This window comes from Pongo pygmaeus, chromosome 12, assembly GCF_028885625.2.
Source record: "Pongo pygmaeus isolate AG05252 chromosome 12, NHGRI_mPonPyg2-v2.0_pri, whole genome shotgun sequence".
NCBI classification, from domain to species: Eukaryota; Metazoa; Chordata; class Mammalia; order Primates; family Hominidae; genus Pongo; species Pongo pygmaeus.
This window is the reverse complement of record NC_072385.2, coordinates 30,793,226-30,865,314: the sequence shown is the minus strand read 5'-3', so window position 1 is coordinate 30,865,314 and position 72,089 is coordinate 30,793,226. Positions and strand designations below refer to the sequence as shown.

The 72,089-nt window shown below is 40.9% G+C and overlaps 1 protein-coding gene and 1 pseudogene across 1 annotated transcript; both read right to left on the bottom strand.

The window, feature by feature from the left end:
* Positions 1–6,853: 6,853 nt before the first annotated feature.
* Positions 6,854–7,228, bottom strand: LOC129030415 (cAMP-regulated phosphoprotein 19-like; annotated as a pseudogene).
* Positions 7,229–33,820: 26,592 nt separating this feature from the next.
* NMS (neuromedin S) lies at positions 33,821–45,597 on the bottom strand. The gene is made up of 9 exons (XM_054476516.1): positions 45,522–45,597; positions 43,276–43,331; positions 42,591–42,641; positions 38,868–38,891; positions 38,722–38,775; positions 36,708–36,782; positions 35,603–35,638; positions 34,968–35,009; positions 33,821–33,859 (listed from the first exon to the last, which is right to left on the bottom strand). Exons 1-9 carry the CDS (start codon positions 45,595–45,597, stop codon positions 33,821–33,823), a joined length of 453 nt encoding a protein of 150 aa, XP_054332491.1.
* Positions 45,598–72,089: the final 26,492 nt, after the last annotated feature.

The window sequence follows — 72,089 nt, the reverse complement described above, 5'->3', positions numbered from 1 at the left end:
TACCATTTAGCACCTGAGAAATGACAAAGTATATTAACTGTCCTGACTATTGTGGCAGGTATATTTCACTGCATTGCATTTCCTGAAACTGTAGAAGCATTTTTTAGGCAGCCGGGGCTTGTTTTAGTAAAGGAGGTACCTTGATTCCACTCAAGAATGTGGCCCTGAAGAATAACACTGTTGTTTGTAATTGCAGAAACAGAATCTTCTTCCGCAGCTTCAACCGGAGAAACAGCCTGAATTCAGCACCAAGGGTGTATAAATGTATGAGCAGAGGAGTGAAGCAAAATCCATCATGAGAACTAAGAAATCTTCAAGATTATTTGGAACCCTGATTATTTATGGACAGTAAAATTAAGACCCAGAATAGAAATAGGGTCAGCAGAAGACAATGTTATGCTGGGGCCCGACCCTCTACTCCCAGCCTTTCCTTAAGGCTTAAAAATCCATGTACACATTGGAACTGGTAAATGACATACTAAAGCCAAACCAAGGCTTTCTGATTCTGTGCTCGCCCTGTCCTATCTTTTACTTCCATACTTGCTCTATGAGGACACCTTCCTCAACTCTCGCACTTCCCACTGCTGGCCCCCACTTCCCCACGTTTGCCTGGCCAGCTCCTTGTCAACTCGCTTAGCTTGTCTACTCTTCCAGAAGCTCTACTGAAGCTGAGACTATGCTTCTCTCCACCATAGTGGACGCTGCTCTTTCTGCACCATCGCAAGATCATGTACATCTGTCTCCCACCCTGAAATGGGAATTCATTTGGGGCAAGTCCTGGGCCTTCTCTTTGTTCCTTAGGCACAATGCATAGAGCTTGGCAAAGAGTAGGTGCTCAATAAATATGTTGAATGAATGATTAAATGAGTAAATCAAAAACAAAGTTAAACATAAAAAGTCATTTTAAAGTGCTGGCCGGGAGCAGTGCCTCAAGCCTATAATCCCAGCACTTTGGGAGCCTGAGGCAGGCAGATCACCTGAGGTCAGGAGTTCGAGACCAGCCTGGGCAACATGGTGAAACCCCGTCTCTGCCAAAAATACAAAAATTAGCTGAGTGTAGTGGCGTGTGCCTGTAATTCCAGCTGCTCTGGAAGCTGAGGTAGGAAGATCGCTTGAACCCGGGAGGCGGAGGTTGCAGTGAGCTGAGTGCACTGCACTCCAGCCTTGGCAGAGTGAAACTCCATCTTAAAAAAAAAAAAGTGTTAATCATGAGGGAATTTACTTTTTTTCTGGATGTGGATGTTGGATATGTGGATATTCGCTGACCTGCAGGAAGCATGGAAAAGGAACAATCTAGGCCTATGAGGATGTGCCTTTTTGGAGCCTGAGACCAAGAGTGCCAATCAGGGGCTAGTGCTCCAGCTATTCTTCCAGGAAACATGGAGAATGGGTGAACGGTTGGGTCAATAATAACTTAATTAGTTTGAAGAAAATTAACCTTGAATTTATCCTTAGAGCCTTTTCTAGTCTCTTTCCCATGTGAGAGTTGAGACATATATATATATATAGTAAAACTTATTCATTGTTTATCTGAAAATCAAATCTAACTGACATCTTAAACTTTTATTTGTTAAATCTGGATACTGTACTTTCAATCCTTCTTTTCTCTTCTGAAGCAGGATGTGCAGGGTGCTAGCTAGTTTCACTTACCAATCTCCTTTCCTCTGTGGCCCATGTTGCTCAGCAAAGCTATTGCAATTGAGTTTTTCCAGATATAACAAATAAAACTTAGCTGGGGGCCAGGCATGGTGGCTCAAGCCTGTAATCCCAGCACTTTGGGAGGCCAAGGCAAGGTGGATCACGAGGTCAGGAGTTCAAGACCAGCCTGACCAACATGGTGAAACCCTGTCTCTATTAAAAATACCCAAAAAATTAGCTAGGCGTGGTGGTCTTCACCTGTAATCCCAGCTACTCAGGAGGCTGAGGCAGGAGAATCACTTGAACTGGGGAGGCAGAGGTTGCAGTGAGCCGAGATCACGCCACTGCACTCCAGCCTGGGCGACAGAGCGAGACTCTGAGACTCCGTCACAAAATAAAATAAAAATCCAAAAATTATCCAGACATGGTGGTGGGCACCTGTAATCTCAGCTACTTGGGAGGCTAAAGCAGAAGAATCACTTGAACCCAGGAGCTGGAGGTTGCAGTTAGCTGAGATCACTCCATTGCACTCCAGCCTGGGTGACAAGAGTGAAACTCCATCTCAAATAATAATAATAATAATAATAATAATAATAATAATAATAATAATAAACCTGGCTGGGAATTCTATATTTTATCTGACAATCTTAGTTTGAAGTAAAAAGTCCTGATTCCAAAGTCCAACTTTACCATCCACCCAGCCGCATGGTGCTGAGTAACTGAAGACCTTCTCTGAGCCTGTTGTTGCAAGGACAAAGGCACCTTGTAGGCTTAAAGTGCTATAAATATGTTGTTGTTTTTGTGTTTTTGTATCTGGCTCTTCTACTTTTTAAGCTTAGAGAGAAGGGCCCTGTGTGTCACCTTGATTGGACTGAAGGGTGCAAAGTATTTTTCCTGGGTGTGTCTGTGGAGGTCTTGCCAAAGGAGATGAACATTTGAGTCAGTGGACTATCAGAGACAGACCCACCCCGAATCTAATCAGCTGCCAGCGCCGTAGAATAAAGAAGGCAGAAGTTGGAAGGACTAGACTTGCTGAGTCATCCAGCCTTCATCTTTCTCCTGTGCTGGATGCTTTCTGCCCTTGAACATCATACTCCAAGTTCTTCACCTTATAGACTCTTGAACTTACACCAGTGATTTGCAGGTGTTCTCAGGCCTTCAGCCACAGACTGAAGGCTGCATTGCCAGCTTCCCTACTTTTGAGGTTTTTGGACTTGGACTGGCTTCCTTGCTCCTCAGCTTGCACGTGGCCTGTTGTGGGACTTCATCTTGTAATCGTGTGAGTCAATACTCATTAATAAACTTCATATATACATCTATCCTATTAGTTCTGTCCCTCTAGAAAACCCTGACAAATACAATGTGCTATTCAGTTCTGACTCTTCAAAGCATCTCATAGGTATTTTGACCTGTGGTAGGTAGTGTCACATGATTATTGAGACAATAACCACATGACATCCACCCCCTGGTGGAGTCTCATGTTGGATGCCTAGAAGGATTGGTTATGTCTACCTCTCAAAGTGAGATAGAGGCAGACAGGCTAAGAGAGGTCAGAGTGACTGCCCCTAGGCAGTGAGGCATTAGAAGTCATGGTTAGATGAACCCAGGGAGTTATGGGAGGTAAGATGTAGAAACGATTTGTGTTGTAATTGTAAGGTTCGGACAAGTGAGATGCAACACCAAAATTCTACGAAAGCGTCTTTTATACCAGTGATTCTCATCTTTAAATGGCCATGAGAATCATTTGAAGATTTTGTGAAAATTCAGACTCTGATTTCAGTAGATCTGGGTTGGGGATCAAGTATCTGGATTTCTGTTGTTGTTGCTTTGAGACAGTTTCTCTCTGTTGCCCAGGCTGGTGTGTACTGGTGCAATCATAGTTCATTGTAGCCTTAATCTCCCAGGCCCAAGAGATCCTTCTACCTCAGCCTCCCAAGTGGCTGAGACCAGGTGCAGTGCATGCCACCACACTCGGCTAATTTTTTAATTGTTTTTAAAGATGAGGTCTCACTATATTGCCCAGGCTGGTCTCAAAGTGATCCGCCTGGGCTCCAGTGATCCGCCTCCTCGGCTTCCCAAAGTGCTGGGATGACAGGTGTGAGCCACCACGCCTGGCTGAGATTCTGCATTTCAAACAAGCTCTGTGGTGATGCTGATGTTGCTGGTCCATGAACTTCACTTTGAGCAGCAAAGCTCTAAGTCAGTACCCACTCTTCCAGGATGGGAGGCTCTAACATGAAGCCACTGTGGCGGCTAGTGCAGGCAGTTCACTGCAGTCTCTCTCTCACCAACTGAGCTATGATGGTATTAATAGGCATGAAAGCCAGTGGTTCTCGGCCATGGATGTATATTAAAATCTCCTCAGAGCTTTAAAATTCACCTATGGCCAGGTGCCAACCCCCAAACAATTCACTCCCAATCTCCGAGACTATCATATTTTTTAAAAAGCCTCCCTCTCTTTTAAGCTATTTATGGTGACATCATCCCCCTTCCTAGGGAATGATTTAAAAATAAGGTGGATTCCATTCTAGCCAATGAGACAGACAGCTGGGTAGTTTGGGGCAGGATTTTGATGCAGGCAGTACAAGGGAGGAAAGATTTGTTCTTCAGGCCAGTATTGTCCTGGCTGGTTTTGATGATGTTTTGCAAACCTAAGAGTTAAATCTTGACCTGCTGAGGATGGAGGAGCCCAGATGGAAAGATCCTGCATCTTTGAGGTTAACCTTCAGGGCTACTCTTCTGTGAGACAACAATTGTCCATTGTGTTGGGGTTTCCACTACTAGGCAGCCAAAAACATTTATCTGTCAGGCACTGGGCTGGACATTTTGTACATATCACTTATTCAATCTTCACAATAGTCATTCAAGGTAAGTATTATCATCCCCATTTTACAATAAAAAAATGCAGGCCAGAGATAAACTGTGTTACCATACAATATAGAATTTAATTGGTATCATGTCTATGGGGAAGGCTCAGTATTTTCTTTTTCTTTTTTTTTTTTTTTGTGATGGAGTCTTGCTCTGTTGCCAGGTTATAGTGCAGTGGTGTGATCTCAGCTCACTGCAACCTCCACCTCCTGGATTCAAGCGATTCTCCTGCCTCGGCCTCCTGAGTCCCGAGTAGCTGGGACTACAGGCACGCGCCACCATGCCCAGCTAATTTTTGTATTTTTAGTAGAGATGGGGTTTCACCATGTTACCCAGGATGGTCTCGAACTCCTGATCTCAAGAGATTCCCCCTCCTCGGCCTCCCAAAGTGCTGGGATTACAGGTGTGAGCCACCGCACCTGGCCAGGCTCAGTATTTTGTTAATGGTGAAACCGTTGGATATATACAATGTTTTTTGTGTATGCAAATCTCTTCTCTCATCAGGCCAAGGAGCAAGTCAACAGGCCTGATGACCTTACCAGTAGGTCTCAACTTTGGACGCACATTAGAATCCCTTAGGGAATTTTTTAAAAATTCCAGTTCCCAGGCTAGAGTTTTAAAATATTGCTAGAAGTTTATCAATCTCAATGAATTTTTTTTTTTAGGAGAGCCAGCTTTTTGTTTCACTAATTTTCTATGTTTTTGTGTTTTCAATTCCGTGGATTTCTGCCCTCATCTTTATTATTCCCTTCCTTCTGCTTGATTTGGGCTTATTTTTCTCTTCTTTGCCTAGTCTCTTGAAGTAAAAACTGAAATTATTAATCTGAGATCTTTCTCTAATCTAAGCACTTAGTGTGCTAAATTTTTCTCTTAGCATTGCTTTACATGTATCTCAGAAATTTTGATATATTGTGTTTTCATTTTCACTCAGTTCTATGTACTTCTAAAATTTTTATTTATGTGTTTATTTTTTGAGACAGGGCCATAGTCTGCCACCCAGGCTGGAGTGCAGTGGTGTGACCTTGGCTCACTGCAGCCTTGACCTCCTGAGCTCAAGTGATCCTTCTGCCTCAGCCTCACATGCAGCTGGGACCACAGGCCCACATCACCACACCTGGCTAATTTTTTGATTTTTTTGTAGAGACGACGTGTCACTTTGTTGCCTAGGCTGGGCTTGAACTCCTAGGCTCAATGAATCCTCCTGCCTTGACCTCCAAGGATGCTGGAATTACAGGAGTGAGCTAACATGCCTGGTCTCTATATACTTTTTTATTTTCTTTGAAATTTTGACTTTGACCTTTGGACTATTAAGATGTGTGTTGTTTAGTTTTCAAGTGTTTGAAAATTATTGTGTATGTTTTTCTATTATTTATTTCTAGTTTGATTCCATTATGGTCAGATAATTTATTCTGTATGATTTCATGTCTTTTAAATTTGTTCAGGTTTGTTTTGTGACTCAAAATATGGTCAATCTTGGTGAATATTTCATGAACATTTGAGAAATATGTGTTTCACACCCTACTGTGAATGGCATGTTCTATAAACATCAATTGGGTTCTATTGATTGATGATGTTTTTCAGTTTCCCTATTTTTTTATTTTTTTGTGCAAAACTATTGTATTTACAAAAATGACACAAAAGTGAATTCAACAGTCAATGCACATGCATAGTTTATTCATATCTTCAACAACAAAAGGTATTTTAACTTTACAGAACTGAATAAGAATATTAGCTTCAACGGCAGCTGTTAAGCACTAGAGTCACATAAGTTACACCAAAATGGGCAAATATTGCCCAAGTAAAATTCTACTGTTAAAGCGGAAATAGGTTTAAGGCCGTTCAAGTTCAAGCACAGAGAGAGAAATCTTTTGGAGCCCCATCTAGTAGTGTTTGAAATATGTGACCTTTCTTCTAACTTGTGGTCTTAAACTTCTGTTTTACAAAATCCAAAATACATAAGAAATCAATACAATAGAGATTATATTAACTACGAGTAACATACAAAGCTGTAATTAAGATGAAGTAATGAAAACCAAAACATTAAAATTTTAAAACTTGCTTGTTACTTGTTAGAACTAGTACTAAACTAGGAGTTAGGTAATATATATACAATTATTTTCAAGTAGATTACTTACTTGTTTTGCTCTAACACGTCCTCTTCACCAGTGCGCTGTTAAACTAATCAAAAACTCTACACACGTATATTCCACAATAGCAGCACACACTACCGCTACCTACAAAGCTGTCAGTCTCAAATGACTGAGTGAATGAAAGGAAATAAAAAGTAGGTAAGTAACATATTAAGGAGAAATAATGGGAATTAGCAGATTCATGCAGTTCAGTTCTTTCAACCGGCCAGCTTGCTGGCAACAATGGATGGTTTCCGTTGAGGAAGGTCCTCTGGAGTGGGAATGTGGTCACCCGTGACCTCCGTCTTATCCGGAGCTGCAGTAGGAAGTTGTTCGTTCTTCATTTTTGCTTTAGTCATGTTGTAGTCCCCAGAATCAAAATATTTTTGCCTTTTCTGCAATCGTTTCCTTAAGAAATCTGAACCTCCAGGCATTTGTCCCAGATGAGGATATCTTGCTTTTAATTTTGCTTCTTCAGCTTTCTCTGAACTAGTCACTGTATCTTCATTTCCTTCTGCTCCTCCACAGAGGCTGCCTCGGAGACTTCCACAGACATAGTGCTCCCTCTACTAGACCCCACTTCTCCCACTCACTGTCGTGTTTGGTTTCCCTATATTCTTACTGATTTTCTGTCGAGTAATTCTATCAATTTCTGAGTGGGTGTTAAATTTTCCAACTATAATCATGGATTCGTCTATCTTCTTTTAGCTCTCAGTTTTTACTTTATATATTTTGAAGCTCTGTTTTTTGATGTATACACATTTAGGATTGCAATATCTTCTTGATGGGTTGAGCTGCCCACCAGTGTTCTGGTGGTATAGATGTGGCTGTATGGCCCAGGACTTTGCTACTGCTGTTGGTGGCTTGGCCAGCTTACCAGTGCCCTGGTTATAGAATGAGGATGGAGGATTCTCACTAGGTCTTTGTTAGACTTCTTATTTCCTGATCCTTTGGGCAGAGTTAAGGCTTTTCTCAGAATTTATGTTTATGCCTATGTACAGTTCTGGGTAGGTTTCTCCAGTGTCCAGTCCAGAAGTAAATGAGAAATAAAAATAAAACCTAGGGACATCTCCATGGTGTCACTTCCTCAAGTCATATAGTTCCTAGCCAGTTTATCTTGTTCTTTCCAGCATTCAAATCCTTTTAGCATTGCCTATTATAATTTTCAGGGCATCTAGTAGTATTTAGAGGGGAGAAAGAGTGGTTCTATGCTGTCTTGTTCTGGAACAAGAAAAATGGATGTTTTTTATTTCTTTTTCTTGCTCTCTTGCCCTGGCTAGATCCTCCAGTTTGTTGTTGAATAGAAATGTTGAGGATAGATATTATTGTGTTGTTCCTCACTTTAAAGAGATGTAATTAATTATTTCCCCATTGCATAGCTGTGAGTTTTTTGTAGATGTCTTTTTTTGAGGAAATTTCTTTTAATTACTTATATTGCTGATAGTTTTTAATCATAGGAGGATATTGGATCTTGTTAAATGCTCTTTTCCTGCATTGATGAAGTTGATCTTGTGACTTTTGTCCTTTATTAATAGGATGGTGGATATTGATTGATTTTATGATGGTAAACCAACCTTGCATTCCAGGGATAAATCTCATTGATCATGGTGTATAATCCTGTTTAGATAGACCTGGATTTGGTTTTCTACCATCTTATGGAAATTTTAAAAATCTGTAATCGTAAGGGATATTAGTCTGTAGTTTTCTTTTCTTGTGATATCTTTGTCTGGTTGGGGTATCAGGGTAATAGTGGTGTCATAGAATGAATTGGGAGGTGTTCTCTCTTCTTACATTTTTGGGAAGAGTCTGTGAATGACTTTTATTCTTATTTAGATGTTTGATAGAATTCCCCAGTGAAGCCATCTGGACCTGTATTTTTTTTTGTGGGAAGTTTCAAATTTATTTTATTTTATTTTATTTTGAGATGGAGTCTTACTCTGTTACCAGGTGGGAGTGCAGTGGTATGATCTCGGCTCACTGCAAACTCTGACTCCCGGGTACAAGCGATTTTCCTGCCTCAGCCTCCCAAGTAACTGGGATTACAGTCATGCACCACAACGCCCAGCTAATTTTTTTTGTACTTTTAGTAGAGATGGGGTTTTACCATGTTGGCCAGGATGGTCTCGAACTCCTGACCTCATGATCCACCTGCCTCGGCCTCCCAAAGTGCTGGGATTACAGGCGTGAGCCACTGCGCCCAGCCAACATTTTAAATTTATTAATCCAATCTCTTTATTCATTATATGTCTATTCAAATTTCTTCTTTGAATCATCAGTTACTTAGGAGTATGCTATTTAGTTTATACATATTTGTGAATTTCTAAAATTTCCTTCTATTATGAATTTCTAGTTTAATTCCATTATGGTCAGAAAACACACCTTTATAATAGGAATTCCTTTAAAGTTACTGAGACTTGTTTTTTGAACTAACATATGGTCTACCCTGGAGATTGTTCCATGTGAAGAATGTGATTTTACTGTTGGAAGGTGGAATGTCTATGGACCTCTTTTATGTCTATTTTGTTTATAGTGTTACTCAAGGCCCCTATATCCTTGTTGATATTCTGCTTAGTTGTTTTATTCATTATTAAAAGTGGAATATTAAAATCTCTATTGCTGTTGAAATGTCTATTTATCCCTTCAATTTTGTCCATTTTTGCTTCATGTATTTTGGAACTGTGTTGTTAGATGCATGTATCTTTACATTTGCTATACCTTCCTGATGGATTAACACTTTTCATTATAAAACAGCCACTTTTTCTCTAGTAATAATTTTTTTCTTAAAGTCTGTTTTGTCTGATAATTAGTGTAATCATCCCAGTTATCTTATAGTGGCTGTTTGCATAATATGCCGTTTTCCAACCTCTTACTTTTAAATTATGTATATCTTGGAGTCCAATGTGTGTCTCCTGTAGCTTGCATATAGTTGAATTTTTCAAAATACTATTTGACAATCTCTGTGTTGGATGAAATTGTTTAATCTATTTGAATTGAATATCATTATTAATATGGTTGGATTTACCTCTACCATTTTGCTTTTTGTTTCTATATATCTCATGTCTTTTTAGTTTTTCTGGTCTTCCTTTATTGCTTTCTTTTGAATTAAGAGGATATGTGTTTGCATACGTATATATATATATAAATTTTTTTTTTTTTTTTTTTTTTTGAGACATAGTCTTGCTCTGTTGCCCAGGGTGGGGTGGAATGCAGTGGCATGATCTTGGCTCACTGCAACCTTTGCCTCCTGGGTTCAAATGATTCTCCTGCCTCAGCCTCCCGAGTGGTTGGGATTACAGGCATGTGCCACTGTGCCCAGCTAATTTTTGTAATTTTAGTAGAGATGGAATTTTGCCATGTTGGGCAGGCTGGTCCCGCCTGAACTCCTGGCCTCGAACGATCCACCTGCCTTGACTTCCTGAAGTGTTGGGATTACAAGTGTGAGCTACCATGCCCAGCCAAGAGAATATTTTATAGTAACCATTTTAATTCCTTTAGTTGTTTTCTTTGTGATCACTCTAGGTAAGTGTCTCTAGGTAGGTGTTTACAATATATATCTTAACAGACCTACCTCAGATTTCTGACAACTATATTTCAGTGACATTTAGAAAATTGGCTTCTATATATTCCTATTTCCTCTTTCTCCCTTTTGTGCTATTATTTTTAGACATATTGAATCTATACGTATGTTATAGACTCAGCCATACATTTTTATAATTATTTCCCTGTGTAATTTATGCCTTTTTAAAAACTAAGTAGAAAGGAATAGAAAGGAGAGTGAGAATGAGTATATAGAGCTCATTATATTGAACTTCTTATTTTTCATTTCTTATTCTCTTAATTTCTTCCTGTGGATTCCAGTTAGCATCTAGTGTCATTCCTTACAATAATACAGCTTTGTTCCCATTGATCTCTTTTGTGCTATTATTGTTAAATATATTATGTTTCTATATGCTATAGGCTTCTTGATACTATTATACAATATTATTTGATGTAATTGTTTTTAAATAAGTTAAAAGAATAAAGGAGAAGAACTATTCTAACATACTTTATTTTGTAATTACCTACATAGTTACCTTTAATAGTATTCTGTTTTTTCAGTCTGAGTTTGAATTTCAGTCTGTTTCCCTTGCTTTCAGCCTGAAGAATGTACTGTAATGTATGTATTAGTCTGTTCTTGCATTGCTATAAAGAAATACTGAGACTGGGTAATTGATAAAGAGATTTAATTGGCTCATGTTCCACAAGCTGTATAGGAAGCATGATGCTGGGCAGATGTCTGCTCATCTTCTGGGAAGGCCTCAGGAAACTTACAATCATGGCAAAAGGGGAAGGGGGAACAGACATGTCTTACATAGCAGCAGCAGGAGCAAGAGAAGTTGGGAAGGTGCTACACACTTAAATAACCAGATCTCATAAGAACTCATGCACTATCCCTGGAAGAGCACCAAGGGGATGGTGCTAAACCATTCATGAGAAACCTCCCCCATGATCCAATTACCTCCCACCACGCCCCACCTCTAACATTTGGGATTATGATTTGTCGTTAAATTTGGGTAGGGACACAGATTCTAACCATATCAATGTATCTTGTAAGATGGGTCTGATCAGAAGAAATTCCTGTTTTTATTTATTTTAGAATGTCTTTATTTTACCTGCATTTAAAAAAATTAATAAACATTATTTTCTAGGCAGTTTTGGGTTCACAGAAAAATTGAATGGAAATTAGAGATAGTTCTCATATACCCCTCTGTCCCCAAATGCACAACTTCCTTCACTATTGACATTCTGCACCAGAGTGGTACATTTGTTACAACTGGTGAACCTACATTGACACATCATTATCACCCAAAGTCCATAGTTTGCATTACAGTTCACTCTTGGTGTTGTACATTCTATGGTTTTGATAAATGTATAATGACATGTATTCACAATTGTAATATCATCCAGAATAGTTTCACTGCCCTAAAAATCCTCTGTGCTCTGCCTATTTTATATCTATGTTTGAAAAATAGTTTTTCTAGACATAGAATTCCTTGCTGACATCATCATAATCATAATCATCATCATCATCATCATCATCATCATTATTATTGTTACTTTAGTTACATAGATAAATTCTTTAGTGCTGATTTCTAAGATATTGGTGCACCTGTCATCTGAGCAGTATACACTATACCCAATGTGTAATCTTTTATCCCTCACCCCATCCCATTCTTCCCCTCAAGTCCACAAAGTCCATTATATCATTCTTATGCTTTTGCATCCTCATAGCTTAGCTTGCACTTACAGGTGAAAACATACAATATTTAGTTTTTCATTTCTGAGGTACTTCTCTTAGAATAATGATCTCCAAATCCATTCAGGTTGCTGTGAATGCCATTATTTTGTTTCTTTTTATGGCTGAGTAGTATTCCATGGTATGTATATACACCACATTTTCATTATCCACTCATTTATTGATGGGCATTTAGGCTGGTTTTGTATTTTTACAATTGCAAATTAGTGCTGCTATAAACATGTGTGCGTAAATGTCTTTTTCCTATAATAATGACTTATTTTCCTTTAGATAGATGCCCAATAGTGGGATTGCTAGGTGGAATGGTAGTTCCACTTTTAGTTCTTTAAGGAATCTCCATACTGTTTTCCACAGTGGTTGTAGTTTACATCCCCACCAGCAGTGTAAAAGTGTTCCCTTTTCACCACATCCATGTCAATATCTATTATTTTTTTATTTTTAAATTATGGCCATTTTTGCAGGAGCAAGGTGGTATCTCATTTTATCTAATTAAAATTGTTTTAATTTGCATTTCCCTGGTAATTGGTGATGTTGAGCATTTTTTTGTATGTTTGTTGGCCATTTGTATATCTTCCTTTGAGAATTGTCTGTTCATGACCTTTGCCCACTTTTTGATGGGATTGTTTTTTTTCTTGCTGATTTGTTTGAGTTTCTTGTAGATTCTGGATATTAGTCCTTTGTTGGATGCACAGTTTGTGAATATTTTCCCCACTCTGTGGGTTGTCTGTTTATTCTGCTGATTATTTATTTTGCTGTGCAGAAGCTTTTTAGTTTAATTAGACCCCATCTATTTATTTTTGTTTTTGTTGCATTTGCTTTTGGATTCTTGGTCATGAACTCTTTGCCTAAGCCAATGTCTAGAAGAGGTTTTCCAATGTTATCATCTAGAATTTTTATGGTTTCAGGTCTCAGATTTAATTCTTTGATCCATCTTGAGTTTATTTTCGTATAAAATGAGAATTAAGGATCCAGTTTTATTCTTCTACATGTGGCTTGCAAATTATCCCAGTACCATTTGTTGAATGGGGCATCTTTTCCTCACTTTATGTTTTTGTTTGCTTTGTCAAATATCAGTTGGCTGTACATATTTGGCTTTATTTCTGGGTTCTCTATTCTGTTCCATTGGTCTACATGCCTATTTTTATACCAGTACCATGCTGTTTTGGTAACTATAGCTTTGTAGTATAGTTTGAAGTCAGGTAATGTGCTACCTCCAGATTTTTTCTTTTTGCTTAGTCTTGCTTTGGCTATGCAGGCTCTCTTTTTTGGTTCTATATGAATTTTAGAGTTTTTTTTTCTAGTTCTGTGAAGAATGACAATGGTATTTTGATGGGAATTGCATTCAGTCTGTAGATTGCTTTTGACAGTATGGTCATCTTCACAATACTGATTCTACCCATCCATGAGCATGGGATGTGTTTCCATTTGTTTGTGTCATTGATGATTTCTTTCAGCAGTGTTTTGTAGTTCTCTTAGACATGATTTTTCTTTCAGCACTTTGACTATGCCATCCCATTGCCTCCTGCCTTCATTGTTTCTGACAATGAATCAGCTGACAATCTTGGATTTTCTTTGTACATGATGATTCATTTTTTTTCTTGCTAATTTCAAGATTTTCTTCTTTGTCTTTGTGTTTTAACATTGTGAATATGATTAACAGGGTTGATAGAGATCCTTGATTTTTATCTTACTTGGAGTTCATTGAGCTGCTTAGCTGTGTAGGTTAATGCTTTCCATTAAATTCTGGAAATTTTTGGCCATATTTTCGTGAACATTTTTTCTCTTCCTTTCCCCCCATTCTTTTGGTACTTCCATTTCACATATGTTGATGTGTTTAATGGTCTCTCAAATTTCTTTTAGTCTTTTTATTTTTTGTCATGATTTTATTGCCTTTATTCACCAAATCACATCATTTATATCAATCAGTCTTAAAGTGCACTGATTCTTTTTTCTGTCAGCGTAAATCAATTTTTGAGCCCCTCTGATGATTTTTTCATTTCAGTTATTGTACTTTTGAACTCCAGAATTTCTATTTGGGTTTCAAGAAAAAATCTATATTGGCATATATATATATATATGTATATGTATATGTCTATATTTTAGACAGAGTCTTGCTGTGTTGCCAGGCTGGAATGCAGTGGCACAATCTCAGCTCACTGCAACCTTCACCTCCCAGGTTCAAGCGATTATCCTGCCTCAGCCTCCCAAGTAACTGGCACTACAGGTGTATACCACCACGCCCAGCTAATTTTTGTATTTTTAGTAGAGATGGGGTTTCACCACGTTGGCCAGGATGGTCTCGATCTCTTGACCTTGTGATCTGCCCACCTCAGCCTCCCAAAGTGCTGGGATTACAGACATGACACACCATGCCTGGGCGATATTTCCTATTTAGTGAGACATTGGCCTCAGACCTTCCTTTAATCTTTAAGCATGCTTTCCTTTGTATCTTTGAACATATTTATAATTGTTGTTTTGAAGTTCTTTATCTGCCAGTTCCAGCAGCTGGACCTTCTCAAAGACAGTTTTTATTTCCTGTTTTCTTTCCCCCTGTGTATGTGTCACATTTTTCTGTTTCTTTGCATTTCTTATAATTTTTATTGAAAACAGGACAGTTCAGATGTTACATTGTAGCCACTTTGGATATTGATCTCTACCCCAACCCGAATTGTTCTTGCTTACTTGTTTAGCAACTTGGCTGGACTAGTTCAACGAAGTCCAGTTATTCCACAATCTACGGAGTCTGATGTAATTCCTCAGGTGATACTTGGGCATGTAATATAGTCCTTCTGTCCACTGGGGATTACTGTGGTTTCAAATGTAGTATGTTTTACTGTCTCTTTTCCTGATCTTCTCATTAAGTTTCTGGTGGATCTCATTAAACTGACTATGTGATTATTGTTTTTGACAACACCCTGGAACTTAAATTGCTTCATAGTCTGATCCAATTGAAGTAAGTCCCTTTAGAAAAGGCAAGATGTTGCCTGTCTTTGAGGCTTTCTCTGATTTCCCTCTGTGCTATATATGTTATAAAGCAGGAGCTAGAGAGAAGGGTGGAGAACTCTGTCCCATCTGGGTCCTCCCTATGCAGAAGATGTGTGTCACGGGTTGAGGAGAGAGTGCTGAAAACTAGTGCCCATGCTGTTGCTGTTAGATCTTCTGCCGCACAGAGTCCTGGAAAATGAGATGTGCTGGAATTCACTGGTTGTTCCAAATCTGCTCATAATAGATCTCCAGCCCTAGGAATCTGGGAGTGATAGCAGTTGCCATGCATCTGCTGAGCCCACCAGAGCAGCTCTGCCACATTAGAGAGCTCAGTTGGAAATGAGGTTAATCTTTTCAACAGCTGCCCTGCCAGGATCCTGTCTACATAGTGGGAATTGAGGGTAAAGAAATAGGTGCCATCCAGCCACCACCACCCACTTGAGAAAGGCTTTCTGCAGCACGATTTTTAAAAAATGCAATCTGCCAAAGTTCACTATCTACCAAAACCTCCTTGAAGAGCTCTTCCTACCCAGGGAGCTAGGGTTATGTGAACTGCCACTTGGTTGCTGGGCCCACTGAAACAGTTCTCCCACAAGACAGGGCTGTAGGGAGATGGATGCAGTCCCTAGCTTGAATACCATCAACTTCCACTGTTCTTACTGAGTTTCCACAGATTTTACGGAATTAATCCTTCTCAATTTATTACAAACTTTTTGCTCAATCTCCAGAGATTTTAAGTGTTTGTGTTTGCTAATTTTGACCAGATAAATAGATGTTTCTCAAGGAGTGGTTTTCCTGCATACCTCACACTACCATTCTGGAGGTCCTTCCCTGGGGTCTTTTGTTATGCAGCAATAGATAACTAATACAATGGCCAAAGAAGGATGCCTCATGTGTGATTTAAATTAAGGCAAGCAATCAGTTAAGTGAAGAGCGGGGAGGGCATTTCAAGCAGGAAAACAGAAAGTGCAAAAGTGTGGAAGGTAGAAATACTGAGGAGGATCTGAGTTAGAGAAGTGAGTCTCAGAGTGTGGTGCTTACACAAGCATCATCAGCATCACCTAGGAACTTGTTCTTAATGCAGATTCTTAAGTCCCACTCCAGATCTAATAAATCAGAATCTTTATGAGTGGAATGTAGCACTCTGGGTTTTAGCAACCTCTGTAGGTGTTTCAGAAGCAGGTTAACATTGGAGAACCACTGAAGTAGAGTGTTTTTTTTTACCAGCTCTAATAGTTGGGCTTCTAATATGCCCAACTTCTAAGTGATTTTCTAGTTTCTTTTTTAAGAAATGAGAAATAAAGAGCACATAAGTACTTTCTCTTAGTGAATGCTTTAGGACCTTATTAGAGATAACCAGTCATGAGAAGCTGGTCATGCTGCAGCAGGTGGATGTTCCAATTTTGCTGGGAATAAGTCACCTCTGATTTTAGTTTGAATTTTATTAGTTCCAATTGTTTTAATGAACCGCCCTACAGTTATTCTGCATATGGCCTAATTAGGATATGCAGAGTCTTTGATCCTGTGTGTGGTTCATGATCAGTGGCAGAGGGAGATGTGGACATTTAGCTTTAACATGATTTAAAAGGGAATATTTAACATTTGACTAAATCCAATTAACTGAAAGAGTTAAAACTATGCAGGACTTAAAGAGTAAAAAGAAGTTTGAACTGAAAAAAATAAAAGCAGCTCAGCTGTTAATCCAGCTGGGAGAATAGGCTCAGATAAAGCCAGTTGCAATGATCACAAATAATGCGATTTTCTCCCAAGGTCATGCTGCAGCTGGAAAATGCCGTAACAACTCCCTCTTGAGTGACAAGAAACAGCAGCTGGCACAGGACTGATCCTGCTTCTTCAGACCCTCAATCAGAGTCTACAGTGGGAGCTTAGACTTTACAAATCTCCCTCTCAACCTAATTAAAGAGCTTCTGCATAGCAAAAGAAACTATTGGGAGTAAACAGACAACCCACAAAATGGGAGAAAATATTCACAAACTATGCATCCAATGAAGGTCTAATATCCAGAATCTATAAGGAACTTAAACAATGGAATGAGTAAAAAACAAATAACTCCATTAAAAAATGGGCAAAAGACAGGAACAGACACTTCTCAAAAGAAGACAGACAAGTGGCCAACAAACATCTGAGAAAATGCTCAACATCCTGAATCAGAAAAATGCAAATGAAAACCACAGTGAGACACCATCTCACACCAGTCGGAATGGCTATTATTAAAAAGTCAAAAAACAACAGATGCTGGTGAAGCTGTGGAGAAAAGGGAACACTTAAAATTGTTGGCGAGAATGTGCATTAGCACAGCCACTGTGGAAAGCAGTTTAGAGATTTCTCAAAGAACTAAAAACAGCTATCATTCAGCCCAGCAATATCATTACTGGATATATATCCTAAAGAAAACAAATCATTCTACCAAAAAGACACATGCACTCACATGTGCTGTGCTATTCACAATAACAAAAATGTGAAATCAACCTAGGTGTCCATTAAGGGTGGACTGGATAAAAAAAAATGTGGTATGTATGCCCCATGGAATACTATGCAGCCATAAAAAAGAATGAATTCATGTCCTCTGCAGCAACATGGGTGCAGTTGGAGACCACAATCGTAAGCAATTGTGCAAGAACAGAAACCAAATGTCACATGTTCTCACTTATAAGTGGGAGCTAAACATCAGGTATACATGGATATAAAGATGGTAACAATAGAAACTGGGGACTACTAGAAGAGGGAAGAAGGCAGCAAGTGTTGAAAAAACTAACTATTGGGAACAGTGCTCAATACCTGGGTGAGTGAATCATTTGTACCCTAAACCTCAGCATCATGCAATGTACCCATGTAACAAACTTGCACATATATCCCTGAATTGAAAATAAAAGTAGGAAAAAGCAAACAAACAAATCTTCTCCCACTTACCAAGCAGCAATTTTCTGGCTCCTCCAGAGTACCCATCCTAGCTGCGTTAAATTGAAAAATATTGTTTTTTTGGACTACAGGCTTGTCCCTAAATGGCCTTTGTCTGCTTAAACTTTAGCAGAAGGAAAATGACCCCTTTGTCCTGTATTGGAAGAAGGGGTTGGTGGTGCTGTTTTTGTTAGTATGTTTATTTTTAATATATTTATTTGACTTGATTACCAATTTTAGATCCCAGGCTACAGAAAGGAACCCACAGGATTTGATTCTTGGTGCAACCATTTGTGAGCTATGGAAGCATATCCTCAAACCATTTCTAACTGTGGCAGATGACTCTCAGCTCTGTTTTAAAGACTACATTTTCAATGATTGCTTCTTATTTCATTTCAAATAAGTCCCTACCTCCACCTCCCCACATCATTAGGTATTTTCTTGTAACAATCCCAACAAAGACCAAATATTCTCAGCCATGAATCAGGCACAGTAATCTTTCATTTAATCAAATTACCATCTCTAAAATTATTAATAACACTAATATTCTCCACCTGAGGAAATTGCACAGATACTTAAGGCAAACTATTGTTAAGAGCTTTGTGACTTGATTAATTAGTCTGTCTTAATTATTTAGCTAGTATATTACTTCAGTACCTCAAATGTGGACTAGGCACTCATTTTCACACCTTCATCTATTCATCCATTCACTCAAACATTTATCAAGAACCTTTTCTCAGGTGAACACTGTTCTAAGTCCTCAGAACTTAAAGATGAATTAGATGCAGCTCCTGTCTTCAAGAGGCTTGCCCTGAGGTTGGGAAGACAACCAGTGGGTACCAGAATGAGGTGGGGAAAGGCTCTGTTGGTGAGGTCAAGAAGTCAAAGGCCATAGTATCAGAGGTGTATCCATAGGTCATGGAGGCTAACCTGGATGGCACAGGCTATGAAGAGAGGTGGACCGTGAACAAATTGCCACATCACTCAAGAAAAGAGGGAGTACAGCCAGGATGGCTGTAGATGACAGAACTGAGGGGATGTAGGATGGATTAACCAGAAGAAATGAGCCCACAAGAAGTGGACATTTAGGGGAGGATGAAGGACACTTGGTCTGGAAATACTTAAGGCAGTGAGGAAGATCTCCCTTCAAGGTGTGCCGGAGACTGGGCAGCCTCTCCAACCCCATCTCCTTCCCAGGGAAGTTCTCAGGGAACAGAAAGGAAATGAGATGCAGTGTCCAGAGATGAGATTGCAGATGAAGAGAGACTTCCTCCTGGTCTGAGGGTGGTGGAGGAGAGGGAGGCGGTGGGAGGGTGGATAGGGGATTCCAGGGTGGATAGGGGATAGTGCTAATCTCCTCTTCAGTGCAGGCCATAGCAGCTGGCAGTGTGTGCGGTGACCGTGTTCATGGGCACTGCACGGGTCCATGGGGTGGGTCTGTTCTGAGGGATCCCAGTGACTCAGGTACTAGGCTGGACTGTCAGCCTGAGCTCCCAGTAGTGCTTGGGTGGTTGGAGTGCTGAGTCTGCCATAGGCAAGACCTTGGAAGATGAGATGCTCTGCCTGAAGCCCTGAGGTGGCTCTGAAACCCTGGAGTGTTCCAGATGCTCTGGCAGGGATGTGACCTGCATAAGACCTCAGCCTCTTCGTTAGTGTCAATCCAAGCCATTCTCCTGTTTGGCAGCAATTCAGAGGGCCTCATAGAAATTCAATTTGTAGTTATTAATTGAGTACCTACTATGTGTTGAGCATGTGTTAAGAACTCTGTGCACTGCACTGACCTAGGACATTGGGATTCCTGCCCTCATGGTGTTTAAATGTGTGGAAATGAAGACAGACTCAGATCAGAAATTATATGAGTAGTACGGGAGGCAAGAGTAAAGTCTAGGTTACCAGAGGAGAACATCCAGGGAAATCGACCTTGTGTAGGTTCACAGAGCCCTTGCTGAGAATCTCCTCCTCACTAAGCTAAAGTAGAGAAGCGCAGACCCAGCACCATGGCCCCCTCCCCATGGTGGAAGGGGGAAGAACAGTTCATGTAATTGTAAATGAGTCACTCACATACTCAGGATCAAAAATAATTTCTCTCTTTTTTTTTTTTTTTTTTTGAGACAGAGTCTCGCTCTGTCTCCCAGTCTGGAGTGCAGTGGCATGATCTTGGCTGACTGCAAGCTCTGCTTCCCGGGTTCGAGCAGTTCTCCTGCCTCAGCCTCCCAAGTAGCTGGGATTACAGGTGTGTGTGTCACCATGCCTGGCTAATTTTTGTATTTTTAGTAGAGACAGGTTTCACCATTTTGGCCAGGTTGGTCTTGAACTCCTGATCTCAAGAGATCCACCTGCCTCGGCCTCCCAAAGTGCTGGGATTACAGGTGTGAGCCACCTTGCCCAGCCCCAAGATAATTTCAAAACAGTTCTTTACTGAAGGTTCCAGTCACCCCTTCTCACCCTTTCAGAGAATAGTCACAAGAATGTTCAGGAATGGAATGTCTTGACTGCTCAGCTTGTCTTCCCTCACCCAGGACCTCTTCAGCAGACACAGCCCTTCACTTCGGCTTCCCAGGGCAGCTCCACATCTCCAGCTCTTCTTACAGTCACTGGGCCATGAACCCATCTCCTTTAGACCCTCTCTCTTCCACTTCTGAGCAGCCTGGTCTGCAGAATCCTGGTCCTCTCCCTGTTCTGTGGTTTTAATAGACAGTCATTCGGTTCCATCAGATTCTACTCAGATGAGGTGGGGAGGGGGCACTGTGCATCTTGCTGGTAGAGTGCCCACCAGCCCCTTGACAGGCTTTTACACTATCCACATGCTCCTCCTAGCATATCACAAGATTGTTTCTCTGCTAAAAGGACACCAAGACCCTTTCTCTTCTTGTAAATCTAAGGCAACAGGGTTGTAGTTGGACATGGCCACCCAGTTCAAACACTTCCTGAGTGTGGCCCTATTGCTGATTTATCTCCACGGGAGGGAAGTAACGTTTGCCCTTTCAAGGCCTGGGCCTTAAATCATTCTGCACGCACGTCACCAAGTTGGAGCACAGACTGGTGGAAACTCAGCCTTCATGATACAGGGTAGAGTGAGGCAATGATTTCCAGGGCCCTGCTCTCCTGAACGGCTTAAAGAATAGAGCTGCTCCACCAATCTGGGCCATCTACATACAGACTGCAAGCTAGAGAGAAAAACTTATTTGTTCTTTAACCCACAATATTATTGGATTTTTGTTCTGGATAATACAAATCTCATTACCAAAATGTCTCTGTTTTCTAGCGGAGTGAGAGTGTAACAGAAACTACCACCCCATCTTGAAAAACAATTATTCTTCTTTGTTTTTCTTTTTTTTTCCACTTCATTTTATGAATAGCAAAGCTATTTATATGCTCTGCTTAAAGAACTCCAAAAACTGGCCTTGAAAAACTAAGCATAGAATTAAAGTTGCAGAATATCTCACCTTGGGAAGAATGCTGAGCAGTTGATGTGTATTCCTGTTGCAATCAAGCTGGTGCCAGCCAGACCAGCAGATGGTTCATTGCTCAAGATGGTCACCAAGACTAGATGTACTGACCCACATATAGTCAACCCATGCACATAGCTTCTCCATATCCTCCCTCCCATAAAAACCCTCTGGCCAGCTTGGGAAACTTGAGATGGTCTTTGTGACACTAGCCCACCATCTCTTCAGGTTGTCAGCTCCTGAATAAACCTGTTTTTCCTCTCACCAACTCTTGTCTCTTGAGTTTGCCTTTTGAGTGGCGAGTGGCCAAACCTGGGTTCAGTTATAAGAGGGGACCCTATCCCCTGATAAAAAGGTACACTTTACAATCCTGTCCATCATGTAAGTGCCAATCGAGGGTAAAATTACTCTCCTGTAGCTCTCCTTCCCACAAACACTTCTCATTCTTCTTCACCTGCTTAAGGTCCTGGTTACAAATGGGAGTGCTTCCCTCAGCCACCTCCCCTTCTGAGTCTGCAGCCACATGGTCTACCAGCTGGCTGCCCAGTGACGCAGCATCTGCATTGCTGCCATGTGCTGAAAGCTTCCTCCCCTGAGCTTTGCTTTATTAGAACAATTTCCTAAATTCCATTTCACCAACATCCAGAAGACAGAGATGAACTATCTAAATAAAATAACTCCTACCATCTTTTCCTTCAGTTCCTATTGATTGTGACTTAATCTCTTGAGGCAAGTTGATGGGCTTAATATTAAACTGAAATACCAAGATTTAGCAAAGGAATCAGAGAATTGAGCACAAATAAAATTGTTCACAAGTGGAATTTTTCCAACTCTCCAAAGGGGTTGGTTCAGGGCATGCATGTTTGTTTTCTTTCTTATCTTACACAAGGTAAATACCTTTAGAAAGACTCAGGAAGCCAGACTTTCTGAAGAACGTTGGGTAGGGAAATAATCTGAAACCCTCAGCAAAAGTGGAGGAGGGTCCCTTCTTAACCTCCCCCAAATATGCTGCCCACTGGGATTTCTTTTCAGCCCCACATTAGATGCCACCCTGGCTTTACTTGGCCGTGGCAAACCCTTGCCTTGTTGTGCTCTTACACAAGGTACATCACCTCCACCTAACAATTCAACGACTCAGATGATAGGAATTGTGGCTTTGTGATTTCACATCCAACTGGGCCCTGTACCTTCATCCCATCTGATTGCGGGACTCAGCCCAGGGATAATTCTGTGCCCCTGTGAGAGAGCCTAGACGGTGACAAGCTAAAGATATTGAAGCCAGTGGGACCTGGGTTTGAAGTCTGACTCTGCCATTTAGTGAAAGACCTTGAGCAAGTATGTAATTTCTGTAAGTCTAAGATTTCTCATCTCCTAGGGGATAATACTCCCTAGGGATAGTACTCCCACTACAGCAGAGACTGGCTAGCTGTCTGCCAACTTGGCCTCTCCTTCCAGACCACACAGGTAGATTGCATTTCCAGCTTCATTTGCAGTCAGACACAGTTATGTGACGGTGTTCTAGTAAGAGAAATAGCCTGGTCCATAGAAATTCTCTCTCCTGACATGCTGCCTTCTCTCCCCATCCACTCACTACACTGTTGAGAACTCACTGGCTCTTGAGCCAATCTTGAGCAGAGCCTATAAGGCAGAAGGAACCGGACTCTGAATAACCAGAAACACCTGCAGTAGACCATGTGAGTGACGGAAATATAACTCTACTGGGGTAAGTCACTCAGATCTCAGGGTTTATGTGGCAGTAACTAGCATTACTCTAATACTACTCAGCAGGACTGTGGGAGTTTAAGTACCCACTACCATGCCTGAAAGAGTACATATTCAGGAAACATAACTATTCTAGGCTTCCAGAAATGGAAACTCACAGCAAAATATCTGTGATGTAACGTTAGTGTGTGTGGATATGTTTGTAATTGTACATACAGCACACTTACTGAGAACTTATATTCATTCTTTTTTTTTTATTTTTTATTTTTGAGATAGGGTCTCACTCTCACCCAGGCTGGAGTGCAGTGGCATGATCTCAGCTCACTGCAACCTCTGCCTCCCAGGCTCAAGCAATCCTCCCACCTCAGCCTCCCAAGTAGAACGGACTAAAGGCACACGGCACCACACCTGGCTAGTTGTTGTTGTGTTTTAATTGAAACAGAGTCTCACTCTGTTGCCCAGGCTGGAGTGCAGTGGCATGATCTTGGCTCACTGCAACCTCCATCTCCTGGGCTCAAACGATTCTCCTGCCTCACCCTCCTGGGTAGCTGGGATTACAGCATGCACCACGAAGTCCGGGTAATTTTTGTATTTTTAGTAGAGACAAGGTTTTGCCATGTTGGCCTGGCTGGTCTCAAACTCCTGACCTCAAGTGATCCACTTGCCTCGGCCCCCCAAAGTGCTGGAATTACAGGCGTGAGCCACCATGACCTGGCCTCTGGCTAGTTTTTTATATTTTTGGTAGAGACAAGGTTTTGCCATATTGCACAGGCAACATGTTTAATCATAACAGCAGGCTTATGTGGTGGATGCTATCATTTGCCCCATCTTACAGATGAGTAAACTGAGGCTCAGAAAAATTAAGTAAGTTTTCCAAGATCACACAGGTAGTTGTCAATGACAGAGCTGAGCCCCTAACCCAGCTCTTAACACTCTAGTGTACCCAAAGGCTAATCACTAATTTGATGCAGAAGAGGGAGAGATTTCAGAGCCCAGTCACAGCAACCTGCCCAGCACAGGTAGAAGATTGTTCCCGAGTGGAAGAACATTTGCTCATGCTGTAATAATAATAATGAAAATCAACAATGAGCACTGAGTACTTAGGAGGTGCCAGGCACTGTCTAAATAAATTATTTATAAGAATTAGCTCATTTGGCCGGGCACAGTGGCCCTGCTTGTAATCCCAGCACTTTGGGAGGCCAAGGCGGGCAGATAACTTGAGGTCAGGAGTTCAAGACCAGCCTGGCCATCGTGGCAAAAACCCATCTCTACTAAAAATACAAAAATTAGCCAGGAGTGGTGGCATGCACCTGTAATCCTAGCTATTTGGGAGGCTGAGGCACAAGAACTGCTTGAATCCGGGAGGCAGAGGTTGCAGTGAGCTGAGATTGTGCCATTGCACTCTAGCCTGGGTGACAGAGGGAGACTCCACCTCAAACAAACAAACAAACAACAACAACAAAAATCAACCTTGCAAGTAGTTTCTCTTATTTTGCTCATATTAATGGTGAGGAAAATGAGGCACAGAATGATGAAGTAACTTGTCAAGATTACAGAAATAGTAAGAGGCAAAGGTGGAATTTGAACCCAGTCATTCTGTTTCTTGATTGTGTGTGTGTATGTGTGTTTGGGTTAGGGTGAAGGAGGTTTGTAGTGAAAGAAGGCATGAAGGCCCCTCCGCTATGCCCTTTGCCCTCTGGTCAGACCAGGATACTTGTCCCTAGAGTATACCCTGTATTGTCCCACTTCCCTATCTTTGTGTTATCCTCTTTATTAGGGACGCTCTCTCTTCCATCACCATTGATGGGCATCCTATGGATCCTTGAAGGACCTATTCAAAAACCACCTCTCTCCTTGATTCTCCTGGACACAAACAGTCTCTTCCTGTGTTTTCTTATACATTAATTTATACATTATTTTCTTCATATATAAACTATTACTTTTTACACAATTGACATCCAATGTACTTGCCACCACCTTAAGAAAAAAAATTTCCAGTGTAGCTGAAGCCCCTCTGTAGCCTTTCTGGTTTGTGTCAGTCTTCCCAGGAGTTACTGATCTCCTAAATTTGATGCTTATCCTCACCAAGGTGCTGAACGTATATAAATGTTATCTTGCTGTAAAAAGCATCCTGCTTGTTTCACTCAACATCATGATTTTAAGGCTAGTCTAACTTCATGCGAATAATTCATTCATTGTCACTACTCTACACATTTGATTTCTATGAATAACACAGCATTTATTCATCTCTTGTCTTGTTAAAGGACATCTGAGTGCTTAATAACCCTTTTGCTTTAACAAACCATGTGAACACTCTTGGCCTTGTGGCTTCAAGGACTTTGCGAGACTTTCTCTGGTACCTAGATATTACAAAGAGTAATGTGGCAGTGAAGACTTATGGGACCAAGATCTGATTAACATATAGGCCCAGAAAGGCAAGCCGAGTCTTTGGGGCTGGTACATCTCTTCTAGGGATGTCTGAAGGTTTCAGGAAAAGTAGTTGTGATATTGAAAATTGGGCAGCAATTTATGTCACTCCCATGGGATGAAGGGGTAAAAATTATAGACTAGTGTGTGCAATGGGAGAACCCATGAAAAACTCTCAACTATTTCAGTTAGGACCCTAAAGAACTGTAAGAGTAAGAGTGGATAATAAATAAAAACGAGAAATAGCAGACAATAGAAACTGACATAAATGAGATGGAGATAATATAGTTATCAGAAACTGACTCTAAAATTTTCTATGTTAAAGGAGAAAAAAAGATGAAAAATTTAATCAGAAATCTAGAAATTATAAAATGAACAAATAGAAATTCTATAAATGAAAAATATAATAACAAAAATGAGTAATACAGCAGTGGTCTTAGTAATATAAGATATACAGCCAAATAGAAATTAGTGAACTGGAAGTTAAATCAAAGGAAAATATTCATCGTGAACACCAGGCAGTCAAGACAGTGTGGGAGATGGATAGATTGCAGTGAACAGAACTCATATAAATGTAATTGGAGAAAAAGAAAGTATCAATATCAATATTTACAGAAATAATGGCCGAGAATTTTTTAAAGCTGATAAAATATATCAAGCAATAGAGATGTGACATCCTATGAACTCCAAGCAGAAAAAAGTAGAAAGTCACACCTAGGCAGATTAGTCATACAAGTAAAACTTTTGAAAACCAAAAGCAGAGAAAAATCTTAAAAGCAGCTAGAGAAAAAGCAAGCAAGCAAACAAACGAACAGATTAATTGACAGTAAATATGCCTTGCCCTTTACTCTGGAGGGAGACATTGTCTGTATCTTTCAAGGCAATTCTCTGCACAAACATCCTTGAAAAGACAGGAAGAAAGGGAAGTCAGTGTCTCTGCTCCCAAGGTGTGCAGAAATGCAGGAAACCCATAGAGGATTGTCTCCCAACAGTAGCAGTCTTCTTACAGTTTTACAAGTGATAGAAATTGAGGATGGAGAAGGAGGTTGAAAATTTAACCAAGGTCTGACAGCCAGGATTAAACCCAGGCATTCTGACTCCAGAGCCTAAGGTCACATACAGATGAGTTGCACAGCAGGAACGGGAGGGAGCAAAAAGTCTACTCTTATTCCCTGCGCCACACAACTCCTGAAAAATTGTGTATTAACTGCATTGGTATGAATATAATTCTATACATTCTCCTTGAGCTGCTTTCAGAAGGGATCCTCAGTCTATAGGGAGATTCAGAGGAGGTAGAAACTGCCCCCAAATAAGGTGCCTCTGAAAATTCATGTTAAGGCTGGTTCAAGGCCAGTCTTCATTTTGGAATGGGAGAGGTTCTCTGGGGTGTGATGTTTGGGGCAAGGAGTGGCCAGGGCCTGTACCTCAAAACGTCTCTTCCAAGAGCCCAGGGGTACCCTGTTAAGATACAATTTCTAGAATGAATTCTTAAACAATAAATTTTTCAATAAATGGAAATAAGAAAAGTGATCACTAGAGGTCAGTTTGGTTCCTGGGAACAGTCCCACTGTTTTTAATTTGTCTGAAGACAAAGATAATACCACATAAAGCTGTGAGCTCCTGCCCAAGATATGTTGAAGAAGAACATGGATAACCCCATGAGAACTGAGGGGCCCATCTGCTCTGGCCATGGATTTGGATTTACAAAGTCCTCCAATGTCTCCAAGGTCTCTTCTCCTTCTGATTCTGGGGAATAACAGGGAGAAGAGTACCCACTAACCCACGATAAGCTATTGGGCTTTACTCGGGACTGGCTTGGGTGAGAGCACAGCCTACACCTTATGCAGTTCCGTTATGCCAGCCGGGACTGGTGGTTTAAACTATAGGTTTTATTAGTATTCGGATATGGTGAGGCCAACAGATCAGGAGACAACTGCCGTTGAAAAGATTGTTATACTCAGGCTCACAGTTCTCAAGTGGAAGGGGCCCACCATGCCATGCAGAGGGGTAGAGGGGACTTGGGGAAGTCCTAGGGTCAGTTGGGAGGCAGAAGTAATGAGAGGAAAACATGGCCAAGAGCCTTTATTGTGGTTTTCATGGGAAGGAGCATGCCAGCCAGTTTAAGAGGGCTTGACATTGACTAGTTTAAATAATGTCAGCAAATTCCGGGACATAGAGGCTGTCCCTAGTTGTCTGGCACCTGGCCCTGGGTGAGAGCCTTATAGAGAAGATGGTTGGGGATATGGGCTCTGGATTGGTTAGTGTGCATTTGAAAGGCACATTCATAAGCAAGGTGCTTGCCATTTCCAGGGATTATCCCTGGGAGAAGCAGTCTCTCCAGGGTCAGCAAGTCCCCAAGATGGCAAAACATCAAAAATACAGAGTAAAAATAAATGATTAATACACTTTGTATCTAGCAGGCATTCAAATATTGAAAGAATGAATGAATGAATAAGTGTTTGCACCAGTGAGATACTGAGCGGACCTATTTGAAAAGAGAGAGTGGAAGAATGGGCTCCGGATGTGGGACTGCAGAGGACACTTGGAACAGGGGCCGGCAAAAGGGCTCTGAGCTCCAGAGGGGAACAACAAAGAGTAATCCAAAGATGCAGCTTGAGCTGTGGCCCCCAAAAGATATGTCTACAACCTAATCCATGGAATCTGTGAATGGACCTTCTTTGAGAAAAAGATATTTATGAAGGTAATTAAGTGAGAGACCTGAAGATAATAACATCCTAGATCAGGCCAGAGCCTAAATCCAATGACGAGTGTCTTTATAAGAGATGTGAAAGGGACACAGACACAGACACAGAGAGAAGGCCACTGGAGGGCAAGGCAGAGATTGGAGTGATGCTGCCATGAGTTGAGAGGAGCAGCTGGAGCCACCAGAGGTAGACGAGGCAAGGCCAGACTCTCCCTTGATGTTTTTGAGGGAGAGTGTGGCCCTGCCAACACCTTGATTTTGGACTTCTGGGCTCCAGAACTGTAAGAGAATAAATCGCTTTTGTTTTAAGCCACCAAGTCTTGTTTATTTACGACAGTCCTATAAAACTATTAAATAATACAGGATAGTAATATTACAGTGGAAAAAGCATCTAGGCTTTTAAACAAAAGACCCAGGCTTCATCCTAGACATGGTGCCTGTTGCTGTGTGGCCTCGGGCAGGCCACTTGGCCTTTCGGGGCTCTTTTCCTTGGCAGCCCATGAGACGGCGGGGCTGAATGATCAATGAGACCTCTGTCCACTCCAAGGTTCTAAGAAGTCCCTTTCACAGCTCTGTTTTGGCCAGACATAGATCCCTGATCTTGTTGAGGGCCACACAGTGACCCTGTGCAATGGGCTGAGGTGTGGCCTCTCCTGTTAAAGTGAGTGCCAACAATAAGTAGGTGAGCATCCTCCATCCAGTGACTGAATCCGGGCCTTGGATTCAAACTTATTAGAAAGGACACTAGGGTAGAGTAACCTTATAAGGCTCCTTTTCATGGGAAACCAGGCCAAAAGCAGCCCAGCTCCATAGGTGGGGAGGCCCAGTTCTCACAGTGTAGAAACTATCAATTAGAATCTCATTTCATCTTTGGATTCATTGGCACTGGTAGAGTGTTGCTGGACACTGCTGTGGGAAAAAAGAGTGAGGTGATGTCTGGGAAGGCAGAATCTGTCTCCAGTTCCCCAGCATCACAGACAGGCTTGGCCAAGGAAGAGTTTTTAGCTCACATAGTGTTCCTGAGAAACAGGGGTCTTCTAGGCCTGTCCCACCCTCTTTAACCATCATCCCCCTGGGCTTGCGCCAAGGGTATGGACCCTCCATTGAGGTGGGATTTATTATTACTAGTTTAGCAAAGAGGATTCTGAGGCTCTGTTTGGGGTAGAAACTACCATCTTTGGTCAACTCCCAAATCTTGAGATTGTTTCTGAAGACTGGTGTTAGCAGCTTCTCACACCAACACTGTACTCTGCTCATCAAACCCGACCTGCTCCCTACAAATGCTGAGCACTGGGCCAGTGGGTTGGTCCCTCCCCTGCACCCGTGATCTCAGAAAAATACCAGGCAGAACTAGGTTTGCTCATCTCATCTCTGTGTAGCAAGATCTACTGAGGGGTCTTAAAACATCCTATTCAAGAAATAGGCTTCAGACTTAATACAGAGTCTTACAAACACTAAAATACAAAAACAAATTCTAACTGACATTTTAAAAGGAGGAATTTTAAGTTTGATGAAGCACTTGAGGAGTTAAAAGAAGGAATAGCCAGTGTGATTTAGGTCATGTCATTAGGGTCCCTCCTTGCATTGAACACACATCTTCTGCCTCATCTCCTCCATAGGATAATCTTGGGAGGTCTTCTAGACTCCTTCTAGTCAAATGCAAACACAGATATTTACAGAGGAGGAGGCTGAGAAGAAAGGCTGAGTGAAACCACCTTTGCAAAGATTATGACGGTAAGACAAATCTAGCATGGATGACTCCATCTTGCTTCTAACCCCGCAGGCTGGCTGTCCTCACTCCTTGCTACGCATAGGCCAATCTAACCATGGGAGGAATTTAGTTCATAGTTTAACTTTGTTGTTGTTGTTGTTGTTGTTATTCTTGTTTTGAGGTGGAGTCTTGTTCTGTTGCCCAGGCTGGAGTTCAATGGCACAATCTCGGCTCACTGCAACCTCCACCTCCTGGGTTCAAGTGATTCTCATGCCTCAGCCTCCCGAGTACCTGCAATTACAGGTGCGTGCCACCACGCCCAGCTAATTTTTGTACTTTTTAGTAGAGGCAGGGTTTTGCCACATTGGCCAGGCTGGTCTCAAACTCCTGACATCAGGTAATCCTCCTGCCTCAGCCTCCCAGAGTGCTGGGAATACAGGCGTGAGCGACTGTGCCAGGCCCATAGTTTAACTTTGAAGCAAGGATAATAGTTTCTCTTTAAAACTAACCTCCTTCTTGCCATGAGATTAGGATTATACGACGGGCATGAATTCTGCTAAAATGTCAATGTCATTTCTGTAATTTCTTATTGCTCAGGAGTCATGTGGCCAGAGGTCTCAAGATTTGTGACTTCCCCAATTGCTCCTACAGATAACGACACTATTGTAGAACCTCAGATTGAAATGTTTTTCAGACTTTTGCATTCTGGCAATTGACTGACCCCATCTAGACCCATGATTCATGACTCAGCTGGTCTTGTGTCCCCCACCCAGAGGCTGACTCAGCGCATGACGACCCTTTTCCACACCCCTATGACTTCATCCTCAACCAACCAGCAGCACCCGCTCCCTAGCCCCCTGCCCACCAAATCATCCATAAAATCTCTAGATTCTGAGTCTTTGAGGAGACTGATTTGAGTAATAACTCTGATGCTTCCACTTGGCTTGCTATGCCTTAAACTCTTTCTCTACTGCCATGCCCCTGTTTCAGTGAATTATTTTGTCTGTGTAGTGAGCAAGAAGAACCCATCAGGCAATTACATGAGCCTTGTGGCTTCTTAAGAGAATCTGGGGTTGCTGTGCCTTAACTTAATGCTGTCGGCAATAAGGAAACAGCCCTAGAGTCCCTTTGGTACACATTGTGTGATGAAAGCCATCTGAATGTAATCAGAGCCAATGGTTATTTACTGTTCACTGTGTCCCACCATGCCAAGATGCTCCCATATGGACCATCTTCTTAGTCCTCACAAAGTCTATGTGAAGAAGTTATTATTATTACCATACCAACACCATTTTACCATAGAGGAAACCGAGGCACAGGAATGGGAAGTGACCTGTCCAAGGTCACCTAGCTAAAAGTAGAGGAGTCAGGATCTGGAGCCATCCCGCCTATCCCAATCCCATCCCTCAATCCTCAATAATAACAAGATAGCTAGGCCATGCTAAGCCAATGCCAAAGATGGTGAATTTTAAAAATATGTCCTATTATTTAAAAAATCATATACCCAATCCTCCCACCCCTCAAGACTTTCCAATAGGATATGAAAATAATGTGTTAGTGTGAATGGAAAAAAACAGTGTTTCCTCTGCTCTCATACCCAATGCCTGTGTTCCCCCAAGCAAGCAATCAATTCTGCAGCAGATATCAGCTGGTGCCCTCCAATTCAATTCCGACACCATCTACCTGGAGATGGCGTCAGATCCCACAGGTTCAGGGCTCAGTCCCCAAGACTGTGCCCCACTTCCAACACCAGTCACAAGCCCCAGGTTATTTTACCTGTGCTTCTGGCCAACAGGTTATGAATTGGGGCTCCCATGACCACCTCCTGAAGTTTGACTAATTTGCTAGAGTGGCTCATAGAAATCAGGGAAACACATTTGCTAGTTTATTATAAAAGGTATTACAAAGGATACAGATGAAAAAATACCACCCTCCAGCAACCTCCATGTGTCCAGCCATCTAAAAGCTATCTAAAACCCTGTCCTTTTGGGTTTTTATGGAAGCTTAGGGTTACATAGTGTCCTCCTTAAATAACGAGATTCAGAAAATATGATTAAATACAGAGTTTATTCTATTTGAGCTCAAAGCTTGAGAATAGCCACCTGGAAATGCCAACTCCAGGCTAATGGAATCAGCATTCTTAAGTGGAGAGGTTTGAGAGTTGTTGATATCGGCAAGGTTTCAGGAAGTTCAATAGGATTTTAACATTGTCCATACAAGGTTAGTGCATAGTTACAACAACTGGACGGGTTATAGGCAGTGTTCTTTTTCGGGATGGGTATTTAACATCCCACACTGAGGATGTAATAGTCATGGGGTCTTCTGCATCATCTGGTCTGAGTTGAGCGCAAGACAACAAAGGAAGAAATTAATCTCTAACAAAGGTCAGTAATGAAGAGCGGAGGGGTCTTATCTCTGGTGCCATTCAGTCTTTTTTAGTCATTTTACAGAACAAAAAATAAGGAAGGGAGTTCATCTATATTGGAGAAGCCAAAGTGGCAGCTGCGTGTTACACGACTGAGGCCATACAGTCACAGTTCTGTCATGGCTCAAATCATTTAAAGTTCCAGCAGCCTTAAGTTTGAATTGTTTAATTTCACAATAGGAATGACTGATTAAAACATTGGCCATGGGTGACCAACTCAACTTTCAGTGCCTCTTCTCCCTGGAGATTGGGGTTGGGCTGAAAGTCCCAAATCCTCTAGTCCTGCCTTGGTCTTCCTGGTGATCAGCCCCATCCCAAAGCCACCTAGGGGCTGCCAGCCTCTGCCAATCATCAGCATACAAAGAAACACTGAACATTTTGAAATTTTCAAGAATTTTAGAACTTGCATGTCAAGAAATACGGACAAAGACCAAATATATATTTCACAATATCACATAACACTACTTTATTTTTATAAAGCTAAATATCTAGTGAATATAGAGCAAAAGAAGTATCTTTAAATATTGTTCGTGGAAAGAAATTTGATATTTGTTCAACATAATCCCCAGATGGCCCCATCAGATCCAGCTTTCTTTCACCATTGAATCCTAAAAAAAAAAGAAAAGAAAAATGCACTGCTCAGGTCAAATCATTCTAAGAATCAAGACAAAGCCCATGGGCAGGTTATTATGTAACATATTTCACAATTAGACCTCAGTTTGATGTGTCATAAATGCCCAGGTTGCTTTCCCCACAATCAGTACTTACAAGATTTGTTTTTGGTCTATCTAATTAGGCCATTAGGTTGGTGTAAGCACTATGGCCTCAGGGAATATCTTTGCCTTGTGTTTGCTGGGTACTGCCATTTCCCAGCAGTGGAACAGCTTTCTTAGACACCTTGGACTGCTGGGACCCTGACCGCTGACCCCTGCTGGCAGCATCCATTGGATAGCAGTCTCATTTCCTTGGGACCACATCCTCATGAGAAACAGAGGAGGCCCGGAGCTGCCCTTGAGCATTCACTTCATCTTCCACAGGCCTGAAGGCCAAGGAATTGCTCCAGATTAAAACTCTGGATCTCAGAGCACCATTGGAAGGGGGAAACAGCCTTGCCTGGCTGTACTTAGAAATGCTCTCACTATAGGGAGACTGGTAGCTTCCAGAACTCCTTGGTGCACCACCCAAGCATGACAGGGTGGTGTTTCCTTATCAAGGGGGCCAGGTGAGAAGTCACGGAGGGCCCAGCTGGGCTGCAATGAGCCTGCATCCCCATTACAGTGACAGCTGGAGACCACATGAATCCGAAGAGCTGGGCATGGAAGTGAAGGCTGCAATATTGCCCAGACAGCCTGCATCTGCTAGGCTGGGGTGGGGGTCTCTGTGGTCCTGTGAGCAGGACAATGGAAGGGGCAGAGTTCTTGGGGGTTATGCAGGGTCCTCATTTCTTGAACAATGGTCCTCCCCGTGGCTGCCTCTCACTCTCTCCAGTCAGACACATAAAATTTGCTTGAAAGAGAAAAACTGTGATGAAGCTGACCTTGGACTACCTACTGGGCCTCATCTTCAATGTTTCTTCCATTCCTGGGCTGAAAAAAAAAAGGAGCAACTTACGGATACTGAGACACAACTTCCTGCAGCCTGTATCTTGATTCAGCTCTTCTCTCTGTTGAACCCTAAGGCCTCATTCTTCTAACTGGGATTTCACTCCCCTCCATGGGGACTCACCTGGGAAGCCCTCACCCTGTGCTAGCGCTAGTCTGTAGGTCCTCTGGGACAGTGCTCCAGGAACCTCGCTGCTCCTAGGACCCCAACACTGTCACCCATCATCCCCACTCTTTAGCCTTTGCTTATGTGGTGGGAGGTTCCACAAACCATCCAACACAGGACTGCCCAGTCTGGAGACGTCAAGGAGATGGACTGTTTCTCAAAGCACTTTCCAGGAAACAAGTAAGTCATACAGACCCATGGGAGTGAGAGAGTGGTGGGAAGCAGCTCCATGGTCCATATGTTTGGGAAACAAATGATTAAGCCAAGTGACACAGGTTGTGTTCTGCAGGACTTCTTACAGCCTGTGATGGGCCAGTGTGTATTGTGAGACTTCACAAATGTCGGGTGCGGTGTTTTCCAATCTTAGCTGACTTTTGCAGACTACCTTTTAGCGCCAGTGATTCACAGAATGCAGTTTCTGGGGGCATGGATCTAGTCTGATTTGCTCATTTTTCTGTGCAAATACTGAGAATCTCAAGGGTGGAGCACAGCTAGTGAATGGCTGATCAAAATCTAAAAGATAACTCTTCTGATTCTGTGACCTTTGCAAGAATCTCTGTCACCCAGGAAAGAGTAGAGGATGGTGCCTAAGCTCTTCCTGCCATGTGTTTTTGAGGCCACGAATCCTAGACCCTAATGCTATAAAACATGGGCTCAGATTCTTGTCTACCTTGTGTCTGTCTGTCAGCAGAACTCCCTTATGCCTACTCTGGTGCTCTCAGCCTCTCTCCTGTTGGACCCTTGCCTTTACAAGCTTGTAGGAGGAGATTTTGACTTGGAGTGATTCCCAGTGAAGGATGAGAGAGTCCCCACAATTATCCACCAGTTTACCAAGGGGTCATGGCTCTGCTGTTTGCAGTCACTCCATGATTGGGATGGCTGCAGTGAATCGAGGTTAGAAAGCAAAGGTGAGAAAACATGCTATACCCTGAAAAGGAAAAAGGGTCGTCCCCAGGTCGCAGTGTGATCCTGCAACATATAGAAACATAAGCCATTATGCAACCATGTTGCATTACAAGTTCTTAAAAAATGTCTATAGGAACAGTTTTCAAAATGGGTGGTCCCAGACCAGTGGCACCAAAAACCTCTGGGAACTTGTAAGAAATACAAACTCTTTGCCCCAATCCAGACCCACTGAATCTATGGGGGTGGGGCCAAGCAATCTGAATTTTAGCCAGGTGACTCTGATGCATGGCCACGTTTGAGAACCACCAGTGTTTGGGGTTTGTGCTATGGCAGTACCTCTATTGGAGTCTGTACAATGGCATGCGGGCCCCTGAGCGAGAGAAAGCAAGGCCTCAGGAGCAGCTGGCTCCAGGTGACTCATCTCTGGGTCTGGAAGTGAAATCTGAACAGCCAAAGGCATTGCCCTATGGTTCCTGTCTGCCCCAGGGAAACCTGAACTTAATTGCTCAGCCACAAAAATTCTCAGGGTCCTTTGGAGACCAGCTCTGCTCAGAAGTGGTCTGGAGGGGCTGCAGGGTGGCTGGCTCCAATGACTTCCCCATCCTTCTAGGGTAGGGCTTTCTTTGGGGGTCGCAGTCTCCAAGGCTCTTGTGTACCTTCTTGGTGAAGTCCACTGCAGCAGTCCCCGAACCCTGCAAGGAAATGAGGCACAGGTTAATTCAACAGGAACCACATCATGACCTTGCAGTTGTCTTGTGGTGATCCTGCCCTCCCTGGCTTCCTTCTAAGGTAGTCAGAAGTCTGGTGCAAAAGAGGAGGTGGAGAGCATGGCAAATGGTGGGATCACCGCCGTGATCTTCTCTAGCAAGCTCCTGCTCAAGAAGGCAAGCTTGTCGTCTTGGCTGAGTTACCATCTGTGTCCAAGTACGTTAAGTTTGCTTGCTCCTCCTAACAGCGCCAACTTTGAAATGGGCACATTGCAAAGCTTAGGAAACTTTTAAAGGATTAGCCATTTTGGCTTCTTCAGCTTGTTCATTGCCTGTGAATCTGGTGTAAGAATGGAATCAGACTGGACCTGGAGGCTTGCGGTTAGCAGGGGGTCAGAAAAACTGCTGCTGATGCCCAGGATGGCCAACAAGTTTTCCAGGCACTTGGGGCCCTAGGATTTTCAGAGCTAAAACTAAGAAAGTCCTGGACAAACTGGGATAGCTGGTCACTCTACCTGGGCAGGGTGTTCAAAATAAATTTTCTCTCTTGCTATTTGTTTATTTATTTTTGCTACCATGAAACAAAACTTTGATTACCATTGAAAAGGTTCAGCTGGTAATTTCTAAATTAAAAAATAAAAATGAAAGAAGAAAGCTCTGAGAAATGCACAGCGGGCAGGTAGGGCAATGGGAAGCAGAAGATATCACCAGGGCAAGTTTCGTGTCAGGAGAAAGAGACAGGGGAAGTGAAAAAAAAGTACAAAACCAAGACACAACTTAGGGATGAAAGGAGCAGAAGAGGAGAGGGATGGAAGCAGGCTGGGCCATGGTGTCTCTCCCTGGGCCCTTCAAACCACCTCATGGGGTTTCAGTGGAGGAAACTGAGGCCCAGGGAAGTCAAAGGACCAGCAGTTCTGCTCAGTGCTCCCTGCCAAGGTGGAGACTGAGATTTGAGGAGAGAATGACAGCAAGCCCCAAGGTGACAGCATGCTTTTACCATGATTCAATGAACTGTGAGGGGCATAAACTATGGTGGAAGAATAAAAGTACATACTCGCTGTAGAATTCTCTTCATCCGTCTGTTGGCGAGCTTGGCAGCCAGGTGCATTAGAGGATGCACTGGAGGAAACTGCAACAGAGAGGCGCAGAGAGGGTCAGACAGGGGGACATCCACAGAGGGGTATTTTGAGAGCCCAGGGCTATGTGCATTCCTTTCTACTCACTTCCCTTACAAATGGGTTTAATTTTCAGAGTGAAATCCATTTTTGAGCTGAAGCCTGAAATTTTATGTTTGCAATAAAGAGCTGCTTGCCTTGAGAACAGGTTTCAATTCCAACACAGCCCTTAAAAATACTCCCTTAGGGTAAATCGGACTTTTCCCTGCATTAACCCTCGGCACTCTGTGCTCCTGGAGCGGAGCGCCTTGTCCTAGAAGCAGCTCCACATGCATTCTTTCTCCCTCCCCAGGGGTGAGCTCCTCATCCAAGGGAAAAGGTGGAGGGCAGCCCCCGTAACCCTCCCCAGGCACTTCTGGTTTACTAATCTTGTCTGTGACTGCCGTGCGCACCCAGGTGTACACACCTGTCCTCATCTAGTCCTCATGAATCCTCCCTGTGTGCTTTGGTTTAGAGTAAAACTTGATTCGTGTTACAGACAGTTTTTTTGCTTTCCATTGTTCTTTCTCCTTTCGTGGTGCCCTTGTTGGTCTTGATAATGTCCACCTCCTTGGCCAGGTGCAGTGGGAGGCCAAGCACTTTGAGAGGCCAAGGTGGGTGGATCACCTGAGGTCAGGAGTTCGAGACCAGCCTGGCCAACATGGTGAAACCCTGTCTTTACTAAAAATACAAAATTTGCCAGGCGTGGTGACACGTGCTTGTAGTCCCAGCTACTTGGGAGGCTAAGGCAAGAGATCATGGCTTGAAGCCAGGAGGCATAGGTTGCAGTGAGCCGAGATCGCACCATTGCACTCCAGCCTGGGCACTAAGAGCGAAACTCTGTCTCAAAAAAAATAAAAAATAAAAAAATCCCTCTCCTTACCTGATCCCCATTCCTACATCTATAATATTGATTGATTCTTAAGGGAAACATTTTTTTCCTGGTTATTTGCTTTTTCAAGGATCCTCTTAAGACTCAGAGAGCCTTGAATATATAAACAAGAGACTTTCTAGTGGTAGAGTTTTACTTGCTGTGACTGGGTACCTGAATTAAACGTTATATTCTGGCTGGGCATGGTGGCTCATGCCTGTAATCCCAGCACTTTGGGAAGCCGAGGCGGGTGGATCACCTGAGGTCAGGAGTTTGAGACCAGCCTGGCCAACATGGTGAAACCCCATCTCTACTAAAAATACAAACATTAGCCAGGCATGGTGCCACATGCCTGCAATCCCAGCTACTTGGGAGGCTGAGACAGGAGAATCACTTGAACCCTGGAGGCGGAGGTTGCAGTAAGCTGAGATTGCGCCACTGCACTCCAGCCTGGGTGACAGAGCAAGACTCTGTCTCACATATATATGTATATTCTATGGCCTCGCCAATATTCCTCAAATCATACCCCATAGAAATTCACCTACACAAGCTGCTCTTGAGGGTAACTCAAATCTGTAGGAAGAAAGTTAGAGGTGATGGTTACTATTCCCATTGCACATACATATCGCGACAGCCACGGAAGATGTTCATCCATGGATCACCACTGGGGGATGGTACCATACACATCACAAAGCACAAATTTAAAAACAGATGGTAAGAAAAACAATATAAAGAGAACACAGTGTTTACTAGGCTCTTCCTGTACCTCTGTTTAAATGCATAATAAAAAGTTATTTCCTACTTACTTCTCCTTTTCTGTAATTTATTCTCTAACTTCTCAGATCAGTTGGCCACCCACCAACCCCAGCCCAGAGGGAGAAAGAGAATCCCTGCAGCCCCAGGGAAAAGCTCCTGGGAAGCTACTATCCAGAGGATGTCCGGAGCCCCCAGCTTTTCTACTTGTTTGCACATATTAAGAAGGGATGGACGACACGCAGTGGAGAGCCACTTTTACAGACAGATGATTATGATAAAATACTGACCCCAGTTTTAACTGGATGTGTTGCCTCTTGAGTTCTGGAGTAGTGAAACAAAAACTAAATAAGAAAAGAAGTGATATTAGTATTGAGTGTCACTTGCTCTAAACATGGAAGCTGCATGCCCTTGTACTGGGCTGGGTGATACTCACCCTTTTGTATATGTCTTGATTATCCTGGAAAGAGAATTGTGAGGGTAAATTAGATGAAATTTTACAGGGGCAGGTAATGGATAACGTTTTCTGTATAAGGTACACCATGGACCTTAGTGGATTTACCTGAATATTATGATAAATTGGCAATCTAAAAAGAAATTATTAAGCAAATTTAATGAGTCTATAGTTGATGCAGGATCTTACAATAAAGAAAATTGCCAGCAATACATCATCATGTGAAAATATAATCTCATTTCATCTTTTCAGTTTGCAGGGGGTGGGGAGGAGAGACCTACTCTCTGATGCATAGAAGCAAATAACCATCTAACTACTGGTGGAATAAACTAACTATTACAGATTTTAATTTGCCGCAGAGTGTATCCTAGTATTCAGTTTTTATAGTTCATATTGGCCAAGCTTCTTTTTCTCCAAAAGCTTTCTACATGAGTTTTTGCTCTCCTTGCAGAAAGTCCAATTTTCCATTTCTAAATCCTTGCCAGTGCACACACCTCAGCCCTGGCTTGCATGGATGATGGCTGCATGTGCGCTTATCTGACTCAAGGAGATGCCGGGAAGAAGACTTCTTACAAAACCATAGCATAAGTGTTCATGTCCATGTTTTATGAAGTCACAAGAGATGATTACTATGAACAATCATTTAAATCTTCTGATCTGGCTAGTACTGATCATTCACATCTCATTCATGCTTAAAGATTTTTGAATCCGCTGAAACCTCAATCAAGACAAAAATTAAAGTTGTTAATAATACTTCTAATTGTATTGCTGTGAATACAATTACACCTTTCTGCAAACTTTGTGGAGAATTTCTTCAGTGGAAGAGAGCAATACCTATACATCCTCTCTCTCTCTCTCTACCATGTACATATGTGTGGATGCACAAACATGAGCACACACACAGAAACACACACTATAATCCACCAACATTACCAATAGTGGGGGCTCTGTGGAAATTAACTCTAATTCCTTATAATCACAATTTTTAACCAGCAGAAAGTACTTGCTATTTTTACAGCTCCTGGTCTTCTTGTCAGCATCTGTTCACAACAGCGTGTGTGTGTGTGTGTTTATGGACACTTATTGGGCAAACAATTTTTTTTTGTACCACATTCATCGGCTGTATACTGTTATGTTTACTTTTCAGGTCAAAAATTGATGAGGAATGTGAAGATGCTTTTCCTGGTGCTAATTACCCTGCTCAACATTTCATATGCCCCTTACTTTACTTTTTTCTTTTCTTTTCTTTTCTTTTTTTTTTTTTTGGAGACAGGGTCTCGCTCCATCACCCAGGCTGGAGTGCAGTGGTACAATATTGGCTCACTGCAGCCTCCACCTCCCAGGTTCAAGCGATTCTCCTGCCTCAGCCTCCTGAGTAGCTGGGATTACAGGCACACGCCACCACGCCTGGCTAACTTTTGTATTTTTAGTAGAGATGGGCTTTTACCATGTTGCCCAGGCTGGTCTTGAACTCCTGACCTCAAGTGATCTGCCCGCCTCAGCCTCCCAAAGTTCTGGGATTACAGGCGTGAGCCACCACACCCGGCCTAGTTTTTTCTTTTTAGAGAAAAAATTATTTCAAAGTTTACTGATCTATGTTGTTTATTATTCATTTTCCCAACTAGAATACAAATGCCATGAGAGCAGGTGCTCAGTTCGTTTTACTACCCCATCCCTAGCACCCGGCCCGTGGCATGCTGTCAATAAATATATCTTTTGAATGAGTGAATGGTAGAGCTCTGTTCACAAGAACTTATTGCAGTTTTCCCAATTGAAACATCTTCTAATCCCATGTAGTGACCAGAAACACGAAACATGAAGAGTTTTGTGGATGTCATCATTTGCAGAATGTGACTGCTTTCTGAATTGCCTTGAGTTAAAAGTCCCCTAGAGTCACAGACTTGGCCTACTCTGGAAACCAGAACAGGAGTGAACTTAGAGCTCCAGCAACACATCCAGACTTTGGGCAGTTGAGGAAACCAAAGCCCCAAGAGATGAAGTGACATGCCAAAAGTCACATTTCAGGGAAGCAACAAGCCAGGAAGAGCCAGTTTCTCTATTAATACCTTTAAATATTGGCAGTTTTGTTCACTGAGTGACCCCTTGGTCTTCTGCAGTTCGAAACAATGAATGGGATAGGCTTGGAAAAATGGAGAAGGTAGAAGGAAATTCATTCCTAGTGGGCCCTTGCTCTTGGGGATCCTCATAACCCAATTTAATACTGCAGGTTGCACATGGGACAGGCCACCTACTTCCACTGCCTCTGCTGGTGCAGAGGACACCACCACAGTCTTCACCTGAGGGATAGGGAAATCCCTTTTGTGCAACATGTGGAGGAAGTAACAAAGGGATGAAGAACTCTGAGTTTTCAGCCTGAATTTTTGCTCCAGGACCAAGGCTGTAAAGATTATTCCTGAAAATGAGAGCTAACAATTGCCTTCAAACATATGCATAGTAAACTGAAAATAAGAAGAAATGGGCATGATATATTCATGAAATTTGAGAAACTGATGTTTGAGTCTTGAAGAATGAAAATTAGTTGCATCAACAGGCAATGGCAACAACTAGCACTTAAGTGCTGTCGTTTGCCACGTTCTGGATGCTGTTGAAAGCACTTCATAAATATGAAGCATTTAATCCTTACAACAGCATTCTGGGATACTATGACAATTACCCCTATACTACAGATGACAAAACTGAGGCACAGAGCAACTAAGAAACTACCAAGTTTAAACAGAGCTGGACTTTGAAACCAGGTATTTTTGTTTTAGAGTCTGGACTGTTAACTGCAGCCTGTAAAGGAGGCAAAGTCATTTCTGACTAAGGAAAAGACTGTGCAAGGACATCAAGGGCCTGGTGCATTTGGGGAATACTGATAGATTCACTGATAGATTCACTGTGGCTGGAGCATAGTGTGCTGTGGGTTGGGGGAGGTGAGAGATAAAGAGATGTGGCTCAAGGTGAAAATGTGGAGGCTATCCTAGGCATCATAGGCTATCCTACCACCCTTTTGTACTTTCAAGTAAATCAACTTACTTTATATCCATTGAAATATTTGTGTGGTTACTACAGTTACTGTAAAGTTTTTTGTTTTCATTTTGGTGAGACAGAGTCTTGCTCTGTCACCCAGGCTGGAGTGTGGTGGCATGATCTCAGCTCACTGCAACCTCCGCCTCCCGGGTTCAAGCGATTCTCCTGAGTAGCTGGGATTACAGGCATGCGCCACCTCACCCGGCTAATTTTTGTATTTTTAGTAGGGACAGGGTTTCATCTTGTTGGCCAGGCTGGACTCAAACTCCTGGCCTCAAGTGATCTGCCCACCTCGGCCTCCCAAAGTTCTGGGATTACAGGTTTGAGCCACCATGCCCAACTAGTTACTGTAAAGTCTTTTAAATGATAACTATTGTTTTGGAGAACTGCTATATCATGGTATATCAATTTATAATATGCAATATATCATAACATATAATTAGCTTAACTATACATGATTATAGTAATTGTAAGAATATACATGAACTACCCATATTTTATAGTAATTTATATTTAAGATATTTGCTTGATTTTTTCTAAAATTATATTCTCGAAAACAGATATGCATGCACAGTTACACATACATACAGCATTCTCCTGTAGGTAGCAAAAGAGTGTGTTTGTTGCATATATATATATTTTATATATATTGTATATATATACACATTTTTTTACCTTAGATTCATGAGAAAGAGGTGCCCACTGACTCAGACAATATGCCAGTTGCTAAAAAATAAAATGAAGAAAACAAATCAAAGGGATGAGGGGGATGAAGAGAGATTGATTAATGGGTAATCAAATACAATTAGATAGAAGAAACAAGGCCTGGTGTTTGATAATTCAGTAGAGTGACTATAGTAAACCATGATCTATTGGATATCTTAAAACAGCTAATAGAGAATAATTCGAATGCTCCCAGCATAAAGAAAATGTAAATATTTAAGGTAAATGTTTAATAACCATCAACATTCCATTTCCCCCAACTGGGTTGTAACACACTATATGGAAGTATCAGAATATCACATGTACCCTGAAAGTATGTACATCTATTATGCATTTAAAATTTAGACAACGAATCAAAGATAAGCTTAAATTCTTCAGTCAGCAGAATTTTATTACAACAGATTTAAAATTCTAAAATTGTCCTATTTCTGAACCTCACATTATCTTCTCACACAGCGGCAGTGAATTTCAACACAACCCTCAGGATGCCTTAAATGAGGCCGTGAAAAACGGCAACAGTGAGTTTCTGCTGCAGCCAAAAATCTGATCTCAAAATAGTTTTAAGTGAACATTATACACGTGATGTATTCAAGGTCCAGACTAAATAAAAATATCACATTACTGAATAATTGGGTACCTCAAGCTGCACAATATCCAAGCCATCTGGAGGATCAGCTAAAGGTTGAGGAAATCCTATTGTGAGAAATCATAAAATTATTAATTAGAGAAAAGAGGTCATAGCATTTACTTCAAAGTCTTTACCATGAAAAACAGAGATTCTATTAAAATAATAAACCACCAAAGAACCATTCAAAAGAGGTCAGTGGGAAAGTAAGATTTGATCTGATGTTGTTAAAAGGATTTACAAAGAAAATACACTTCTACTTGCCACTAGCAAATCTGAGATTTATACAAAGATTAATTTAAAATAGCATGGTTGTTAATTTACCATGAGTGTTCAGTACAACTGTTAGCAAGTCAGCAAAGAGGAGCAAAAAAATTCCAAGGTAACAACTTAGTTTGTATTTTGATAGAATTCATGAGGATGGCATCTCAGAAAATGGTGTCAACAAAGGATGGACATCAGAATCACCTTTGAACTTTGAAGACACATGGATACCCATCTCTCTGCTGCTACAGACTCTCTAGGAATGGGCTCTGGGGAAGGCTCCTGGCATGCAGCTGGACCCTGTCAACCTTTTTTCTAACTTCAATGAACTCTTCTCATTTGCCTGTGATACAACACTTGGTGGGATAGCTATAGTGCAGTTGAAAGAATCAATTGGATAGGTCAAAACTAACAAGATGAAATTAGATGGATAAATATAAAACCTGGCACTTAGATTTTTAATGTGTGGAACAGGGAATGTATGGCTCAAGAGCAGTTTATGTTTATAAACAAGACAAAAGAAAATTGTGTGGTATTTTGTTCCCTGCGTTCTCTCTGAGCCAAGATAAAGCAAAGGCAATGTTATGTTATATTCAAATAACAGTGCCGAAACCTTAAAAGGTAATAGCCTGACTTGAAATGATAAGATACAAGGTAAAGGCACTGAGCATAGTTTTCTCTGGAAACAGGAAAATTAGGAAGTATATGTTAACTGCTTTCAACTATTTTGAGAACTTCAATAAGTAAGAGATACTAGTCTTATCCTGTGTTTCCCCCAAATAACAGAATAAAGGCTGATGGTTAGAAAGTTACATGTGATCACACTTAAGCTTAGCCTAAAGAAGTTTTTGATGATTGGAATCATTCAATAATGCAAAGTAATGCAAACCAATCCTATAAGGATTTATGGAGAGGTTCTTTGCTGATAAAACATAAAGACCTACCCTCAGGTAACATAAAGTCAAATAGGAAAAAATAGGGAGGTGAGTATAAACATATAGAAAGATACATAAAAGGTAATAACAGATTCACAAAAATGTAATATAAACAGGACTCTACTGGAGCAAAGAGGCAGAACCTGGCTGTCATGGCTGGCAGTGAGTTGGGGTCATTGAGAGGTTAAACCAGATGACCTTCAGTGTCCTTTGCAAGGCCCAGTTTTGTGATTACATTGTAGGACATGACAAACAAGCATACTGTTTGAAATATGTTTTCTCTGTCAATGTATTTCCAAAGATTTTCTACTCCCCTAAGTCTAAATTCTGATGGAAAAATCTAAAATGGTATGTGTTTCCAACCATAGCTGTTCTGCCACCGCCCACTTCCCTACATCCTATGAAGATGGCGGTAACAGATTCCAACCACAGACCCTCACTCCACCCCTGTTTCCTAGAAGCCAGTTCTCTAGAGTTGGTGAGGCGATGCCCGCGCCCGGTCAGCACCTCGGACAGCTCACTGGCCCCGGGAGGTAGCGACTTCCAGTACACTCTGGAACCCTGCCTCTCTAAAACCCAACAGAAAGGCTTGGAAAAGATTCCTTTTTCCAGTGTGCGCTCCTCCCGCGCCCATCTCAAAATGCCCATCAATTCCCACTCTTCAGGGCTGTAAGCTCAGTTTTACCGACTCTGTCCTCGTCTCTTCAGAATCCAGGGAGCAGAAATGGCTACAAGTGGGATCTTCCCCTAACTCACACCAGGAAGTGCCTCTCCCTTCAGTTTTAGCGACACATGTTCAGGACATCCCTAGGGCAGGAGCAGCTTAAAGACAGTACCACAGGGAAAAGTCTCCTTTGGTAAAAGGCTGCAGCATCTCGCTCTGTCGATCCTCTCCTAAAGGTTCGAAACAAACTGCAGCCAGAAAGCAAGAAGGTAGCAATGAGGGCTGGCGGGGGAGAATAAACCTTGACTCCCTCCAGAACTGCCCTGGGGGATCAAGGTCTGTCTCAGACATCCTCAGAGTTCAGGCCAGATGGAGTCTGATGAAGCTCCCCTTACCTGAGGAGGGAATCTGTAGCATGCAGAAGCAGTAGATGGCCAAGATGAGAGAGAACTGGGGACGAAGAGGTTTCATTGTGAGAGTCTGGTTTCTCCTTGCTGGCCACAGACAGGTGCTGCTAGGACAGGAGCTGCTAGGTCCACAGGCAGAGGCAATCCTCTGTCCTGCATATGATCAGCCCAGCGAAGAAAGTGCCTTTATTTGCAGCGCCCCAGAGCCCACTGGCTGATCACCAATCAGCTTTGCACAGGAGGACCCTGGCTTTCTCATAAATGTCATGCTGAGTCCTTATTTGTAGAATAATATCTTTCTGGAGTAGGCATTGTAGAGAGCCATCTTTTACAACCCAGCAATGAAAATAAAAGGTGGAGAGTCCTGATTGCTATTCTATAATGATCCGAGAAATATTTCTGAATCAAGAATGGCTTTTTCTCTTTTTAATAAAAAAAGACACAAATCTATAAATTATTGCATGATAAAGTCTTGTTTACTATGAAGCTGTTTATTTTCCACCTCTAACAAAGGATGTTGTGTCATCTTGGTGCATTTAAGCAGTACAAAATTTGGAGTCTTGGGTATAATATTTGTAAAAATCTAAAGTTCAATTGGGGCTCTGTTTGTTTTTTAGATCATGGCTGGAAATTAGCCTCTTTAAGGTCTTTCCAGATTCATTTTAAGGAACAAGTTAAGTATTTCAAATTGTCAATATTCAGGAAAACATGACAATGTTTAATAATAATAAATAACTTCATCTACTGTGCTTCTACGTGTTGGGATCTGTTTTAGGCATTTCACATAGGTTATTTCATGTAATTCTCACAGAAAATCTATTAGGAATGTGTTATTACCCTAATTTTATGAATGAGGAAACAGAGGCTAGGAAAGGTGAAGAAACTTGTCCAAGATCATCCAGCTATCAAGGATCAGAGAAGAAATTTGGACTCAAAGGTACCTGAGCCCAGTCATTTCTGTAAGAATATGAAATTTTAATTGATAAGTAATTTTTTAAACATGCTTCCTTGGGATTAGATATCAGACAGAAAGAAGAAGGAGAAAGACTGAAGTCTTCTATTTCTTGCAAAAAGGGCAACATACATAGTATACATGAAACAAATATCTTTTGTTTTTTCATTATGCATATCTTTAATTTTTTTTTTTTTGAGACGGAGTCTCACTCTGTCACTCAGACTACATTGCGGTGGTGCGATCTTGGCTCACTGCAACCTCTGCCTCCCGAGTTCAAGCAATTCTCCTGCCTCAGCCTCCTGAGTAGCGGGGATTACAGGCGCCCACCACCACGCCCAGCTAATTTTTGTATTTTTAGTAGAGACCAGTTTTCACCATGCTAGTCAGGCTAGTCTCAAACTCCTGACCTCGTGATCTGCCCACCTCAGCCTCCCAAAGTGCTGGGATTACAGGCGTGAGCCACCGCGCCTGGCCGCATATCTTTAATTTTTGCTCTTTTAGAGATTAGGTGGTTACTAATAACTGCTGGATGTTTACACATGGCTCAAACATGTTAATACTTTACCTAAGTCATAATATATAATTGTTTTAATGAATGAGATTTTAAAGAATAATTTTGAGTGGGAGTTGCTCAGAAGGAGCTGTTTATTTTTGACTTAAAATGTGGCATTTTGCCAAAACATTTTCAATTCATAACAGAGCGATAATTATAAACTACTTTATAGCCATAATATTTTGCCTACTTCTTTGAGCCAGTAAGAAATAGAGATTTCTGTTTATTACAGTATTTACCACTTTGGTTCTAGGAGACTAACCCAAGGTCTTTAAATACCAGGCAGGGATTATGCCATTTACATTAAAATCTACCCACTGCTTAACAGCAAGTCTTTACTGAATGAAAGGAAAAAACATGAATGAATGCTTTTTCAACTTAAACCACTTATCTACATGGTATTAAACACAGTTACTTATGGTCATTTTAGATAGATGACACATATAATAGCAAATGGTTGTGGTATTTTTAATAAGTGTCAATCAACAAGTACTTTTTCAACATCCGTTCTGTCTATCAGTGAACTGGTGTTTATGCATAAGCATCAAGTAAACCTCTGTGATAGCTCTGATTTATATCAACTCTATGTTTCTTCTGCCTATTTTGCCTACACTATTTTTCAGATATTCAGGAGAAAAACATAAAAATATTATTTTAAATACTAACTTAGAAATGGAAAAAGATTTTAAAAGTCCGTGCTGTTACTATTTAACAACATGGTTACGAACTAATTTGTGTTTTCCCCATAACTCATATGTTGAAGCCCTAGACCCCAATGTGACTGTATTTGGAAACAGGGCTTTTAAGGAGGTAATTAAGGCTAAATGAGGACATTAGGATGGGACCCTAATCCAACAGTGCTGGTGTCATTATGAGAAGAGGAAGAGATGCCAGAAATCTTTTTCTCTCTGCATGCATGCACAGAAAAAATGTTGTGTAAGATTGCCTGCAAGCGAAGTAGAGAACCTCACCAGAAACCACCTTGCTGGCACCTCGAGTTTGGACTTGCATCCTCCAGAGCTGTGAGAAAATATATTTCTGTTGTTTAAACTACCCAGTCTGTGGGTTTTGCTATGGCAGTCCAAGCAGACCAATACAAACATGTAAGCATTTTTATCCAATTCAATACAAAAATAAACTAAAATAATGAAAATTAAAAATTGGAAACTCTACTTGATTTCAAATTATACAATTATCTACCCAGAATGTCTACTAAAAATTCAATGAAATCAACTGGCGGATGATTAGAATTAATAAAAGTTTACCAAATTGACTACATTTAGGGGAAACTATTTTCAGTACTAATTTTCTTAGGACGAGAGCAAAAATAAATTTTAAAATGTGTCAAAATGTAAATAGCTTAAAAAACTATGAAATACTGAGGGCAAAACTAGGGAATAAATGTGCAACACATTTAAAAAGAAAACCACAAAACTGTACTGAGGGACATAAAAGAATGTGTGAATAAATGAAAAGGCATAACATTATCCTCACCAGCAAGATTCAATGTTGTTAAACATTCAATTGATGACAAAATTCATACACAAAATCATGTAATCCTAATTAAATTCAAAATGACCTTTCATGAAATTTTAAGACTTATTCTGAAAGTAGTTTGGGAAAGAAAATACACATTTGACAAATTTTTGGGAAAAAAACTTGACACTTTACCAATGCCAAAACGTACCATAAAGTGGTAGCAATTGTGGTATTGTGGTCAACATTTTGTTACTGATCTTACAGGCAAACCAATCAACAGAATGGGATAGAGACAGTTGAAGCAGATTAGATTAATATAGAATAAAGGCACATTTCAAATTAGTGAAAAATGGTGAATTACTCATTGAATGGTGTTCAGGATCATTGGCTATCTATTTGGTGAAAATTAAATACCCTATTTCTATACAGTAGTCTCCCCTTATCCTAATGGGATATATTCCAAGAACCCTAGTGGATGCCTGAAGCTGAAGATAGTACCAAACCCTATAGATAGTATGCATGAATTTCTCGTTCCTTCTTCACAATTTCACAGCTAGAAAATTGTTCTTACTGTAGATCTTAGCCACCTCTGCATATGATTTTTTTTCTTTCCTTATTATGCCAATAGCTTTCACCTTTTCACTTAAAGGAAGCACTTTATGCCTCTCTTTGGGATATTTCAATGGCCAGCATCATTACTCTTGTGCTTTGGGGCCATTATGAAGTCAAATAAGGGTGGCTTGAACACAAGCACTGCAATGCCGCAGCCATCAATCTGTTAACCAGGGCTGCTGCAGAGTGACTAATGAGCACGTAGACAGCGCAGAGATACTGGACAGAGGGAGGATTCAAGGAGAGAGGGGCAGGACCCAGAGACTTCATCACGCTACTCAGACGGGCACACAATTGAAAAACCTATGAATTGCTTATTTCTGGAATTAGCCATATGTAATATTTTCAGACCACAGTTGACTAGTGGAACTGAAACTGTGGAAAGTGAAAACATAGATAAGAGGGGACTACTGTAGGCTGGGCGCGGTGGCTCACGCCTGTAATCCCAGCACTTTGGGAGACCGAGGCGTGTAGATCACCTGAAGTCGGGAGTTCGAGATCAGCCTGGCTAACATGGTGAAACCCCGTCTCTACTAAATATACAAAATTAGCTGGGCGTGGTGGCATGTGCCTGTGATCCCAGCTACTCGGGAGGCTGATGCAGGAGAATTGCTTCAACCCACGAGGCGGAGGTGCAGAGGTTGAAGTGAGCCAGGATTGCGACACTGCACCCCAGCCTGGGCAACAGAGCGAGACTCCATCTCCAAAAAAAAAAAGGGGGGGGGGACTACTGTAAATTAAAATAAATTTCAGAAGATCAATAAACTAAACCTGATTCACACACACACACACACAGAGTATTATAAATATTTTAAAATTCTGTGTACATTATGCTGTTTTGAGATCTTAAAAAAAATCTTTGTGGCTGGAGAGAGACTGTTCCTCCCAGGGCTAGCCATGCTTAGAGATAGCAAGGGCTCTGCCTGGAGCACGCCTGTGATGATAAACTAGGCAGTGCAGGGCCATAAATCCTCTATCTGGCCCCTAAGCCCCAGGAGGCAAAATCCCTCTGCCTTAAACATCCCAGGATCAGCTGCCAGGCAACTAGGAACCATTCCCACAGCCCCAAAACTTCCACAATTATTCACATTAGCCAATCCTAAACTGTTCACCCTGCCCTGCCTTGCCCTTCCCCATAAAACCTCGTAAAGGGGGTGGACTAGACCTTCTCTTTGCTCCTGTCTTCTGCCTCCTGACCGCCCTGGTGCCTTTCCCACATGGTCCTCCTGTCTCCAGAACCTGTGAATTAGTACACTTTGTTTTTTCCTGTGCCACTCCTCTGTCTCCTCTTGAGGTCACACCTGACTGATCATCACATAAAAGAAAACGAAGTACACATACACAGACACACAGATACTTATATAAAATCCTGTATTAGAAAAAGATTGAGCAAAATTTTTATAGGAAAATTGCTCTAGCGCAAAACTTAAAATAGGGACGACAATAAGGAAAAGATTGATACATTTTAAAGTATTTTAAAACAATTCTGTGTAAAAAGATGCCATAATCAATATTAGCAAAGAACAAAACACCATAGGATAAGTGTTTCCAAAAGCTATAGGGGTACTTACTGATAATACAAAAAGAGAGGGAAAGAAAGGAAGGAAGGCAAAAAAGGAACAAGGAAAGGAAGAAAGGAAGAAACAACATAACTCTCCATCAAGAGGTGAATGGGAAAAAAAGCTGATATATACATACAATGGAATTGAATATTAAATAAACTAAGGGATCCATAATATGGAAATTTATGTAACTGTGTTTTTTTTTATTCTCGAGATGGAGTCACTCTGTTGCATAGGCTGGAGTGCAGCAGTGTGATCTCAGCTCACTGCAACCTCTGCCTCCTGGGTTCAAGCAATTCTCCTGTTTCAGCCTCCTGAGTAGCTGGGATTACAGGCACATGCCACTATGCCCAGCTAATTTTTTAATTTTTAGTAGAGATGGGGTTTCACCATGTTGGCCAGGCTGGTTTGAACTCCTGACCTTGTGATCTGCCAGACTCAGTCTCCCAAAGTGCTGGGATTATAGGCGTGAGCCACCATGCCCGGCTTATGTAACTATTTAGAAGAATAAGATAGGTCTACAGGTATTCACAGGAAAATTCTTTATAACATGAGTAAAGAAAAAATGTTACAAAATTTCATGTCATAGTCTCTTGCCTGCCACCATGTAAGACATGACTTTGCTCCTCATTCACCTTCTGCCATGATTGTGAGGCCTCCCAGCCATGTGGAACTATCTGGCTCATTTTCCGCCTTTGCTGTGATCTCTGAGCAGGGAAGCCTTGTGTCTCTATTTCCAGACTACTCCCTCCTTTACATCAGAGCGATTCGCACACCTCTCTCCAGCAGGAGACTAAAAGCTACCTGAAGCCCTGGTGTATGCTGCACTCATATGGGTCCCCTCTGTTATATTCTTACACATTGCTTCTTTTTCTTAGTACAAGAAAATACTAGGAGCACTTAGAGGCTCCTAGCACATGTAGAACAGCCATAAATGAGGAGTCTGAAAAGAAAAAAGAAATTGCATGCCATGCGCTCCAGTATCAGTTAGCTTCTGCTCATAACAAATCACTGCAAAACTTAGTTGTTTAAACAACCATTTATTTAGCTCAAATTCTGAAGGTCAGCAATTTGGGCTGGGTTCTACAGGGCAGCTATTCTCAGGTGGACTCATTTACACATTTGTAACCACCTGGTGAATAGACAGGGTGCCTGAGACCTTTCTCCATGTAATCTCTCATTCTCAGGGTGGTTAACCCAGGCTTGATCTCACGCTCATTTCAGAGTTCTAAGACAGTGAGAGGAGAAGCTACAAGGCCTCTTGAGTCCTAGGTTTGCAACGGGCACTACATCACTTCTGCATTATAAGGACAAAGCCAGTCACAAAGCTAGCCCAGATTCAAGGGGTGGGAAAATAAATTTCACCTCTCAACGATGAGATGAGCCACAAAGTGTTATGGCCAATTTTGCAATCTACCAACTTATGTAAAATTTTTAAAAAATAGAACATGTAGTTATGTATGTACAGATGTAGGTAAATGCAAAGTAAAAGAATGGGATGCTACACACACCCAAAAATAATAGCAGAGATTCTCATGTAGTGAGATTGTGAGGAATCATTAAAAGCTTTTGAATTCTTGGCCGGGTGCGGTGGCTCACGCCTATAATCCCAGCACTTTGGGAGGCTGAGGCGGGCGGATCACGAGGTCAGGAGATTGAGACCATCCTGGCTAACACAGTGAAACCCCGTCTCTACTAAAAATACAAAAAATTAGCTGGGCATGGTGGTGGGCGCCTGTAGTCCCAGCTACTTGGGAGGCTGAGGCAGGAGAATGGCGTGAACCCAGGAGGCGGAGCTTGCAGCGAGCCGAGATTGCACCACTGCACTCCAGCCTGGGCAACACAGCAAGACTCCATCTCAAAAAAAAAAAAGCTTTTAAATTCTTGCATTCTATATTTTTGAATTCTTGCATTGATTATTTATGAATTACTTGTAGAAGTAAAACTAAATTTAAAAAATTAAATAGTCTGAAACACTCATAAGCATATGGGTGAATATTCAAAGATCTAAACTTGCATATATAAAAGATCAACTGCTTTCATATCCTTTGCAGGGACATGGATGGAGCTAGAAGCCATTATGCTCAGGAAGCTAATGCAGGAACAGGAAACCAAACACCACATATTCTCACTTATAAGTGGGAGCACAATGATGAGAACACATGGACACATGGGGGTGAACAACACACACTGGGGTCTGTTGGGGGAGTGGGTGGGGTGAGAGAAAACATTAGGAAGAATAGTTCATGGATGCTGGGCTTAATACCTAGGTGATGGGATGATCTGTGCAGCAAACCAGAATGGCACATGTTTACCTATGTAACAAACCTGAATATCTGCACATGTACCCCGGAATTTAAAATAAAAGTTGAAGGGAAAAAAAAGATCAACTCCTTTCTTTATGTTATTCCATTTATTTTTTCCAAAGTGTTTCATTTGTTAGTCATTATTTAAAACACTATAACGAGTGGATTTGTCAGTGCCAAGCCAATTTAATAAGATATAACTTCTTTGAATAAATGAACTCACCATGTAGAGTTCCCAGACCATTTGAAACAAGCAAATGTCACAGAACTACACTAAAATGTCAGAGAACTACACTAAAAATGCCTCCTCCTTTTCACTTTAAATTAGCTTCTGCTTTGTGAATGGTTATTATGATAAAACTCAGCAGGCTTTCAAGGAACTCAATTTTAATTTGGAAAATACAAGAAAATGGAATTTCTAAATCGATTATAAGTTTCTGTATTAAAAGCATAACTTTCTGAGTGACTCAGTGATACCCAATGTCCTTCAAGAACTCTTTTAAAAGTTTAAAGTAAATTAAGATGTAGATACAAGAATATTTGAGAGCACTGTAAGGGAGGAAAAAGATAATACTTCCTCTACACTTTCTGAGATCTTAATTGGGATAGACCCCTATAAAGAAAGAAAGATTAACAGGAGAAGAACAAGCAAAAGTTTAACCATGGTGCTATGGTTTGAATAATGGTGTTCCCTCCAAAATTCATGTTGAGACTTAATCCCCAAGGTAACAGTATTAAGAGACATGGTCTTTGGAAGGTGATTATCTCCCGAAAGGGCAGAGCCTTCATGAATAGGATTAGTATCCCTATGAAAGGGCTCCAGGTTGAAGGGCATACTCTCTTGCCCTTCCATCCCTTTCACAATGTGAATACCTCACATTCTTCCCCTCTAGAGGATACAGCAATAAGGCACCATCTTGGAAGCAAAGAGCCATCCTCACCAGACAATGCCAGTACCTTGATCTTGGACTTCCCAGCCTCCAGAATTGTTAAGAAATACATTTGTCCCTTGTAAATTACCTAGTCTAAGGTATTTTGTTAGAGCAATACAAGTAGACTAAGAAATATAGATTCTGCCTGTGTCTATGGGTGATACACAGGGAAAAAGCACATCTCAAAGAAGTGGTTCAAATACCATCCTCAGCTGAAACAAAGAAAGAAGGGAATGAGGAAGGCCAGGGAAAGCACCATAAAGGTAGGTGAGGTTTGTTATGCAGATTTAAGTCAGTGCCTTCTCCATTGAAAAGAATTTCTAGTGATTTAGAGTCATCCTTCTCATCCTGCTGCAGAGAGACACTCTTACAACTGGAGATTTCTTTACAAAAGTACATTTTTCTTAAAAGGGATAATGTCTCTGTTTTTAGAGCTTCTCCTGTGTCTGCTACTTCCAAAAATAATCAGCTGAAAATAAACTTTATGCCAAAATGACATATTTTGGGGTGGCATTTTCTGGTCCTCTACCATCACACTTTGGGGTGGCATATTTTGGGGTGGCATTTTCTGGTCCTCTACCATCACACTTTGGGGTGGCATATTCTGGTCTCCACTGTCATATTTTGGGGTGGCATATTATGAGCCCCAGCAGCATTTATCTACACAGCAAGGGTTTGTAGAAAAGTCTATTTAGAGCCTGTCTGTCAAATCCCCCAAAGCTGTTTGGTGGCAGAAAAGGCCAGCTTCCCCCATTAGCTGATACTGTCCCCACCCACATGAATACACGCTCTCATTTCCTCCCACCCTCTGTGCCTGAGTCCTGCACTTTCTCCTGGGCTTTATATCTGCTTTTACACTGGGCTATTTAGTAATGGCAGGGGATTAGAGAATTATGTAATGTTGGAAGAACCAGGGTGTTCTGACAAAGATCCCTCAAAGTAAGAACCACATACCCTTCCCTGTTTTATATTTTCCTTGTCAAAAGTAATATATCAGAGAGTTGCGCCAGCTATTTGACCATTGGACTTTGACTCCATAAACATCTTTCCTTCCTTCCCCCCCACCACATCATACAGAGCTGTAAACATGCAAAATAAACTCCCTTCCTTGCTGGCTTGCAGTTTGTTTCTGTCAATGGGAGAGAAGGCTGGAAAGAAGCTGGAAAACAAAAAGAAGAAAGAAGTCTTTTTTTCTGCCTGGGGTTATGCCTCCAGCAGAAGAAGTACTCATGGGTTCTAGCTCCAGCAGCAAAAACAACACCTATGCATGACTTCAGGCTCCCCAGGTCCTGCAGGGTAATTAGAATGTGTGCTCCTAGCTTCCTGAAGAGAAGTAGAGATGATAATTAAAACAGCAGCACCAGTGGGGTCCCATCAGTCTTAGTGGCCAAGTAAACACAGGCTTTGCAAACACACCATTTTTCCTTAGGTTCCTCAAACCCTAGGCATGAATGAGGCTTTCTGTGGTGGGGTAATGTTTCTTTTTACCATTTTGTAATTCTAGCCTCCATCCAGGATGATTTCTTTACAGTTTTGTTGAGATATAACTGTGTGAACCCCAAAGATCTGAGACAGGACTCAATTAATTTAGAAAGTTTATTTTGCCAAGATTGAGGACAAATGCCCATAACACAGCCTCAGGAGGTCCTGATGACATGTTCCCAAGGTGGTCAGAGCACAGTTCGGCTTTACACATTCTAAGGAGACATGAGACATCAAGCAACATATGCAAGAACATTGGTTCGGTATGGAAAGGCAGGACAACTCAAAGCAAAGGCAGGAAGACTTGAAGTGGGGAGGGGACTTTAAGGTCATAGGTGGGTAAGAGATGAATGGTTGCGTTCTTTTGAGTTTCTGATTAGCTTCTCCAAAGGAGGCAATTAGATATACATTTATCTCAGCAAGCAGAGGGGTGACTTTGAATAGAATGGGAGGTAGGCTGGCCCTAAGCAGTTCCCAGCTTGGGAACTTTAGCTTAGTGATTTTGGGGCCCCAAAATTTATTTTCCTTTCACATTTCCCCCTTTTTCTTTTCAAAAATCTTTTGGAGAAAGCATTTTAGAAGAAAATGGGTCTGTGGTCTCAGGTTTTGCGTGATCTCTCATGGTTAGGATGGTTTACTCCTAGACAGGTAGGTCCCAAGTTATTAGGAAAGCTCATTTTTAGCATGTTTTGAATTCTCATGTCCTGTGAAGAGAAAATAGGGGGAAGAAGAGAGAAAAACAACAACAAACAAAAGAACAATCTTGGAAAATTGACATAGGCCATATTACTCTGAAGCCTATATATCAGTAGGCAGGTATGAAAGTGGCTTATGTATGTAAATAGGTTGCTGTTATTTTCTTCTGAAGTTTAAGTTGTCTGGCTTCATTTCTCAGGGCTTAAAAGAAGCACAGCTTAGTTTTCAGTGACTCCAAATTAGAAAAAATGAGGGGAAAAAAAGAAGGAAAAAAATGGAAAACATTATTTTGAAGACTTGTAGCCAAAATAAATTAGAATTCAGTCCAAACTGTAAAAAATAATAAAAATTGAAAAATATTAGGCAAGACTAGAATCTAACAACAGGTGTACTATAGTTTTTGAAACATAATTTTTCTCTTCAGTTTCCCATATTTACTAAAGACAAATCATGGTAGGATTAATTTGCTTTATTATACTTGGCCTGATTATTTGTATACACTGCAGCCAGAATATATGTATTTTTTACATAAGCTTTTAAGTTGGCTTTGATGGAACTTTGTTCCATAGATGGAATCTCAGATGAGATTTTTGTAAAGCTGAGCCCAGCCATGGATTTTTACCATCAAATACCTATGAGTTGAGTGAATTCCTCTCTTCTTGAGGTCCCAAGATAAACTTGGGGCTCCTGGGCCTGTCAGAAAGTGACATTCTTTACTTACCACAGATCAGAAACCCTGTACAGATACTGTGTAGACCAAGGCATGAGGCCAGTTTTCCCAAAGGGGATTTTATTGGCTCCATAAGTCAAGTTTGATTCCTTAAAGGAAAGCACACCATTCCACTCAAAGCCTTGGTGAAATAACCAGTTTCTCCAATTGTGTACTGTTACAAATGAAAATAGATTCTTATTGCACTTATGCAAATAACTCTATTGCCATAAGTTAAGAATACTCACAAATAGTTTCCAAATTCTAGAGAAATCAGGTAGAGAGAAACAAGTATGCTCCAAATTCTGTTCACAGGAGTATACTAAATTGTTAAAAGCTGTCAATAGCTCAAAAGAAAAGTTCCCTTGACTCTGAAAAACAAAACAAAGGATCAGCAACGTTTTATGCAAAAAGTTAAAAAGATTACTTCAGACTTCTATTAGTTTAGTCCATGCAGTTAATGCTTGTTCTGCTTGATATTTATCAACATTTCAGCTGTCTGTGAATCCTGAAAGTTTTTCCTCTATTCTGATGTTACAATCTCCAGAGTTATCGGAAACCTGCATTCAAGAGCACCTGTTAGAGTTTTATAGTTGATTATGAAACCACCTTCTAAAGAGGACCTAAACAAGACAATTGTCCGTGGATGACAAAAAGTTTCAGGACAGCCATAGTCAAAGGCACAATTGACAAGGAAATTTGTTACCTCCGTGGCACATAATAATTTAACATAATAATTATAATTATTACTTATAATGTACATTAAGTCATATCAGAATTATAGGAGTTTCTCATAATTTTGGAATACATACCAATAACATATTTATACAAATACAGCCCAAAGAAAACCAAACACTGTTTCATATTGGACAATGCTTCCTGTATAATTTTTATACCAAATAAGCCAAATATGTCATTTTTGGACTTTAGGGATCCTAATATCTTAAAAGATTAACTAGGCCAGAAAAAGACATAGTTTATAATTTGATTTGGAAAGTTTGTCAAATATCAAAGGTTTAAAACACTTGATCATAGATCACTGTAAAATTTCCAGAAAAAGGTGAAAACATTTATTCTTTGAGAGAGGACACTTAATTTTGCAAACAATAAGCCCTAATAGTAACAGCATGAAGCCCTGCCATAAAGACACATGCACACATATGTTTATTGTGGCACTATTCACAATAGCAAAGACTTGGAACCAACCCAAATGTCCATCAATGATAGACTGGATTAAGAAAATGTGGCACATATACACCATGGAATACTATGCAGCCCTGAAAAAGGATGAGTTCATGTCCTTTGTAGGGACACGGATGAAGCTGGAAACCATCATTCTGAGCAAACTGTCGCAAGGACAGAAAACAAAACACTGCACGTTCTCACTCACATGTGGGAACCGAACAATGAGAACACTTGGACACAGGGTGGGGAACATCACACACCGGGGCCTGTCGTGGGGTGAGGGGAGGCGGAGGGATAGCATTAGGAGATATACCTAATGTAAATGATGAGTTAATGGGTGCAGCACACCAACATGGCATATATATACATATGTAACAGACCTGCAGATTGTGCACACATACCCTAGAACTTAAAGTATATAAAAAAAGCATGAAGCCAATTAAATTTTTTTTAATTTTACAAACAATCTATAAAATTTTAATCTTGATCATGATATAACTTCTATAAACCTTTATAACCTATATAACCTTCATTAATGAGTTGGTTAATGCTTCAAGAAAACCTTGTTAATCTGACACAGGGGCCTATATCCTGGTCTTGCATCAGTGTGCTTTTCACACCAATGGTTAATTTATAAAGAAATGGAACTTATTTTATCTCTTAAAATCATCCCTTACAATCTCATATGCCCACCTCTTCCATGATAGTCCCTGGGCCTTGAGGAGTTGAATGGCTTTAACTTCTGGCCCTGTGTCTGGGGAATGCAGTTTATTTTGATGGGCATCTTCTATGAGGCCTGAAGATGAGGTTTTAACTGCTGTCAGTGTTGAAGATTTGGACTTGGTGTCCTTTTTAGACCCAGGAGTCAAAACTCTGTAACTTAATGTCACAAGTACTTTAAAAGCACATATAGAAAGATACATGGATATAATAACCTTAATTTGAAAAAAAAGTTTTTTAATCTTGTTTTTTTTTTCCTAAGCAAACCCAAACATAATAATAATGGCATAGGAATTATTTCAATAAAACATAAAATCTGTTAGGCCAGTTACCAAAAGGCAAAAGAAAAGACCTTCTGCAGTATATAGAATATTATGTTGGAAGAGAACATTTCCTTCAGATCTTTAAGAAAATATTAGCATCAGATCACAACAAAAAGAACTTGAGAAAAAAACTTATATGAGCTGAAAATGAGTTGAAGGAGAGTGTTTTTTCATGCCTTTTAAAAGGGGAGAGAAAACTGAAAATGGTGAGATGCAGTAAAAGTTAAACTTTGGGTTAAACAAAAAATTAAAATCTCATAATTTATTAAGAGTAAATCAATCCCTTAAGGAAATTTTGTTGTTCTAATTAATTCTTTAGTGTATAAGTGCCTTTTTTTACATTAAACCCAATCTCTAGAAAGACCATTATAATTTCCCTTTAATTATAGACAACTTAATCATATAAAAGTTTTTTTTAATAAATCCTTTTATATTGTGACTTACACAGACCATTCATGACATGCTTGGACTTTCTGGTTTGTCCTGAATATCCCTCCTTCTTAAACAACCAGTCATTTTATTCTAGGTCTAAATTTACCATACAAGGTTCTTTCTTATATAAAATTATTTCTCTTTAAGCTTTCTTTCCAAAAAATACCTCTTTATTTCTATAACTTCCTTTACATCTCTCTTATTTCCTGTTTTTTAATCTAGTTTTATACGTAACCTTTGAATTAGACAAAAATTGTTCACCTTTTTTAAAAGGACACTCTTTTTAGAAAGAATATTTTCCTACAATTTTTTTTATAGAAAAATACCCTAATACTGAAATATATATTACTTAATTTAATATAACTTTAGAGTCTAAATTATAACATTTCTCTACAAGTATTTATCCCATTACATTTTCACACATATTTTATTTTATTGGTTTACCTAGATTGTTTATGAAAATTGCAATAGTCATGATGTAAAGTTACGAAACTCGCCATTGCAAAATTCTAACTGAGACAGTGAAAAAGATATGACCTAACTACTCCACCTTGCTTCTAACTTCCAAGCTGTCCTTGTTCATTCTTGGACTTTGGAAGAAACTTAGTTTAGCTCTGAAACAAAGATGATAACAGTCCTTTCCCAAAACAAACCTCCTTACTGCCTGTGGACTCAACTGCTGAAAACCACAAGATTAGAAGTTATGGTAATTTTACTAAATAATTCAAGATGTAGCTATTTTCATTAAACCAATATCAATGTCTTATTTATTAAAGATTACACAAGCAAAGATCATTCTGTCTTGGGCTGCATTTATAGTTTTGTAACTCCTATGCCAAATTTTAACACCTTATAGTATTTGGCAGGGATAAGTATGAAATTACTTGATTGATAAATGCAAACAAAAATGTATGCTGGCAATTCTTAAGACATTTCTAATGTTACTTTACCAATAATTTTAAAGCTAGCTTATTTATTAAAGATTTTACTTAAGTCATGTAAACTTGAAAAAGCATTTGACTACTCTTTCCTTTTTCTGATGAAGTATTTAAGTGCTTTTATTTTTTTAAGCCACTTAATTAGAGCTCCTTTATATACTTTTCAGCAGTGAAACTACTGAAAACTTTAGTACACAACACACAAATGCATAGATGTATTAGGCATACCAACAGAAGTACATCTTATAGATTGATAAAAACTTTTTTTCCCCTATCTTAGACTTTCAGATTCTTGATAATCTGTTTCACAACCCTAGGCAGCTGTCAGCTAAATAGCTTTAAATTTGCATATTAAAGGAAACAACTCAGATGAAAATCAAATAGCAAAATTTATATCATAAGGTATGGAGAGAAAAAGTGTGGTGTGCTAGATGGAGATTAAAGATGAACACCAAATCAAACATAAAATCATAAAAATCTATCATCAGATTGTATAAAGAGACCAATTTTATTTAGATATGGACTACCTATCTTTTTTTTTTTTTTTTTGAGATGGAGTCTCACTATGTCACCCAGACTGGAGTACAGTGGCGCAATCTCGGCTGACCGCAAGCTCTGCCTCCCAGGTTCATGCCATTCTCTTGCCTCAGCCTCCTGAGTAGCTGGGACTATGGGTGCCCACCACCATGCCCGGCTAATTTTTTGTATTTTTAGTAGAGATGGGGTTTTACCATGTTAGCCAGGATGGTCTCAATCTCCTGACCTTGTGATCCGCCCACCTGAGCCTCCCAAAGTGCTGGGACTACAGGCATGAACCACTGTGCCCAGCTGACTACCTCTCTTTTAACTGGATCTCTGAGCTCTGGGCAGAGCCCACACTGAATCCTGGGTTTCCAAAAAGGGAGAATTATTATGAAGCTAGACCATGTGATGTTTTTACAGTGCATTAAAAAAATTTTTTTTAAACAAACACATTTCTAAGTGTCTAAACTACACTCTTCTTAAAAAATAAAAAACCCAAGGGCAGCCTCTGTTGTAATAATAATTTTATTCAATAAATCATGCAATGCAATACAAAAGCAAGCAGTTTAAGAGCTGAGATGAACTTGTCTGTTTACACTCTTGGCATTCCATAAGGAAAAACAGGTTTCTCTTCCAAAGGGAGTCTGGTGCATTTGCCATTTTTTTAAGGAACCCCAGACTACTATAAATGATTTTAGGTCCCTCATGCAGCAGAGGGTGCAAGAGAAAGGAGAGACAGCAGAAGTAAATGAAGAAAACAGAATCCAGTCAACTAAGAAAGAAAAAAAAAAAACACTTTTGCTCAAAAAAAGGACAAGGTCCTAGAAGAGAAAAAACAAAAAAACCCAAACATTAAGGCCTTTTAAATACAAACATGCACACATGCACACATACACACACACATCTTGGATATGAGCTTTTAATTAAGCTGACTTTTAACCATTGAGCTCTTTGTAAAAAAATTTTTTTAAATTCTCATTACTATATTTCAGCTAGGACAAATTGTTGCTATTTCAGAAGCACCAAGTATTAAACCCGAAAGGCCTTGAATTAGGAACCAAACTGAGGCTGTCGTGGTGGAAAAAAAAAGACAGAACCTTAGCCGTGGAACTGCAGTGTGGGGTGACAGCCACTGCTTTCAGTTTGACCTGGCTAGCAAAAAGGTGGCCTTGTTATGTAAATAAAGACCCTCTAGCAGTTAAAATTTAAAAATCCTTTTTTTTTTACCTTTTGCTGGCCATTTCTCTCCCCGACTACACCACCTTTGTGTGTGTGGTGAGGGTAATTTAGCCACTTCAGAGGGCTTGTTCTCCATAATTTGGAACTTTCCTTTGGATTTGATCAAGTCAGATAGAGTTGATCAAACCCAATGGGAAAAGACTGAAACAACAAAAACAGAAACAAACAACAACAACAACAACAAACAGTTAAGCAAAACAAACAATGGCACAACTTATATGATCATTATGATCTAATGGTAAAGAGAAATTAAGACCAGCTGGTTGTTAATCTTAACTTTAGCCAAGACAAAACCCAATTCAGTAACTTACTTAGGGATGGGTCTCAAGCTGTAGACTGCTCTCTACCATCCTAAAAGCAGGAAAAAACAAAACAAAACAAAACTCAACTTCCCTATTGGAAGCGAGCTCAAACTCCATAAAGCAGTTACCTGCCTTCCATCGTCACAGAAACAGGAAATCTTGCCTTCCTTGTTGGAAGCAAGTAAAACTTCAAAGAAAGAGGAGTTGTACAGTGAAATAAACTTTAGATCTCAACCAAATTTTGGAAGATCAGGGACTCTCTGGAGTGTGTACTCTCAGACCTCAGCAAATTGTCCTGTAGGTTTGAGCCATAAAGTTAGCTCATGCTGGTACCAAGCACCAATAGGAGAATTGTCAAAGATCAGGGATATTGCCACTTAGAACCCCCTTGTAGTTACTAAAATGTGAACCCTGAAGATCTGAGACACATCTCACTTAATTTAGAAAGTTTATTTTGCCAAGTTGAGGTTGCACACCCATGACACAGCCTCAAGAGGTTCCGATGACGTGTGCCCAAAGTGGTCAGAGCACAGTTTGGTTTTATACATTCTAGGGAGACAATCAACACACGCAATGTAAACATTGGCTCAGTCTGGAAAGGCGTGACAACTCGAAGCACAGCTGGGGAGACTTGAAGCAGGGAGGGGGCTTCAGGGTCATAGGTAGATATGAGACAAACAGTTGCATTCTTTTGAGTTTCTGATTAGCTTATCCAAAGGAGGCAATCAGATATGCATTTATCTCAGTGAACAGAGTGGGTGACTTTGAATAGAATGGGGGGTAGGTTGGCCCTAAGTAATTCTCAGCTTGATTTTTCCCTTTAGCTTAGTGATTTTGGGGCAAGATTTATTTACCTTTCACAATGGACATACAATAAACTATATATATATCTAAAGTGTATAATTTGATAAACTTTAGCATAAGTATAGACTGTGATATCATCATTGCAATAAAAATAATGAACACATCCATCACCTCCAAAAGTTTATTGTGCTTCTTGGCAATCTCTCCCTCCCCTTTCCTGCCTGCTGATCGGCTTTCTGTGATTACAGCTCGCATTTTATAGAATTTTATGTAAACGGAATTATGTATTATATAGTATGTACTTCTTTTAATTTTTTTTGAATTTTTACTTAGCATAATTAAACTAATTCCTGTTGTTGCATGTTTCAATTGTTTATTCCTTTTTATTGCTGAATAGTACTCCATTATGTGAATATACTGCAATTTATTTATCTATAACTCTGTTGATAAACATTTGGGTTGTTTCCAGTTTTGAGCCATTATATATAAAACTTCTGAGCATTTTTGTACAAGTCTTCGTATGAGTATCTGCTTTCACTTCATTTAGGTAAATACCTAAGTTTGGGATGGCTGAATCATATGGTAGTCATATATCTAACTTTTTAAGAAACAACCAAAATTGTATTATTTTACATTCCCACCAGCAGTGTATAAGAATTCTACTTGTTCCAAATCCTTGTCAACACTTGGTATAATTAATGTTTTTAATTTTAGCAGCTCTACTCTTTCCAACATTTTTGTAACCAGTTCCCTAAATTAAAGTACCTCTGTTTAAAACACCTCAGTGACTTCTTTCTTCCTAGTTGGGTGATGACTCAATACAAGTATTAGGTGACTCAACACTCACTACCTGTTAGATGAATGAATTAATGAGTTATTTAGAGGAAAGCTCTCAGGGATATAAAAGGCTGAAAAAGTAAGAATCATGTCTAGGCAGTCAGAGACTATGATGAAATGACACTACAAAAACTCTATTTTAAACATAGACACAGAAAAGAAGCAATAAAAGAATCTCTAACAAATACACAGGGGAAAGTTCAGAGGCTTGGAATGAGAACCATTTAAGAGTAGGAAAGAATAGTAAGTAGCTAGTGTTTGAAAAGAGAGACTAAGTAATTGGAGAGTACAGATGAAGGTCAGGTAATTTAACAAGAAAGAGTGAATAGGAATGGCAATCAATAGAAAAGATAATGGCTTACAAAGATGGAGAGAGTTTCCAAGGGCAACTTTGAAGAAGGAGGAGTTTCATGGGGACCAATTAGCCAAAAAGTTTAACTGAAGGCGAGAAAATATAAGTGGCTTGCAATAAACTCTGAAAAGTATATTACAAAGTATGCAGATTATAGAGAAACAAAGGCTGTGAACAGGGGCAAGCAGCCCATGTGCCCTTGGGCAGATTCAGAAATAGATTTGATAGTGACATAGGCACTGGCTCTGGTGCCTGCCCAGCCTGTTTCTTCTGGGTTGGTGACTGGGTTGGGTGGGTGGTATGAGTCAGTTTGGTGTAGGCAGACACACGAGTCCTTCTATCCCACTGATTAGGGATGGAGCTGGAGGAGAAGGGGGGACTATTGGCTTTGGGAGGAAACGAGGACTCTTGCTTTGTGTGTGGAGAAACTGGACGCAATGACTCCTCCTCTCAACCTTGCCGTGTATTTGTTGCTTACACTGCCTTGTCTTATGGGGTTTCCTATATATTCACACTGCAGCCCCTACCACCTGTACCCTCAGGACTATGGGGGCTGTGTTTTCTAGCTCCATTGCTCTTCCACAGCCCTAGGAACAATGACAGTAATTTGTTCATTTCTTTAAACATTTATGGAGCTCCTACTCCATGTCAGTCTCCAGGGGTAGGAAGATGAAGACATAATTCCTGAGCTCAAGGAGGTCACAGCATGGCAGGAAAGATGGACACATCAGTAGTTCCCTACAAGAGCATGCGAGAAGTGCTATAAAAGAGGTATTCATCAAGAGGCAAGGAAGTAGGCAAAGTTCTGCAGCTGAACTGGAGCTCGCTTTGGCAGGGGGCTTAAGGACAAGTGGGGGTTTGCCAAGCAGAGAAGGCAGGGGAGGGGGAACAGGGAAGCCAGGGGAGGGGGAACAACAGGAGAGGTAGGGAGGTTGGAAAGCATCCAGAGAAAAGTGAAGTTTGAGGTTCCTGGTGTGCAGGGATTGAAGTATGGCTGACAGCTAGAGTAGAGGGAGAAGGAGAGTTGCAGCATCTTCCAGAAAGTTGCTAGAACTAGGCCAGAGGATGCTAGGGGAACAGTAAGAAGGGCCCAAGGGAAACAGGTTTTCAGGATGCAGATTGTAGAGACAGTGGTAAACAAGTGGTGTTCTTTTTATACGATTACTGTCTCTATTTGCAAGCCGCACTGCCCACCATCAGCTGGGTATCCTCTGATGTTAGAACTTGACCTCACCTCTGATTGAGAAGGGAAGTGAAAAGGAAGGGCAATACAATAGTTACAGATGAGGCTGGCACTGAACATTGTATTTAAAGAGCCTGATGGGGCAGTGGGGACATGCTGTGTAAGTGTCAGGAAGACATTGGTGTTTGAAAGCAGAGATGTTGGGATCTGACCCAGCTGTGGCTACAGAGAGAAGCTCATGGTAGACATAGGAGCTGAAATGAGAAATCAGTTGTGAGGCATGTGCAGGGGGAAGAAGTGTGAGGGCCAGATACACGGTAATTTTGCCACAAATGGAAAAGGAGGAGGTGGATACAACAGACATTTTAGCAGAAGAACTGGCAGAAATTGGAAGTGATTGTGTGGAGGCTGAATGACAGGAAGGGGTCAGGCCTGCAAGGCAGAGCAGAGGGTGGTGGTCTTGATGGAAACCGGGAACGGAGGGCTGGAGGGAAACCGTGGGTTGATAGGTTGGATTCCCGCCTGTGGAGGAGGCAAATGGAGGTGTTAGGATGTCACTGGAAACGAGTGCCTTGCGTTTAGGAAAGAGACATAAGTCACGTGTAGATTTAATCACCAGAAGCACACACATGGTGGCTGAATACTGGAAAGGGTGAGATTGCTTTAGGAGAATGAGTGAGTGAAGGAACATGAGACCAGGGATGGATGAGACCCAGGAGAATATCAGGGCTCAATGACAGGGTAAGAACAGAAGCCAATAAGGGGTTGGAGAAGGATTTGTCAGGGAGAAGACCCTGCAGAGGAGGAGCGTTCAAGGAGGACTGGGCTCAGAAGCATTGAATCTGGGTGGGGGCTGGAGGGAAGGCTTTGGGTTTGGCATTCAGGATGTCATGGGTGAGCAGGGGCTGGGGTGGGCGGCAGAAAATGTGACAGCAGAGGAAGCAGATGCAGGCCAGTCTTGCAAGGACAGAAGGCAGGCCCTGGCACAAGAAAAAGGCTGGTATCGGCTTAAGGGTGGGGTAGACTTGAGAGTGTGGGTAGACAGAGAAGAAGAATTGGTGGAGATGGGAAGGTGAAGGGAAATTAAGGAACCAAGTGTAGTAACATAAGAGGAGAAAGTCATAAGCCAAGGGGAGAGAGTCATAAGCCAAGAGGAGGGATGAGTCTTCTTGTGCCTCTGACAAACAGGAGGGAAGGTAGAGGAGTGCAAATGGGTCTGGGGATGGCGGGCAGGCATTGGAGCCAGGTCAGGAGAGGGACAGCTAAATCACCCAGTCAGTGGCAGGGAGGAAGAAGCCAGGCATTAGAAAGGATAATTTAGATGCAAAACATTACAAACCGCATATTCAATTTATTAAATTCTCTTTTCACTTTTTCCTTCTCTATATTTTATTTTAAAAATATTTTGATACTTTAATAAAGCAGGCCTATTTTATTTCTCTCAGTGCTAGGTAATGGAAATCCAGACGTTGAAATAACAGGCACTTTCAATTGCTGGTGAAAAAAATCATAGCTAGTTAAGGAGAAGGAAATATATCCCTCTTTCTCTAACTGAAACAAATAAAACTAAATGAAACACAAAATGTTCTTCTACACCATTTAACTATAGTTGCCAATGTTATTAATATTTCCAATACAAGAGTTTTACAATGGATCTTAACTTCAGAGACTGTTGCTATGGCTTGTGGAAGTAATCTGTAGCTTCCGTGAAGGCTGTAATTCTCACTGATCTTGCTTTAAAATGTGTTGCTCTGGTAATATGCCATTGGAGATCTGTTTTCTGTAAGGTATGGGTACCTGTGCATCTTCTCTGCTAAGTCAGAAGAGGATTATGAGCACTTCCATCATATCTTATTTGCACAAAGGTAAAATAATAATAATAATAAACTAAAACCTATGACTCTTTGGGGTATCTTATTTAAACAAAGAGTTTGAAAGAATAACTCATCTAAATTAATGTTTAAGTATTTTATAATTAAATGTTTGAGAAGACACGTGAGAAATGAAAACATGACAAAGCTTGGGGTTGAGGTTAGCATGTCAATGGAGAGGCCCTGCGTAACTGTGGACCATTCTTTACAGTTTTGCATAGCTGAGGGGGCAGGTGAAGAAGATTCTGGGGGCCCAAGGAGGCAGAAAAGGGCCTCTGAAACTGAAGTCAAAGGACTAGAGGACCTCTTCTTTCTAGTCAGATCTTTGATACTTGGGCCGCCTCCACGAGTCGTTGTGATGAAGGAAAAGCAGCACCACGGGGAGCTTCTTCCTGCTCTTGCTCTTTGGAAGCCATTAGGGGGCTGGCTTGCTAATGACTGCACAGCTGTCTCTGTTTGCAGAGACAAGCTGCTTATCCATCTCAGCAGGATGTCCCCTTTGAATCACTTTTTCAATAGTGAAGATAAAGTCACAGAGACTCAGCCATTCTCTATGACCAAAACCTTCTCTTGGTGCCAAGAACATGTCTCTGTGAGATGCTGGATGGATCTCAGGGAGCAATCTGAGGCTGGAAGTGACAGAATTAGTTAAACAGCTCCATTGGAAACTGAGATGCAATCATTAGCTTTGGTACCACTTCAGGAATTCAGGCACATGATTTTTTTTCTACAGTTCTTTCCGTGAACCTCCATCACAGACAACTACCTACTCTCAGGAGAAGGTTTCTCTGGACGTAGTCCCCAGATCACCTGCTTCAGAAACATGTGGGGCATGCATGAAAAATGCAGGTTCTTGGGTCTCGTTCTACACTCTCAATCAGTATTGCTGGGTGCCGTGCACAAGAATCTGAATGGTAAACTTTCTAGAAGATTCACTACAATCTAAGTTTGAGAACCCCTGCTTATAGGTGAGAATCTCAGTTTGAGTAGAACTAGGCAATTTCTTAGCCTGCTTTGGATCCCTTCTGCCTTCTGCCTCTAACCAGCACGATCCTGGGCTCTCCTCTCACCATTCCCATAGGGATGCTGAGGACATGCAAAGGTATTTTTCATGCTGGCTCTGAAAAAACACAAAGATAAGTCTTATGCCAAAATAGATAAATAACTGACAACTTCCATAAGGCAAGTGAAACATCTTGGGTGACCCGAGCCACAGCCCAGCTCCATCGCAGCTGCTGTCATCCATGCTATCTATGTGCAGTTATCCAACCACTTTAGATACTATTTGTGCGCTCGTTTAAGCAGCCCTGGTGGATGGGAAGTTTCAAGGAGCCTTTTATGACCAGAATTTGTCATTTAGAGAGGCAGTATGCAAACCAAGCTTTGCTGGCTCCTCTGCTCTGTGGGCATCCTGGCCTTTTCATTTTATGACCCACCATGAATAACTTGCACGATGCTCCAACTCCCTGTGAGTCGGATGTCACAAGCTCACTTTTTCATCCCACGTCTATACTTTAATGCCATTTAGCAATGATCTTCCTTGGGATTCTGTGTTTTTATTGCCTGTCATGACACCACAGGAGCATGTTTTCCAGAATGCACTGAGGCATAAATATTACTCACTATGGAGGAAGCCATTAGTTCACAGGAAATAAAGCTGAACTATGACAACACATTGATTCCTCCATTTCTCATGTTAGTAATTTTCTATTTGGAGAGTCTGCAGATGAATTCATGGGCTGACTCAGTTTTTTACTGTGTGAAGACCACACGATTCTTGCAATTATAATTACCCAGCTATAATATCTGACACCACTGTATTTATCAGAAAGCACAAATCCATATCCTAAGTCCATGCCATACCATTAAGCATCTTTATGAAAAGATTCTGGGCTATCTTATGAATCTTGAAATGTATCAGTGAATGGAAAACTAGGATTTATTTTTCTTTCACATCAGCCCTGAAACATTCAGACCATTATTTCCTTTGAACATTTGGAATCCACAAACCAAAATCAAGATTGCCAATATTTGAAGTTGTCTATTTTATATATATGATTACATTAGCTATTTTATTCAGAAAGAGACCCCAGCTTCAGGGTTCCTTGGTCTAGGAGACAATACCAATACCAATCACTGGGAAGGCCTGGTTCCTGAAAAGTAGGTAGAAGAAGGCACACCAACTGGGAACCTTGGAACCCAAAAATTGACACGGTGGTGAGTTCCTTGGGTTTTTGACTAGGTACTGAAGGAGTCAGTGACCCAGAAATGTCAACAAGTTTCTTTCTTTCCTTTTTTTTTTTTTTTTTGAGAGTCTCACCCTGTTGCTCAGGCTGGAATGCAGTGGCGCAATCTTGGCTCACTGTAACCTTTGCCTCCCAGGTTCAGGCAATTCTCATGTCTCAACCTCCGAGTAGCTGGGATTACAGCTGTGTGCCACCACGCCCAGCTAATTTTTGTATTTTTAGTAGAGACGGGGTTTCGCCATTTTGGCCAGGTTGGACTCTAACTCCTGGCCCCAAGTGATCTGCCCACCTTGGCCTCCCAAAGTGTTGGGATTACAGATGTGAAGCCCTGTGCCCAGCCAAATGTCAACAAATTTCTGATCAAAAAAGAAAAGTCCAATTTATTCTAAGTATGTAAGGCTGGTTCAACACTTGAAATTTATTCATTGTAATCTACCATGTAAAAAGGTCTAGGAAGAAAGAAACCACATGATTCTATCAATCAATGCATTAAAACATTTGACAGAATTCGACACCCATTCATGACAAAAACAACAAAACCTAGAAAAATAGGAATAGTAGGGAGCTTCCTCAATTTGTTGAAAGGTATCTAAGAAAAACTTACAGCTAACATTATATTTAATGATGAAAGGCTGAATGATGTCCTTCTAAAATCAAGAACAAGCCAAGCATGTCTGTTTTTACTACTCTTATTCAACATAGTGTTACAAATTCTAGCCAGCGCAATAAGACAAGAATAAGAAATAAAATAAATACATATAGATTGGAAGGAAAGAAAGAAAACTCTCCTTGTTTTCAGAGGACATGGTTGTCTGTTCAGAATATCTCAAGGAATAAAAAAAGAAAACTGTCTTAAAATTAACAAGCAAGGCTGGGAGCAGTGGCTCACGCCTGTAATCCCAGCACTTGGGGAGGCCAAGGTCGGGAGTTCAAGACCAGCCTGACAAACCCCATCTCTACTAAAAATACAAAACAAACAAACAAACAAACAAAACAACTAGCCAGGCATGGCGGTGCATGCCTGTAATCCCAGCTACTCGGGAGACTGAGGCAGGAGAATCGCTTGAACCTAGGAGGCGGAGGTTGTGGTGAGCTGAGATCGCGCCACTGCACTCCAGCCTGGGCAACAAGAGCAAAACTCCATCTCAAAAAACAAACAAACAAACAAACAAACAAAAACTAACAAGCAAGTTCAGGAAAGTGACAGAATACAAGGTAAACATAAAAAAAGTATTTCTATATGCTTGCAATAAACAAGTGGACGCCAGAATTAAAAATACAATACCATTTACAACTGCTGAAAAAATAAAACACCAAGGTGTAAATCTAACAAAACAGATACAGGATTTGGATGCTGAAAAGTACAAAGTGCTGATGAGAGAAACCAAAGAAATTCTAAATAAGTGGAGACACACCATGTTTAAGAGTTAAAAGACTCAGCATAGTAAAGATGTCAATTCTCCTCAAATTGATATGAAAGTTCCAGCAAGAATTTTTGTATAGACAAGTTTATACTAAAATTTATATAGCAATGTAAAGAAACTAGAACAGCTAAAATGACTTTGATAAAAAAGAATAAAGTAGGAAGAATGCATCTAACCAATCTCTAGACTTCTTATTTAGCTTTGGCGATCTAGAAAGTGTGGCATCAGCAGAGGGATAAACACAGAGGTCAAAGGAACAGAATAGAGAACTCAGAAAGAGGTCTACATAAATATGCCCGACTATTTTTTGACAAAGATGCAAAAGCAATTCCATGGAGGAAAGATGGCCTTTTCTTTTTTTTCTTTTTTTACTTTTATTTTAGATTCAAGAGTACATGTGCAGGTTTGTTATATAAGTAAACTCAAGCTATGGGGATTTATTATACAGATTATTTTGTCACCCAGGTACTAAGCTTAGTACATGTTAGTTATTTTTTCAGATCTTCTCCCTCCTCCCACCCTCCACCCTCAGGTAGGCCCCAACGTCTGTTGTTCCCTTCTTTGTGTCCATGTGTTCTCATCATTTAGCTCCCACTTATAAGTGGGAACATTCAGTATTTGTTTTTCTGTTCCTGCATTAGTTTGCTAAGGATAATGGCCTCCAGTTCCATCCATGTTTCTGCAAAGAACACGACCTCATTCTTTTTTATGGCTGCATAGTATTCCATGGTGTATATGTACCACATTTTCTTTATCTTATTTACCATTGATGGGCATTTAGGTTGATTCCATGTCTTTGCCTTTGTAAATAGTGCTGCAATGAATATACGTGTGCATGTGTCTTTATGGTAGAACAATTTCTATTCCTTTGGGTATATACCCAACAATAGGA

What these genes read in the sequence shown, in the direction of transcription:
- NMS (XM_054476516.1), bottom strand. Translation starts at nt 45,597, where the DNA reads ATGAAACCTCTTCGTCCCCAGTTCTCTCTCATCTTGGCCATCTACTGC. An exon ending in CAGTGGACTTCACCAAGAAG is followed by an intron (nt 35,010 to 35,602) that starts GTACACAAGAGC and finishes TATATGTTGCAG; the next exon opens with GATCACACTGCGACCTGGGG. An exon ending in GACCCTTTTTCCTTTTCAGG is followed by an intron (nt 33,860 to 34,967) that starts GTATAGCATGTT and finishes TTTTTTTTTCAG; the next exon opens with CCCAGGAATGGAAGAAACAT.